General features: G+C 47.4%; 1 protein-coding gene and 1 pseudogene across 1 annotated transcript in view; both read right to left on the bottom strand.

Moving 5' to 3' along the window:
• Positions 1-13,254, bottom strand: part of LOC149372015 (uncharacterized) — a 19,745-nt gene extending 6,491 nt beyond the window's left edge. Inside the window, exon 1 of the mRNA XM_089585586.1 lies at positions 13,027-13,254. Within this exon, the coding sequence (XP_089441712.1) occupies positions 13,027-13,254 (228 nt within the window). The remainder of the gene's footprint in view (positions 1-13,026) is intronic.
• A 29,766-nt stretch (positions 13,255-43,020) lies between these two features.
• Positions 43,021-67,140, bottom strand: LOC149372014 (uncharacterized; annotated as a pseudogene).
• Positions 67,141-72,089: the final 4,949 nt, after the last annotated feature.

Here is a 72,089-nt window from a genome sequence, read left to right as displayed (position 1 = left end):
GCGACGGGGGTGGTCTGCATCGAGAGGAGGTTGACTTCAGGAGCCAGTGGAGCCGGAGCCGGCTACCGACGAACGGGAAGCGCATCGGCGACCTCCTGTGCTATGGTCTGCCGTATCTCAGGGGTCAGGGTGTGGGGCGTAGAGTGCGCGCCAGAGAGGAGCGAAAGCTGCCGGGCCACCTCATGACGCACGAAGTCTTTGATGTGATCCAAAAGGTCACTATTGACGGCCAGGCCGGAGATGGACTCTGCAGGTGCGGGCGGGCGACGAGCGTTAAGTCGCTGCTTGCGCAACTCATCGAAGCTCTGGCACAGGTTGTACACGGAGGCGACGGTTGTGGGACTTTTGGCCACCAGCATATGGAAAGCGTCGTCGTCGATGCCCTTCATAATATGGTTGATCTTGTCGGCCTCAAGCATAGACGGGTCGACACGCTTGCATAGATCGACCACATCTTCGATGTAGGCGGTGAAACGTTCACCCGCACACTGAACACGAGCGCGCAAGCATTGTTCAGCGCGAAGTTTACGCACGGCGGGACGGCCAAAAACTTCGGCAAACGTTGTCTTGAAAGTAGCCCATGTTGGAATATCAGCCTCGTGATTGCGAAACCAGAGATTCGCGACGTCGCTCAGGTAAAATATTACGTTGTTTAGTTTCATGCGGTCATCCCAGTTGTTGTGACGGCTCACCCGCTCATACGAAGCCAGCCAATCCTCGACATCCTGGTCGCAGTGTCCGTTGAAAACGACGGGGTCTCTCTGCCGGACGGCACCGGAGCAAATGACGGGCTGCGATGGGACTGCTGGCTGCTGGCTTTCGTTGGTCGTCGCCATCGGATTTGTGCGGCTGCGGAGCTCCACGTTGGTAGTGTACTAGGCGAACCCGCACGCTCCACCAAATGAAGAGGGGTTTATTGGCAAGTTCGAAGGACTGGCAGCGAAACGATGGCACAGGCTGTTCGAGTAGCGGCGGCACCAGAACAGAACAAAGAGCGAGCTCGAGCTCTCCACGCGCGCGGCCGCCGGAATCGGAGGACGCACAAATCGCTTCGTCGTCGTTGGTGCTGGCGCTCTGCCTTCTTCATTGCAATATATATATATATATATATATATATATATATATATATATAATTTCAGGAGGTCTTGTCGTTCAATGGGCCAGGAAGACTTGTAGAAGAAGGGGTCACAACCTTGCAATTATCTTAATTTAATACCGACAGTTTCGGACGGAGGACCGTCCTTCCTCAGGGTATACACAAGAATGAACACAGTTTCTCATTTTCTACGCAGCGTGCGCAAAGGGTGAGGTGAAACCACTCTCTCCCGTTAGTGGAAAGGGACGCAAAGTCAGTATAAGCCGCAAGTGCTCCAGTCCATTTAGGGGGAAGAGGGTGACGGTTGCGAAGGACAGGGAAGGGGGAAAAACATATATGCACAAAAATATAAAAATAAAGGAAGCAAAAGTAACATTAAAAAATAAAAATAAATATAGGAAGGCAACGGCGGAGGCTTGGGTAACAAAGCTATAGAAATAGATAGGGAGGGAACTAGTTGCTTCTCAGAAGGAATGTTTCGAGAGAAGCTCCCTTCGGTGTGGGTGGTGAACCCAGCAGAATTAACACAAACAATATTCTAACAAGGAAAGTACAAAGCAAAACCACAAATAAAACAAAAAAAGAAACACAAAAAGAAGAAAGAAACAAGCGCACGCATGCATGTGTACAGTGTATAACATCACAGAACGGACCGCTCCCCAGCGGTGCAGGTGTTTTGGACCGTTGTAACGTGAGTTACGAGTCAGCCACAACATTTAGAGCTGTTTAAGACAAGCCCGTTATCGCCACGGCGGAAGCGCGGCGCCGCGGTCGAGGGAGGCAGGGCGGCCGGCCAGACGCCGTGCGGGAACCCGATCCCGCAGCCGAGTGCCGCGGCGTCCGACCCACAGTAGGCCATTCCCTTCGTGCTTTTCGTCGCGTAGGCATTCGAGTACAGACTGGTTTTTCAAAAGAAGGGGCCGAAAGGACGGGTGAGAAGGAACCTAAAGAGTAAGTACGTTCAGAAAAAAAAATTAAGAAAAGTAAGAATGGGGACGTGGGACCCCGCAGAGTGCAGGCTTCATGGAAGAGGAGGGATTCCAGACGTTCAAATTGTTCTAGCTAGTTAGGCTTTTGAGGAAGGTAAAATTGCCCAAGCTTTCATTAATTCCATGTGTTAGTGTCCGAAATTTGTGTATGAAATACGACTCTCTTTGTTCTCTTTGGCGACTTGTTTGGAAACCGGATTGGAGAAGGATGACGTGAATGTTTTGGAATGCATGCTGGGGCAGGCACAGGTGCTTAGAAAAAGGAAGATTTGGCAGCGCGTGAGTGGACGCTGGATCCAGCGTCCATCGTCGATGACGCTATCCTGAAAGCTCGTGGTTTAGACAGGAATAAAATAATAAATTCCCCACAATCGCGGGATAGTGAAAGGCCAAGCAACCTTATTCTCACGCATTCATCTAACATTCCACGTGTTAATAGTATCCTATCAAAACATTTTAATATTATCCAGCAAAGCAGTCACTTGTCTCTCATTTTTAAACAACCACCAAGAGCAGTATACCGGCGCAGTAGGAACCTGAGGGACATTTTAGTTAAGTCCAAAACAACGCCCAACTCCAACCCGAGTCCTGGATGTCAACCGTGCCGTAAGCCACGTTGCAAGGTTTGCAGTCATATGCAGACTACAACCATCGCTAAAGGAACATTCTCCGATTTCACCTTCAGGATTAGGGAAACCCTGAATTGCGACAGCGCGAACGTAGTGTATATGCTACACTGCAGTGTGTGTAATACATCGGTCAAACGGAAACACCGTTCAGGTTGCGTTTTAACAACCACAAGGCCCATACTCACGCGCTGCCAAATCTTCCTTTTTCTAAGCACCTGTGCCTGCCCCAGCATGCATTCCAAAACATTCACGTCATCCTTCTCCAATCCGGTTTCCAAACAAGTCGCCAAAGAGAACAAAGAGAGTCGTATTTCATACACAAATTTCGGACACTAACACATGGAATTAATGAAAACTTGGGCAATTTTACCTTCCTCAAAAGCCTAACTAGCTAGAACAATTTGAACGTCTGGAATCCCTCCTCTTCCATGAAGCCTGCACTCTGCGGGGTCCCACGTCCCCATTCTTACTTTTCTTAATTTTTTTTTTCTGAACGTACTTACTCTTTAGGTTCCTTCTCACCCGTCCTTTCGGCCCCTTCTTTTGAAAAACCAGTCTGTACTCGAATGCCTACGCGACGAAAAGCACGAAGGGAATGGCCTACTGTGGGTCGGACGCCGCGGCACTCGGCTGCGGGATCGGGTTCCCGCACGGCGTCTGGCCGGCCGCCCTGCCTCCCTCGACCGCGGCGCCGCGCTTCCGCCGTGGCGATAACGGGCTTGTCTTAAACAGCTCTAAATGTTGTGGCTGACTCGTAACTCACGTTACAACGGTCCAAAACACCTGCACCGCTGGGGAGCGGTCCGTTCTGTGATGTTATACACTGTACACATGCATGCGTGCGCTTGTTTCTTTCTTCTTTTTGTGTTTCTTTTTTTGTTTTATTTGTGGTTTTGCTTTGTACTTTCCTTGTTAGAATATTGTTTGTGTTAATTCTGCTGGGTTCACCACCCACACCGAAGGGAGCTTCTCTCGAAACATTCCTTCTGAGAAGCAACTAGTTCCCTCCCTATCTATTTCTATAGCTTTGTTACCCAAGCCTCCGCCGTTGCCTTCCTATATTTATTTTTATTTTTTAACGTTACTTTTGCTTCCTTTATTTTTATATTTTTGTGCATATATGTTTTTCCCCCTCCCTGTCCTTCGCAACCGTCACCCTCTTCCCCCTAAATGGACTGGAGCACTTGCGGCTTATACTGACTTTGCGTCCCTTTCCACTAACGGGAGAGAGTGGTTTCACCTCACCCTTTGCGCACGCTGCGTAGAAAATGAGAAACTGTGTTCATTCTTGTGTATACCCTGAGGAAGGACGGTCCTCCGTCCGAAACTGTCGGTATTAAATTAAGATAATTGCAAGGTTGTGACCCCTTCTTCTATATATATATATATATATATATATATATATATTTCGTTCGGCATTTCGTTCGGCTCGCAACGTGTTGGTTTGAACAACACGCAAAAAGAGAGTGCTTCGACACGGCGCTTGAAATTTGAACTCAGCGATAAAATATTCTCGCCCTAGCAGACAGCTTATGGAATGTATATGACACTCAATTCCGCACGTGGAGCATATTGTGTAAGCAGAGTGCGGTCGTCCTAGTATGGCTTCATCTGTAACGGCACCACTGTACGGAGGCACGACACGTCTTATTACTTAGAGAGAAAAAGAACGCTGAGCGTTGACTCTTGAACCAGATTTATTGTATAAGCAGTCAAATATCTGCGTTGAGCACCATGTGCTCAATATCGATGCGATGCAATCTGCCGACTTCCAACGCCTTTTGGGAGTTAACGTAGAGTGAGGAGCGAAGGGTGACGGAGCGAAAGAAAGAGCTTGAAAACATGATGTTTGAGACAAATTTTAGAGGAGAAAAAAAACTGCATTGAAAAAACAGACGAACCACGTGCTGAGAGGGTCAGCTGGGGTGGGAGATACAGAGAGGTGTGTCTGGGTTTTCCGCTACAGCTTTCTGCTTTTAGAATTATGTGAGCGTAAAAACATTAGGAAAGGAAGAATTTTGTTGTCATATAAGCAATCATTACTCACCAATTATCAATGAGAGGCATAATTGTGTTTCTCTTATTGTTGTTTAGCTCCCAAAGATTAATTCCCACAATATTTTTTTATTTGACTTTTTTTTTAGAAATGCGCGTTCTCTTACACAGCACGCACACATGCATGTAAGCCAGACCATAGTCGTCTGTACGATTGAACTTCTTTCCACTTCTCAGTGTGTACAACTCTACAGCGAAGTAACATTCTGTGCTTCAGCCACCATTCTACTATATGCCGGCAACAAGGGGCTTCAGTTATTTATGACCGATTGAAGCAACGTAATCTCACTAACTCAGTGATAAGCTTTTTATGGAACATTTCAAGCAAAGCAGCTGCTGATTGCACACACGTAGTTAGTTGCAGCAAATCGAAAGATAAAAAGTAATTGTATTTGACCCCGCTGCCAAAAGCCCCCCCCCCCCCCCCCCGTCCCCCGCTACACACAAGCACATGCACACACCCACGCTGGCACACGGACCTAACCTAACCTGTTACCGTTGAGAGATGAAGACGCTGCTAGTTACAGGCGCTTTGACGCAAATCATCCAAGGAAGCCAATTGCCATTTCCCAAGCGCTTCACCGCAAATAATCAGTGGAAGCATATTCCGATCTCCCAGTTAAAGCAGCCTATGTATTGTCAAGTGGGCGCCTACTCGGCCCCTCTCGTGCAGATTGCCTCTCGCCATTATCGAGATATTCGGCTGTTGCACTATGTACTCCTCTGAACAAAAGTGATATATTGGCCACTTGCAGGAGGCATTCATCTAATAATCAAATAAAAATTTTTAAAAACGTGGAAGGGACACACAAGCTCCGACTCAATGGTATGACGCGATGGCGTAATGGGTGGATTCCCATATATGCAGAAGGTCATTCTCCACTCTACATTTACAGATCCCTGGGAGTCCTCATACACCCCTCCTGGCTCAGTGGTTCAGCGGTTAAGCGATGGCAGCTGCTCCCAGCGGTGGGCCTTGTGCGAGCGTGGTTACTCTTCCCGAGCGACCAATATTTAACTGCCTCGTGCCGGGGTGGACATCTTGCTCACTATCCAGTGCGCAGGTTGCGATGAAGCCGCAAAGTCACGTGACCCAGGTGGCCCACCTGCTTCCTAGCTTGCTCTCTGCTGATTACCTGCCGTAGCCATGCTCGTGTTTTTCGCTCACGACGCCGACAACGCCGACACCAGATTTTCTGGAGAACGGGCCCTATAACGCTATCGCGTTAAAAAGTGCCTATGTACGGTTGCAAACTGCCGGAAAGTATAAAATAAATCAAATTTTAGCAAGTTATCGCATTCCCAAATATAATTATGTTAATCTAGAATGTAGCGCAATCTGCACCCATTCACAGCAGTTGTCGCCACTGCACTTTCGTGTCCGCGATGCAAGCTTCTGTAATTTCACCGACGGCAGTATTCACCATATTTGTGGCGTAGTCATTGACCTGTGATAAAATGTGCTCTCTAAAACATGGAAAACCAGTTAGCGAATAGCAGTTTTTTGCGAGCCGGGCTTGTCGCATGTAACACTTCCTCGCCATTCGTTCCTCCAAACAGCGATTGTGCTTCAGACTTTCGGATTAAAAAATATAGAGAGAAGATATGAAGTATCGCAGAGTTCTGTAAGGGGAACGGCTCGCGTATGGTTATGTCGCAAAAAATTCCTGAATGGCTGTTCTTGCATTTGATGTCACGGGCAATTGACAGCGAGGTCGTATGAACATGGCAGATGGAGTGAGCGCCACGAAGTAGCCTTCGAGCTATTTCTAAACGGGCAGTCGATTAGTAGCGCGCAATTTTAGCTGACTTGTTTTCGTTTATAAGGATGTTTCACCTGACACTTTACACAATTGTTAAAAATAGGATTTTTGAGTTAGAAGAGTACTTTTTCGGCCCAACATTGTCCTCAGAACGCAGCTAAAACGTGATAACTAGGAGGCTGGTTAATTTATATCGAATAGTTAACATTTTCACTATAACTCTTAGGATCCTTAATTACTGAGAGGCATGTAGCCCTTAATTATTGAGAGGCATGTAGCCCGCCGCAAGTAATATTCATATCAGCTGTTAGAATTTAAAAAAAAAACACAGTTACTATCGGTGCTGTGGCCCAAGGAATTTTGGCTATTCCAACGTGTTACGTGAACTGGAGGGGTTGTTTGCCTGCAAACATTTCTATGCCGCGTGTATTTTATCGATATGCAGGAAAAAACTTGTTGGTGCACAGCGCCGAGTGTAATCGTGTTTTAGAAATTCTGAAACCTAATATGTATATTACTTTCGGTGGGCTACCTGGTTCTCAACAAGCCAATCAACTATTGAAGCCAGACCATCGTCCTCGCAGAGGACGGTGGTCTAGGTTACGTGCACAAATGTGTGCAGTGTAAGAGTACGTTCAGCTCGAAATAAAAAGTCAACTGAGAAAAAAAAATCATTGTGGGAAGTATTCACATAGAGCAGAACTACAATAATACGAAAACAAGTATGTATCTCATTGATAATTGGTGAATAATGATTGATCATTGCAGAAAAATCTCCCTTTCATCCATAGATTACCTTCTCATAACTCCGAAAGCAAAACTCTGTAGCGGTAAAGCCAGTTACTGCTCTCCGCAGCACCCCCCCCCCCCCCCCCCCAACCTCTCCACCCCTTTCTCTCAACGCGAGGTTCATCTGTTTTTTCAAGGCGTTTTTTATTCTCCCCCAAAATTTGTCTCATACATTGCGTTTTAAGGCTCATTCTTTCGTTCCCACAGCCTTCGCACCCTCGCTGTATGTTAAGATCCAGAACGCGTCGTGAAGTCGGCAGACTGCAGTGCATCCATATTCAGCATACGGCGCTCACCGCAGAGATTTGAATGCTTATATAATAAAACTGGTGCACGAGGGAACGTTCAGCGATCTTCTTCTCTCGGGGCAGAGCTAAGTAAAAAGATGGGCCATGCCTCCGTACAGTGGCGCTGTTTTAGATGAAGCCATATCAGGACGATGGCACGCCGCTTACGCAATTTGTGTGAGGCGCGGAAGTGAATGCTATTATACGTAACCGAAGGAGAAAATCAGCCGTCTGCTAGGCAGTGAATGTTTTACCGCTGAATCAAATTTCATAATCTAAAAACCGAGGGTAAACTTAAGCGCCGTGCCGAAGCGTTCTCTCTCTGTGTGTTGTCCAAACCTACCGCTGCAAAGCGAACGAAATGTGAGAGCAGAGGGAAGTTTAGTTCAGGTTGCGCGTTTATGTTATTTATTAAATAGTTATGATTTAGATGGCTCCACCTTTATTTCATTGTCAGTAATGAAAACTCTGCACATGGGATTTGTGAATTCGCTAGATAGAACTGCTTGAGATTGGGCTAGCCTGAACCTAATCATATGCAAGACGTGCGCTTCTTCGATTGACAAATACAGGTCTAGTTATAGGCGACCACACGTAAGGTGAAGCGAGCGGTTGCGCTTAAGCGATCGTGTTGTTGCCTTTAACTCTTTCTTTGTCAGTCTAAGCAGGGCATGTCTTGCATATGTTCGCTAGACATTTCGGGTGCTAACAAAATATAGCTTCATCATTAGCGCGCAGTTACTGAGCGTTCGTGCTTTTCTGTGCTTAATAGTCTGTTGGGATACTCCTAGACGTAGCCCTTTCTGTTCGCCATGAAGGGCAAAGCATTTGCTTCTTTGAATATACCTTGGTTCGTTACACAAAAAACAATGTTCCAGATAGTTTAAATCAGAATGTTGCCGCAAAGACAAAAATTAAAGTAGATACTTTTAATCAAAATGTTGCCGCAAAGACAAAAAATTAAAGTAGGATTTTTTTTTACTATGAGTATAGCTACACGCAAAAAGCTAGCAAAAATGTGCTAGCAGTCGTGAAACACTAGGAAAAGCACAGACCTTGCAAAAGATCGTATTGTTTAAGTCGACAGGGTGTGGGTGTGTGTTTGAAGGCTTGGCGACGATCGTGCCATTTCATGATAGCTGTCTTTTGTAGTAAGCCATTACCCTCCATGGGACGGCGAACTGTGGGTTCTCCGTAATATATGCTGCATGCAAACGCCGGAGCGCAGCTTGCGTAAAAATTCAAGATAAGCGCCATGCTCCGAAGCCCTCGGCATCGTCTCACGTAGAAATCAAACGATTTCACGCCCTCTTCTTTCGAAGTATTTTTTATCCATAAATCAGAAACGGGTCATTGAAAATCACTCGCCTTTCACACCTGCGTACCTTAAAGCGCTCGATCGATAAACGTCAGCTGTTTATTTTCCGCGGTCCATTGTATTTCGTTTATTCTCTGAAGAGCCCGATACGAGTTTGAATAAAAAAATGCCCACCTTGAAATATATTTCTTTTGAAATGGCAGTTAACGATGAAGGAAAATACAAATAAGCATGTGCCGCCCAAAGATATTTATGCAACTTGAAAAAGAAAAGAGAAGAAAGTGCTGCTAGTCTTTGCGTTGTTTTCATTTTTCTATCAGCTTTTGCACTGTGTTTTTAGGTAGCGGACGTGTCCCATTTATATATATTCATCTTCTTTGGAGACGTAAAGGAAGCCATAAGGCCTGCTAGGCTGTTTATCGGTTTCTTCCTTGCTCGCTATGCGAGGTGTTTCTACCCTTTCGAAGCGAAGACGACGTTGAGTCTATTGACACGCGAGCCAACGGCCCACCTCTCTCCAATCGATTGAGGAATCTCTGCGTGCACGACCCGACAGGCATGAGCAGACAAGTGGGCGTCGACCATCGTTAGCTTTCTCAACCTTCTGATGATGCTTGATTAAAGGAGTCATACTTTAATGCAGTCATACTTCTCGCTGAGCCCGCGATTCCCAACTCAGGCAATCCTTCTCCCTGCTTTCCGAATGCCTCACTTCTTTTTTCTTTTTTCACAAATAACCCCCTACTGAGAGCTTGTTCACACAGAGCAAGTAAACCAGAGCACTAAGACTCTCACTTTTCGCATCGCCTACCTGGGGTTGGGTGCAGGAAGGGCTAAGTCTGAGTGCTTCAATTATATTTCTCTTCCAGTGCGGGGCCACCGCGGTGGCTCCGTGGTTACGGAGTGGATAGCGTAGCTCAGCGTTTCGCTAAGCTTCAGCCGGCCTACAGCAAGACAGATGGGTGACACTGCCCACTTTCAGGGACTGCAGCTTCGACTGATGTAAGAGCAGAGCCTTCCGTTCTACGCACCTTAGAGCCCTTGAGTCTATGAGCGCTAAAATAAGTTGGTCAATTTTAGCGCTTGGTACTTATGTCACTTGGCATCAACTAACCGAAATAGGTGCCTATGCTAGCAGGCACATACTTGAGGTAGTAGGCGTCTGCAATCAGAGGCGTTGGATTACGAACTGAGGTCAGTTGGTGGTTGCTATTGAGCAAGCTTCTCACCCCTTCCTCAACTCCCCCCTTAAATGTCGGCTTCGCTTACTGCTGGGATATTGACATTTTAAGCCTTTCGCAATAGGCTATGGACCAGAAATGCAAAGTTAAAGCAAGGAACCGTTTTTAATACAGATGTCTTCGCGTTTCCATCATGCGCCGGTGCTGTTCCGGAACGTATGCGTATCTGTTCGCCTGCTTTTTACGCGCCATCGTTTTAAAAACCCGTAAAGTAAGAAAAATTAATTTCTTCTTACAGAAATGACTGAAACGAATTAGAATGGATAACTTGTAAACAGTGTACAATGATGTAGAGGAGATGTGACACGAGAAAAATTGTATAATTAATTGTTCGAGAGGAGTGAATTTGTTTGTGTGAATTGCGAAAGCTTTCCCTCAATAGGATCATAAGGCGTGAATGAAGGGGCTGATATAAAGAAATAAACCAGTCAAAAGACGTACGACAGACTGGTTTATTTATTCAAGACCAAGTACTAACTGACTCAGATCGCAACTCTCCTGAAGGGGCTAACATTCGAAGTCCTTGTGAAATATGCCGGTTTTCAGCGCGTGACAGTGCATGTGTAAAGTTCTAATATGCCGTAATACGAGAATTACCCGATTCTCTAAGTGTCTGCATCTTTATCCGATGTGAATTTTCTCTGCGCAACGGCTGCAGAACGATATGTTTCGCTTTCAGTGTTGCGTAAGCTTCTGTTTGCCATGGGGCATCGGTTTGGAGACCTGGAGGGGCCCGTAACATGTTTTCGACCACGAACGCGAAGTTCTCTGAAGACAGATGCATTTTGCAAGCCTTGTGTATTGATTTTGAATTTTGAAAATCTTTTCAGCTGTGTAAAAGCGCGCACGTTTGCGGACAAAATACGCCACAATAAATTTCCAAGCTTTGCCAGCGTTTGGTGGTGCCATGACAGTTGCGGATAAGGAGGACGTCAGCCGTTTTTTGACATTGTAATCACTCATATGCGAGAAGGACGAGCCCTGCGTGTTGTTTTCGCATAAAGGGCAGCCTGCCTTAGTCTATTTCGAGAAAAAAAAAAAAGAAGTCCACAGGTATTTCAGACGCGCGCGCAACCGGTGCACCCCAGTTCCCTTCGCGAACAACGCGAACTTGTGTACTGCGATACAAACAATGCTATGCTGTTGTTGTTGCTGTTGGGACTGTAGGAAGGATGAAAGAGAAAGTGCACGGGCCTGACCACTGGCTCGGGCTGAGCCACACTCGCTGCCACGTGCAGACAGAAGAGAGATGAAAGATGTGAGAGGAAAGATTGAAAGAAAAGACGCGCGTCGCAACAACCGCGTCCGCCAAAGCGACGACGCCGGCTGTAACTGATGCCCCCTCCAATGCTGAGCGCCGCGGGACGGTGCGAATACAGTTTCAGCGCCCCGACAGGAAGTGATTATTCATGGACAAAGAGATTAATGTCCCTGTTGGTAACCTCCAAGTAGGAGGTAATCCGTGCTTGTCAGAAACGCGTTTTAATTAATTGCAGCAGATTCTAGAAACATCTATAGAGGAGAAGTGTAGTAATGAGCTCACGAGCAAATTCCTGCCAAGAAAAGACGCAGTCTTCCAAAACAAATCGTATATATTAGATGGGGGCGAGAGAGCATACTGACCGGCGTGTTTTCAAGAGAACACAACGAACGACCACTGGGTATTAACACCACATACCCCTAGCCAAGACACGCCCTCCAGCTGCTGAAGCACCTGAAGCGCAAACTGAGGATGCAGTTAAGAGTTGTCTAGCCATAATATAGGATATACTAGCAGCTGGCGGTATAGAAAAAAGTATTATAAACATAAGAGCCAAATGCATAAAATCTTTTCTTGATTAAAGACGCCGTATGCTTATTGGTCGGACTGCACAATTACGAAACCTAACCAAAACGATATGAGAGGACCCTAAAGCTCTGTTATATAAAGCCTAGCGAATTTCATTCTGGTTCAAAATGCAGACAATTTGCTTTGAAGGACGCCCCTATGCAAGGTCTAAGCGCAGCTGACCGCCCTAAAAACTAATGGGACGGCATTAGATGTCACACTCGATTATCTGAAACCTATCTTTTTAACTTGATACCACTGGGTAGCGCCCTGTGATTGGTTTTTTTCGGGGACGAGAGACCTTGTGACATCATGCTTCTCTGAAACCTATCTTTTTAACTTGATACCACTGGGTAGCGCCCTGTGATTGGTTCCTTTCGGGGACGAGAGACCTTGTGACATCATGCTTCTTCTGGGGTCACGTGACCTTGTGACGTTGTCCCTTTGACTCGACCAATGAGATAATTTCTTGACAGCGGAAGGCCCCGGTGGGCAACCGGGTGGGCATGTTCTGACGCCTCCAAAAGATTGCGCGACCTGTCTCCACCAATCATTAATTGCCACCTGCCACGGTGGGCAGGCTGTGGTGCCGTCATGGGGCCACGTGACCTTCTCGACCAGACAGGGTGGCCCATCAGGGCAGGTTGGGATGACTTCACAAGGTCACGTGCCCTCTTGCGACACGAGTGAATTTCGTAACAACGGATGGCGGATTTTGCTTATGACATGAGCTCTAATGCTGTCGGCATCTCTACTTCCCTACGTCGCCGTCCAGGGTGTAGCCATGTGCGCCGTTTCAGGGAGCAGGCTCAGTTTTGATCCCCTGGAGTATGGTTGGGAAAATCACCATTTTCGACTTATTCGGCTATGAGAACAACGAATACTGCATGTAGAGTTTTCCGCCTACAGCGGCAGAAGTAATATTCACGACCCAGAAGGGCACCTCACGACAGAACAACCTTTGCCACCACCATGTAAGGTCAATGCTGGCATCGAGGACGGTGATCCAGGCGACGGGGTGGAACACTTACCGCGGCTGGTTGGGCGGCGCGCAGGTACCGCGCTGTCATGGTCACGATGAAGATGAGGAAGAGAGCGAGGATGACGAGGGACATGAGCGCCCCCGATAGTCCCCCGCTGCTGGCTGCAAAGGCGTGACCCGGCAGCTCTTCGCCGGCGGCACGGAGCCGCCGCACTGCCACAGGCGCAGCCTCCCTCGTGTTTGCGCCACGCCGCGCCGCCGCCGTCGCCGCACTCATGGTCCCGAGCCGCCGGTAGCAGGGGCATGCCCCGTGCTCTGCTCCGTCCTGCCGACGACACTGGTGCACTCCTGCTGCTGCAGCGAAGCTGCTTGTTGCTGCTCGGCTCTTCCCGCTCTGGCTCCTTCGTCTTCGTCGTCGTCGACCTTCCCCCTCCCGCGCCTCTTTCAGCGGAGTCAATAAATTCAAGGCCTGGAAATTTAGTTTCACCGAGATGACGATTACATCAGGAGTGGGGTGAATTAAGAACGGCGTAGCGATCGAATTTGTGGGGGTTTGTTCTTCCGACACGTGTGCCATGAAAGAAGCCGTGGTGGACAGCTCCACATTTTCAGCCTCTAGCGGTTCTTGAGCGTCGGCTGACATAGCATTGCGCACGGTCGTTTTCGCATTTCATGTAGATCGAAACGCGGCCGCCACGGATAGGATTCGTTGCCGTGACTTAACGCTCAGCAGCTGATCGCCATCGCCACTTAGCCATTGCAGCGCGTGTAATATATGAGAGGATCATAACACGCAATCAGGTACGACCGCCTAAGAAGGACCAATCGTAATAAGACGAAATATTTATTTATATCTACATTTATTAGATGAAATATTTTATATATGCTTAGGCCAGTAACCGCTCACAATTTTGGTCTGAAAAGCACAGTCTTCTATGAAGATTCAGTTAAAGATTATGAAGCTGATTAAAGCGAAGCATTTATAAGGGGAAATAATGACAATGACATCAAGACCACGAAATTGACATTAGCGCGGCAGGCAAGCCGGAAACGAGGTAATCGATGGCTCCTTAGAAGTAACGAGATAGGTACCAAAAGAAGAACTTGACAGCGTGGCAGAAAGTTAGGTGAGCTCATAAGATTAAGAATTTTGCGAGGATGGGCTACCCGTAGCTGGCGCAGGGCAGGGTTAAGTGAAGATCAGAAGGCCTTTCTCCCGCCGAGAACATGGTTAGGCCGCTGCATTTGTTGATGAAGGTGAAGATGATCATGGAAGATGATCAACCCTTGGGTGTTATTAAGCTGGGTGGAATACGCGATTAATAAGAGAAAAACAACGCTATTATGTGAACCTCTAAAGGTAATACCGGGAGACGAAAAAAATCGTTCGACTTTGCGAAAATAGGGCATGGACGCGAACGTGCAACACCCTAGAGGCACCACTTCCTGTAATTCTCGCGCGTTTGATCCCCCGCCGTTGATCATCTTGCGCCCCTAATCTGCCCTGTACTCAGTCATTCATCTATATAAACAAGCAATATAACAGGCCTCAGCGCGTGGCGCTAGAGATTTCTTTTGTAGGCGCCGAAGAACCAGCAAGAAAGAAAAAGAAAAAGCAAGAGGAAAACAGGAGAAGAATCGATCGCGCTGATTGCTCGGTGCCCCAGAGTAGTATTACTAGACATAAAATGATGATGGAAGCCAAGGCGCAGGACCCAAGGGCCCTTCATTTGCTCGTAATGCTTCTCTCGTGCACATTAATGCCCATGAAACAGTGTCAGTTACAAGCGCAGCTCCCGGAGGTTCCATAAAATCTAAGCATTAAGGACGCCTTCGGGAGATGCACAGTGGCAGTTCCTTTTTTTTTTTTCACCTGATGCAACTGTTGTTCTGTTCTTCTGTGTTGTTCTCGATTCTTCTAATACTCACGGTTCGTCTTGCAATCAAATTCAAAACAATTTAATCTGCTGCGAACGCTTTGGGACTGTTGTGCACCAAAGTGGATAACAAGGTATCATAAAAGTCAAGATGTCCAAACATGCGCGCGAGGCCCACTTTTTCGCGTCGATAAATATGTTTCGGGATAGGTCTCGTTTCCTTACAGTCGCACTGCGGTCTGGAAAATTAATTGATGCACGAATGTTTGTCAGAGAGAGCCGGTCACATCACTCAAAGTATTTGCGGGCCCTGCATTGCAACTTCGATCGATGCCGAATCACGTTAAATATGTGCGGGATACCTAAGTAGTATTGCCACATATGCGTGGAGAATATCTACGAAGGCTTCTCTGCCCTCGAAAAACGCAGGTTGTCCGTCTCCACTTTGCATGCCCGTCAGTTTAGTTCCAGTGAAACAGATTAGCAGATAAGTAAATATAGGCCACTCTTCATCTTGGAGGACAAGCCCTATCGCCAAAACTCTGGTCAACATACTAAGGCTTGCCACCATCTGCTTACTCAAGTTTGAGCAAGAGAGGTTTGACCTTCTCTCTCTCTTCTATATCATGGAGTCATCCTTACTGTTTAGTTTTGTTCTTACATTTACTTTTCTGAAGGCTGAACCGCACTCGCTTAGTTCCTGTTCGTTGTAAGCACGAGACGAGAAGCCTGCATGTGAATGGCTATGGGCACACCACACCGCCACGCGCTTGCACTGTCGGTCTGCGGTCAGTGCCATCCGGCGACAAGGTTTCGTCCCTCTCCTCATAAAAATGGTGTATAGACTGTCTATAGACTTCTTATCGACTCTATTGCCTTCCTGTAGATATTTACTTTGGCTGTTCACAGCCTATAGACTGACTGCAGACAAAAGTCTACTAAAAGGGTATGGCCATAAATTTATACATAGTCTATAGACTGTCTATAACATTTGTATTGCCTATGGACTGTTCTCTAGGATTTGTCGATAGAAAGTCTATGGACTTTATAATAGACTGTTTAAAAAAATTTTGTAAGGCCACCAGGATGGATCCTGCGCGCTATCGCGTAGAGAGTCCGAAGGGAAAGCATCGGTTTCGAGCGTCACCCGCTGAAACCTAAACGATATCAGCCTATAAAATCTATAAAAGATTTCTCTCGAGCAAGACACGCTACGACAGACGCAATACTTTTTTGAACGTTCCAAACGAACCAAATTCACGACTTGAGCAGACTGGAGCTAAGTGCCCTCCAGCTGTGTCGCGGAAGCACGCATCAGTGTGCCTTCAGAGACATGCGTTAGAGGGAAGAAGAACTTGTGAAGCCCACTATTTTGGCGCGAACACCTTATCTGCGTAGTTTATGTGCCGCAGTGTATTTGCTGCAGTTTATGTGAGCGAACTGTACCTGTAATGCTGATGTCGTCGGCACATGTAAACACGTTGATAAATGGGTAAATTGGTTTTTGAGGAAAGGAAATGGCGCACTATCTGTCTCACATATCTCGGTGGACACGTGAACCGCGCCGTAAGGGAAGGGAGGCAGGTGGGAGTGAAAGAACAGAGAGAGAAAGAGGTCCCGTTCAACGCGTTGCTGCTGTTCCTATTTTCGAGCTCGGTGACTCAAATGAGCTAATGCGCATTCTAAAACCAGCCATCCGCAAGCCTGCTGCATGTCGAGATCTCTATCCCTTCTGAACAGTTTTCTCAGTGCAGCGGCCTTCATGACGTCACGAGCAAACGGATTTTAGAATGTCACACTTACGCAAGCCGCTGTATGATATTTGGAGCTTTCACTCTGCTGCAAGAACTTTGAGACAGGGTATTAAGCGAGGTTATTCGGCGCTCTCGAAGATTGCACGGCTGGAAAATAACTGCTAATAATTCAATATTCTTATCTCAAAGGCGCAGGCAAATATGTCGTGCAAATTCTTTCCTCGTACAATTATTCTGGTAGTTTTTAGTGCTTCACAGGAATTCCGCGTTAAACCTACGCTTCGTACTTTTGTTGCAGTTGTTTAGATTTTGTCACTCCTTTTCTATTCAGCCTTTTGGAACCGTGCATCAGGAGTCTCTGTGCTCATCGCATTGGCACAAAGCTGCTCGTGCTTTCTTATACAGTGGCGCAAAAATTTGTTCCCCGAGTGTAGGACACATGAAAGAAAGCTCGTCTTTTCAAAAAATGCAAACTCTAAAAAGCGTCTGTACCTTGAGAAATATCTGAAAGGAAAAACGCACGGGACGACCACGATGCAACAATTCTGCGAAAGCAGTAGGATTAACCCGCTTTTATGCTTTGACTGTAATGAATGTTTTTATTGTAAGCCAGGGCTTCACGCACGCGTGAGCATATTTTTCGAGGTTCAAGGTGGGCGGAGCTACTGGAGAGTGTGGTAGGCAGAAGATGGCGCGGTGGTAGGGTGGTTGGGCAGCCCCAAAGCTGTCGGGTTGGGGTGTGGAGGGTGGATGGTGTTTTCTTGTTCCTCTTCGTCGCTTTTATTTCGATAGCATTACGAGGGCCATGAAGGCAGAGAATGTCCGGCTCCGGCGCCCGTATCAAGCCTCCACTTGCCAACCGACCCTCTGCTTTTTTTTTTGTTTGTTCTATTTTAACCTGCACTCAACACCTTCTTTTGTTTCGAAGTCCCCGTCCCCTGCGCAGAATAGCATGCGGGCTGGTTAAATATGCTGGCGAAAAATCTCAGCTTTTTCATGGAAGTGCTTACCGTCAGTATGTCACAATGGCCCTGTTCGATTATCCGCCTCTGGCTGCCCGCGCAGCTGGCGACGGCACTAAGTGAGGCGGGCGGTTGAGATTACGAAGTTTGCAGAGATAACGTCGCCGCAGCTGTCACAGGATCAGATTAACTGAAGAGATATTTTAGAGGCATTTGTGCTACGGGGGCATAGTCAGGCTGCTGCTGAAGATGACCTTTGCAAGGAGTACAGAGGAGGGCGATATCGGGAAAGGGCAGGAGAGAGCTTTATACACTATTTAAATCTTTACATAGCCGCGCGCAAGCGACCACTGCGCATATTTACAAAACATGTAAACATTGAACACGCGCATTGCGTTTTGTGAAAGACCACAAAATTCTTCAGAACACGAAACTACGTATGATGGCTTTATGCGATAACGTCTGTCAGTAGAGTTCCTAAAAACTGGAAGTGCTTTGTCTGCACCGCGAAACGCTATTTAAATAAAAATTGTTGTTTATATTTTATATTAGCCTTACAAGAATGCAGATAAAGCACAAGGTTCCTTACTATTATCCTTGCAACGCCAGTTCCGAGACGCGTCAGCATCGCCTGACAAAACAATGTAAATGATAAATAGCTTCCACAGAAGCCTTGTTTCCAGCTATTAAACAGCTTTTTATTAACTCTGCCTTGAGTGTAAGGCAGAAACAATGAAAGTAAACTCATGCGCTTAAGTGATGTCTAGGGGTGGTCGAAAGTGAGGTATTTTCGAATATCCAACCGAATAACCTCCTGTTCGATTCGCTGAGCCAATCAAATAGTGCATATTCCCAATTACTCGAACGAATCGAACGCGATCTGAAGTTTTCAGATAGTTTTAGAATAACAGACGCAAAGATCGAATCGCTCAAATCGTTCGGATCGGTGATGTGCGTTAACTTACAGTCTGTTAAATTTAACCAACTACGAAGATAATTTTCCTTGTCACAAGCAGTTTTGGTTTTTTAATCGCCGGAATTACCCTAAAGTTGTAAGCGTGCTTCTGGCTTGAGGTTTGAAAACGATTTCTAGCGACGAAGGGATGCAATATCCGGCGATATAGGTCTTGTTCGAAGACGATTCGCAAGCTCACTGTGAGGTGGGCGTCTCTCATCCTAAACGCAGAGTAGATTTGTTCACTTCGACAAAGAGAAGAGGTGCTAGCACAGGTTCGTGCTCCGGAACATAGCATTGATCTTTGTCGCTTGGTGTCACAGAGTCGAAAAAGTTGCCTTAGCTAAGGAACTGTAAAACACCTGCGTCAAAAAACTGATGTCGTAATGTGGTGCTTGCTTGCAGTTCAATAATCGTCATTGCCAGCCCGGGCTCAATATCGTCTACTCGCACAGCGGAGAGTACAGTGAAAGTTTTAAACTGTTTGGAGAGGCTGCGGAAGTCATAAAACTAAATTTTGGATTCTTCGTCCAGAACGCGAAGACAATCTGCGAAAACATCGCAAGATTCTTGGGCGACGGGTCCTAGTGATTGGAGAAGGGGAAAGTCGCCCGATTCACACGCTTTTATCTGGCGCTCCCACAGTTTTAATTTGCCTTGAAATGCAGGAAAGTCCTCGCTCATTTTCGTTACGAGTTTATTTTCACCTTGAAGTTTTACGTTAGAGATCTTCAGGCGATCACATATGTCTATGCAAAATGCAAGGAAACGATGCCACTTCTCATTTCACAGCTTAGCAATCAGTTTTCCTCCTTCCAGAAGCTGTACATTACCTCTCTGAAATGAAAGGATCTCTTCAAAACTTTTCCGCGCCTCAATCAGCGCACTCCGTGTGGTTTAGGATCTCCTTATAGTAGCATTCTTCCCTTTGTAATAAAGATGTGGACTGATGGTAGTTGAACGCTCTTCAGCTATTGAAGTTCACTGCGTTAAACAAGATATCCATGACATATTTCATATTCAGTTTCTTGCTGCTTAGTGATTCTTGGCGTCAGATGCAGTGACGCGCCATAAGGTGTTCAGTGACTCCGAGCCTTTCAAGCTTCGTTCGGAGATGTTCTATGAAACCCCTCCTTCATTACGACCATTGATGTAACACCGTTGGTTGCCACACACACCATGCGCTTCCACTGAAAGCCATTGCGTTGAACAAGTGCTCCAAGCACCGAAATGATGCCCGCTCCTGCAGTGGCGCCTTTCTTTGGGATCATATCCAGTCGTTATTATGTCCCGTCGAGATTTTTTGTACGCCCCTATTGAAGATGGCACGCATACCGTTTTCTGTAATGTCAGTACTTTCGCCAATGGCGAGGAAAAAGCTTCAAACTCCACAAATCGGTTCATTAAAGCGTTTTCAATCTCTGGGCATATCTCAGTAATTCTCACCGCAACCGTGCTGGGTGAAAGGCTTATCTTTTATAATTTCCTTTTCATGTTGGGACACAGAGCCACTGCAGCTTCAAGCAAGGAAGTTTTGACAAATGACCCATCGATGAAAGGTTCTGCAGATTTCCCATTTAGCTGGGAAATAATGAAGCTTGCTCTCGCCGTTCTTCCGCTGATTTGGCCGGCTTCTGGAAAAATTCTTGCTGTTTCCCGAGTTACGCCTCCATTTCATCCACTCTGTCGTCACACATCCTTCCGACCAATGCACCGCACTGGTCATGATGACAAGACGTGATGTGGCGCCGCACCATATACTCATTCGGCACAGACACGGCCTGGTGACAGATTAAAAAAAAATCACTTTGTCCCTCGACTGAGTGAAGAAAGACGACTTTTCAGTCGAGGTTGAAAAGACCGCTTTTAATCTCCAACTTTTGGTTTCCTTGACGCTTTCTACAGCGAAATTGCAATACCGAAATTTCACCGCAAAAAGTCTGTGTTCTTACTGCCACAAGGGCTGTACAAAATGTTGAAATAGATGCGGCAGAAACGAAAGGCTAGTTAAAGCAGACTATCGGGGAGTGGCATTCAGCGCGGTGACGAGCCTAATATACAGGGAAGAACAAAAAGATAAGTTATTCCAGTTTTTCGAATTTAACTTTTTTTTTTGCTGTAATATGTCTAGCGCACCACGTTAGTGGGACGGCAAAGTAAGACTCTTTAGGGCAAACGCAACCAATATTTGTTATCATTTTAAGCAAAAATTTATTCCCATAACAAATCTCTTGAAGAAATGTTTTCAGCGCTATCTGGAGTTATCGGCTATGATATCTTCTTTTATAGCAAAATCAGACAAAAGCCTAAACAATGCCTTTTCTCAATAACATAATGATCCAGTGCTTCACACGCAAGACTTTTCCGTTGATCACTGCTTGACACCGCCAAAGCATGGAGTCCACTACGATGTCAATCAACGTCTATAGTCTATGAAAAGCACGGAGTCCAGAAAGATATCATTCAACGTTTACAGACTACAGTCTATGTTTTCCTAATTCAGCAGCAGCTGGTCGGCTTTAGGCTGAGTGCTGCTGGCTCTCTCTCGGACAATGCGCCATGCTTACCCAAAGTTGTTCAATTGAAATAATATCTGCAGACAGGCTTGGCCACTCCATAAGATCCATCGCACTCTTCTGCATCCAATTTTCCGTAAGCGTACAAGAATGCTTCAGGTCGTAATTCTGCTGAAACATATATCCAAATCACCAATTCTTGCGTGCCTATGAAAGCATAACCTCTTGAAGAATATCCCGATTGAACTCTTCACTCATGGTAGCTTGAAATGAGTCAAAGATAAACCCTCTGCAGTTATGTTCCCGCCCCAGTGGTTTAAAATTGAAAGCTAGTGACGAGGTTGATATACAGGGTGTTTCGCCTAAGACTTAAGCACATTTTTTAAACATAGGCTTTTTGAGTTAGAAGAGCAGTTCTTTCGGCACAGCATTGTCAGCGGCATTGTACGTCAGAAATCGGGTAAGACGTGCTAGCTAGCAGGATGGTTAAATAATACTGGAAAGTTAAGTTTTCAACTATTATTATTAGGCTCATTATCAATCATAAGTATTTAGCCCACCTTAAGTAATACCCATATCAATTTTTAGACTTTCAAAAATGCGGTTACCCTCGGCGCTGTGCCAACATATTTTGGCTATTTCGACGAATTACGTGCGCTGGACAGGTTGCTTTGCCTACAAGCTTCTCGAAAGCGCATGTATTTTGGCGCGATGGAGGCAAAATTAATTGGGCACAGTGCCAAGGGTAACTCTGTTTTCGAAATCCCAAAAGCAGATATGGATATTACCTACGATTGGCTGCACGCCTCTTATTAATTAGGGATCATAACAGTAATAGTTAAAAAGTTCACCATTTTATATTAATTAACAAGTCTGCTAGTTAATACGTCTTAGCTGTATTCTGATGTACTACACCATGGACAATGCTACGATGCAAAAACCGCTCTTCTGTGTCAAAAAGCCTGTTTTTAAAAATTGTGTAAAGTCTGGGATGAAACGCCATGTATATAGCGTTTCAGATAAGGTATACGATGAATCCCACCGTTTCCGCACCGAAAGAACTTAAGTTCTTCTAATAAAATCGCACTTTTTCATTCGCCACCTATCCCCACCTGGTGTTCCTTCACCTACTTAATCCTAGAAATTCAATTCTTTTCACAGATGTGCAGACTTTGAGCAGGACACCTGTTGTTTAGCTCAGAACATTGCACCTGACTTCTCACAGTAGATGGAGCCACTATAGAGCCTTATACCAGGGCCAGATACTCGGAAATACCGAAAACAGGCAGTCTGTACAGTTTTCAGGCTCTCGCGAACAATGTCTTTCTCGACAACTTCGTTGGTCGTTCCGGCGAGTCTCCTGAGAAGATCGGAAAACGTAAACCTCAACTGATTCTGTATCTCTTCAAAACATGTGAACGCGTAGACTGCACTACTCCGAAATCCAGTGGAAGCTGGTAGAGTTTCATCCTATAGTTGTGGTCGCGGGTAATTACCATTTGAGCAGTCCTGATGACGTTATGTTGACCTAACACTCTACCTACTGCTTATAAAAATGTGCAGCAATAGATATAACCGCAGAATATGCCACTTGAAAACAACAGGAAGTTAATAGAAATTTATGAGAGAAGAAAAATGGACACAATTAGAAGTGCCCATGAAAAAGTATAAATGAAAAACGAACTGAAGGCAAACAGTAACGCTGCCAACAGTTCTGATGGAGAACGTGTTATTTCATTGCAATATACTCAGAACAGCAAGTTGATCTTCTATAGCCGTGGTACTTTATTTTTTACGAAAAAATGAAAATATGATATCTTTTTGATCACTACTGCAGCTTCTCAAAAAATGTCACAAAGTATTATATAAACAGGAAAAATCTTCCTAAAACACGTCGGTTTAGTATGCGGTAAGTTAATTTCAACGTCTCCAGGCGGCAAGTGGGCTTTGAGGTATGCAACAAGCACTTCTGGCAAAAACGGCTACTCCTCAGCTCAGAATGCATGCCGTTGTAGTAATGCTTGCGTGGCACTGCAGTCATCGGTACTCACTCAATTCGCTGAAGGAAACAAGCCAAGGTCGTGACCAAGCTTGATCTCCAATTGCTGAAATTGGTAGATAGTAATCTCCCCCAGATGAACTACAGACCCTGATACTTGCAGCCTTTCTCAAATTTGTTGTCCTTGGTACTGAGGTTGGTCAAACGGTTCTTGATAATGACAAAGTAAACAAGGAAAGGAAAACCTCAGGGTGCTTGCAAACGTTTCGACTAGGGGACTTGTCTTGGTCGTCGTCTGCGTTGTCCTGGTGTTTCGAGCCACAATTTTGCTGTTTTCGGAATTGTTCGCAATTCTGCAACAACAATTCTGAACAAAAATTCTGCAACAATTCTGAACAAACACTTTACTAAGCAAACTTTTGTCTAAAATGGTCAACTCGGTGGCTTCACATTGAGCAACGCTCAATGACGGAGGGCTTTCGAGATTATGCGCGGAAAGCACGGACAACTGTCTAGAACGCCGGGAGAACTGTTGTGCGCAGTTACAATCTCTCTTGAGAAATGTTGGCCCGCTTGAGCGAACGTGGGCAAACTTACTCTCGCAATAAAATGCCGGATAAGTGGGAGAATTTTGGCTTGCCTAGAGCGATTTCCCCCTAGCGACCCGCAACCTGCCTTTGTCGCGGCGTGGAACGGGACGGCGCTCGGCGAAGCGAGAAGCGTACGCTTCAAAACGGATTTGCCTTCGTGCACTCGTTGGGCACAGCACTTGGAAAGAATAAATGTTGTGTAAGACTTGCTGTGTATGTCATTTCATATTCACAAAGAGGACTTTGGAATGAAATGATTGCGCTTTGATGATTTGGTCTGGATTTCTGCTTGATACGACGCCTGACCGGATGCCAAGTACGGTCGTCATGGAAACGCAACCGAAGAAACGGGGCATTTAAACAGAGTCTGTATGCTCAATAAGTAGCTCCTCTCTCCTTCCTGCCTTTTTCTCTGCTGATGCAGTGGGCACGGCGCATCGACCAAGGGCATGTTTTCAACAGGCCGTTATTTTTACTTGTGCAGTCACCCGGATCGCCAGACATCTTCGATGCTTCTGCTGCCGACACGTGTCTTTGGCAATAATTGTTGCTGATGATGCACCGTCATCTTCACAGCAACTTCACGTCAGGAGCGCGACCTTTCAACCACCACGTGAATCTTAACACATATGGCTTTAAAAGACGTTCCGCAAGAATTCGACTTCAGTGGGAATGGCGCATCGACAAACAGTATGTTGCTAAACAGTGCATTTTTCTGCCGTGCGCAAGCTTGTGGCTATTATTCTAAGATAAAGAATGATTATCTATGTCCTTTGGTTCCGCCACGCCTAAGGAAGTGCTAGAAAATTGCCTATGATGTATATTGTGTGTGGGAGTATTTGCTGCGTGGTGATATCAAATTAAATGCTGACCCTGACAAAGTAGGCAGTCGTGAATGGCTGGAGGAGCTGGTGGAAGCTGAGAATAAATAAACTTCAGAAATAGCAGCTCTTAGGGAGCAGCGGACGAGTATTGAAAGAAGAATAAATGATTTTTCGTCTACATTTTCGGAATTAGAAAACGAAGCTGTGCTAACATGTACCCTTAAACAAAGAGTTAGTTCCTTTCACAGTTAGAATAAAATTGATGAATATATAAGATAGTAATAAACGATGAAGTCTGCTTGTGTTCGGAGTAGAAGTAGAACAATGTTCTTAAGGAAAAGTTCTTCAGGATATTTTCTCCAGAAAAATTTGGTGTTTCCTGCTCTTCTGTTACGTATTCACAGGCTTGGCAGACCAAGAAAAGCAAGGCAATTTTTTCAGATATAATTTCACTATAACAATGAATATACCGGCAGATCACCCGACGGCAGTGTTGAAATTTTTTTTCTAGTAACGTTTTTGCAATCGTCAAAAGCGTTCCCCAATGATTTTCTAATAGAGTATTAACTGTTGGATGCGATCAAATCGTTGAAGATAAACATTCTGCTACATATCACAAAAATGAAACATAACCTTAATTTTTCCCATCAAAACAACTCACAATTTTTCTATTTTCAAAATATTTGTGTGAAATTGTTGGACATGGAGCACGCACTGTCAAAGCTAATTCATTCACCATTATCATCATCACCACCATCTTGACTGCGCCCACTGAAGGGCAAAGGCCTCTCCCATACTCTCCAATTAACCCTGTCTTTTGCCAGTTGTGGCCCCCGTATTCCCGCAAACTTCTTAATCTTATCCGCCCACCTAACTTTCTGCCGCCCTCTGCCCCCAAAATTTTGGAACTAAGCGGAAAAGAAAAAGCCTGTTAGCCGAATTATGCACGAGGACACACTCCTCGTGGATAAAACTACAGTTGCTCAAAAGTTTAAGAGGCGTTCTCATAGCGGTGTTTTCAATTCCGAATCCATGCAGATTTCGCAGTGATGCGTTTTGTTTTCCTAACCCTGGAATTACATCAGTGCCGGGATAAACTTCATTGATGTTAAATTAAAAAAAAATCGTCTCCTGCTCCAGATAAAATTGCGAACACCTTTTCACACCGTTATGCTGAAATGATATCTAAATTTCTTGGAATACTTTTTCGCATCTCATTTGCCACAGGAAGGCTACCTTCTTACCGGAGGACAGCGTTCGTTGTGCTTATAAGGGTGACATGGCGCTTGTTTCTAACCACTGTCTCATCTCATTCGCTTTCACATTTCGTAAATTAGCGGAGTGCATTTCTGCTATCTAACCGAATTTTTACGTCACATTGGTTTACGGTCACCTGTTCAAAATGGGTTTCGGAGAGGATTCTGTACTGTGACCCAACTCACATGTGTTATACACAGTTTTGCAACAGTTCTTAACCGCTCAGGGCAGGTCAATGCCATTTTTTAGATTTCCGAAAATCATTAGATGCTCATGGAAGACAGTTCAGCTAGTTGGTGTGTATTCGTTAGTGACTGCGACATTGCAACTAGCGTGGAAAGCACAAGGACAGCGACAAAAGGAACCGTGAAGCTAGCGTGGTGTCCCGTCGGTTCCTTTTGTCGCTGTCCTTGTGCTTTCCACGCTAGTTGCAATGTCGCAGTCACTAACGAATCATTAGATGTTGTGTCACATGCTAAATTAAGTTATCAACTTGAACTAATTTGTGGTCACGTTGGTCTCGTCATATCTCACCAACCATACACAGTTTGTTAACATTGATGGTTATCATTCACAGTGTTGTCAGTACCGCGTTACAAGTAACGGCGTTACCGGTAACGCGTTACTTTTTTCGGTAACTTAGTAACGTACTCATTACCATTTCCGAACTGTAACTGGTAACGTACTTACGTTAACAATTTCTGGTAACGTGAGGCGCCACGTTACTAGTTACTTTTTATTTCAATTGTCCCCCTCCGCCTATTTTTCAGAAAAAAAAAACACGCCGAAAATGATGTTGCAAATAAACAATATCTACAGGTGCTCTCGACGACCCTTGTTGCGGCTCGCATGCATGCGAGAAAACACCTGCCCTTGACAACGCATTCAACTAAAACAAAAAACAAAAAAACCACAAACACGCATTCACACACTTGTGTTCACCCCAAAACCACTCACACACACAACTCTCTAAAGAGTGGATGCATGCCGAGCCACCAATGGACCATTTGCAGAAATCTGTAAGTCAGTTTCTGCGTAAGCTTGTTTTCGAGCCAAAAGGTCTCGGTCCCAGGCGACATTCTTTGTGGAAGCAATTCCCTCTTCTGAGTAAACTCAGGAATGTCGCCAGTTTACTTCAAGATGGCCCCCGAGAAAGCCGTCGAAAGAATACAATGGTACAGCACAGAAAATGGGATTGCAGTCAACCGGCTGTAGCACCGAAGGAGAGGAAAAAGAAAGATATGGGCCTTTGTTCCCGTGCGGGCAGTAGTGAGCTAGCTCATGCTAAACTTTCTAAAAATTCTCTGCTCAACAACACTGTCGCCCCAACTTTCCCCCTTCATAGTCATACACCCCCCCCCCCCCCCCCTTTTCTCCCCTAGCAGAACAAGGAACACCCCATTCCCCACAGAACTGTGACAAAGGATGGTCTCCCTCCTTTTCTAGACACTGTTGCAAGCAGAGTGCGACCATGCGGAGGTTTCATTCGCTTGAAGAATATGAGCGTGTCGTCTGGGTGTGAGATCTTTCGGTTGGAAAACAAGCCTTGCAGAGAAGACGTGTTACCGGTTGCAGTTACAGCGAAGACGCACTGATATTTATGGGCATGGAGTGACGGCAAAGTAACGTGCGATACTTTTTTTCGGTAACGGTAACGGTAACGGTAACGCATTACTTTTTTTTGTTGGTAACGTAGGGCGGTAACGCGTTCTTTTTTTTATAGCGCCAACGAGTAACGCATTTAGTTACTTTTTTTCGGTAACGCCTACAACACTGAGATTCATTCAAGGGCTTTACTAATATTTCAGCTCTTCCGCTAGGAAATGTACTGGGCCCATTCTGATGTATATAAATGATATCGTTAGTGTTATAGTCGAACCGGTTAGAATTCAACTGTTTTCCGATGAGTAAATTTTGTTCAAGGAAATTAACTGCTCTAGTCAACAAGCTTTTCTTAACTCTAGTCTCCAGAAAACTGACACATGGTGCAGCACTTAGGATATGCAACTTAATGCCGAAAAAAATTCTATGAAGATTACAAACACAGGACTTCTGCATTGATCTATTTACACAATTCCACCGCATCCCCGTATACAAGCTAATGAATGCGAATATCTCTGTGTAACCATAACAGACTAAACAGAAACAGTCACACTGCAATATTTGCTTGCCCTCTTACCGAAAATTTGATCTTCTCTGTCACAGACTTAAACACGGTGTCCAGGCTAAAACATTTAGCCTAGTGCAGCCGCATCAGGCAATACCTAATGTATCTTGTAAGGTCTCGACTTGGAGCCGATCAAGCGGAAAGCCGTACTCTTCATCTGTTCAAAATATCAGTCAACCGATCATCCCTCCGTTTCAATAAAAGAACATGCCATCCCACCACTGCGAGCATGAAGGAAAATTGAAAGACTAAATTTTCTATTTTTGCTTAAAAGCAACAAACTTTCTGTGAGTACTCAACCTTGCGTTATGCCCCTTATTATTAGACAAACAAGGCATCATCACGCTCAATTTCTAGCTCCATAACACGTCAAAATAAACACGTTTACTCTTTTTATCTACGTACGTACAATCGAGTAGTGCAATAAGCTGCCTTTTGATATGATTATGACAACTTTCTCTACTGACAAATTGATTAACTATTATCCATAGTCATTTTCTGCATTCGTAGAAAAGTTTCACCTGCTATAGTTGAACATATAGTATTGCAAATAAGTTCTTACCTAAAGTTCGTGCTTTCATTACAATGAATTCATGTTGCGCAATATTGTATTCCTCTCGCCCCTCCTGCTAGGGCCCGCTGTAAGGCCCTGAAGTATTTGGTAAATAAATAAAATGAACCAGACGGAACCATTTCAAAGGGATGCTCTTTATCGGATGTTCTTATAAAAATACGTTCATATTACAGAAATATTTGAACTTTCGCGCATAAATCTGTTGTACCATGCGTTAATACATCAGGAAGGCAGTTCTTATGAGGCAAGGCTTCTAAGCCTCGAATATTCGAAGCCTGCACGTATGCTGCTACAAGCAACGTAATAATGACCTGCTGAATAATTTCCACCACTTGCGGTTCCAAATAAGCCAGCACTGAGATCGCATATTGCACTCTTGAGGGGTTTGCCTTTTCACCTCTATCCATACGCTGCCGTGGCGTCCAGGACCCACATGCGCAAATAAAGTTCAACACGTCACATTTTCTTCTGCGCTACTTCTGTGGCTGCCCTCTACTCGTTACCACATGCGAGGTTGTAGGTATAATCGCAGAAATTGTAGAGACCGTACCGAGAACCGAAAGCGCAAAGAAATGTGCGAATACCGTTGGATGCTGATTTAGGATAATGTGGTGCTTTTTGGCTTCGACGTTATGTTAACATTAGAGATTTTTATGTTTTATTCCCCACATTTGTCTGCGTCGATTGAAAGTTGCTCATTTTGGTGTACTTTTCTTCTCTTGTCTGTACTCTTAGCGCAACAAGATATTTTCGATTTTAGACTGGAATGGTAAAATTTCTTGTTTTCCCTTTTTCCGAAGTTCATCAAGTCACGTACGTGTGTTTCGCATTGTGTTGTTTCTTCTTTCTTCATTGCCGTGTCCGGTCTGCGCTGCGAAATATCTTCCCTTCATTAAACGCTAGCTAACCTGATTCATGTACTTGAGTTCTGCTCCCAGGGCATTCTTAAATTCTCCGGGGCTAGGACCTGTGTCATTCAGGAAAGCTTTCCCATGACCAGCATTCTTGGACAAGTGTTTTTGAGTATTGGAACATTGTAAGCTACTGTTAAGCAAATATTGAAGGTAATCATTCATTCTTCCGATACGTAGCAAAACATTTCTTTTAAAGTTCTTCCACCGCTCGCACCCAGCACGAAGTCCTAGTTTTCCGTACACCTCTAGTAGGGAGCCGCGTTCACGGCACAGCAAAGAACATGCTCATATAATGTGTCCGAGTGTTTAATTAAGTCCACAGTGTGCACATGAGAGGTTCGGTGCCGCACGAAGGCGCTGCGAACGTGGAGGAAATGGACGAGATCCGCGCGGCCGAAATGACGTTAGAGATCACTGCGGCGACCCGTATTGGGAGAATGCGAAAGCATTGACGCCTACATGGCACTCGTATTAATTACCCAATTACGATTATTTGCTATCATTTAAACGTCTTGATTTATTGAGGACAATTACTTGATCGATTTAAATCACATTTCCTCTTTTTTTTAACAGTCGTCTAATTAATCAGGCAATTAATTATTTTCACTCTGATCCTACTGCTTCACCTCAATCACACACTTTGGTTTTCAAATTTTGCCCCAACGCTGCTGTCCCGTCCACCCACTATATCCCTGTCTAGCCTATTCAACCGTCTAATGGTTTTTTCTCATAATTAATTAATTAATTGTCGTCTGTCAATCAAACTTTTTGTTCGATTAGTTATGACTCATCAGACATATTTTATTTCATTTCAAGCTTTATTTCCACTCCTTTGTTATTTTTCCAGTATTTTGCTGTCCACGGTTGTCTTCCTGCCCCCCGCCCCCTCACTATATCGACGTCCGCGCGCTATTTGGACGTTTTTTTTTTTACATTTTTGTCTCTAATTAACTGGTCATGCTACTGACATTATATATTTGCACATCATCCTCACATCACTCTCTATCGATTACAACCATTCGTTAGATCCTACCTCTTCCGAGAGCGCCACAATTGCTGCCGGCCCCTTTTTTTATGACACGACCCAGCCGACATAGCCTGGAAATGCTTTCGCATTAATAAGGAGCGGGCACGCGGGACTGAGGCCGCCGGGCAGCCGCTCGAGAGACACGGTGGTGAGAGAGGCGACGTGTTTGCGCACGATGACGCTCGGGCTGTCAAATGCACTCACCGCGTTGGTCATAGGCACAGATCCATCGTGCGCACACTTGGCCTTTGCGTCTGCGAGTTCACTGCCGCATACTCCGACGTGAGAAGGAGGAACCCGCTGTAAGATGATATCTCAGCCGCTCCCGCCGAGTGCACCAAGTTTCGTCTCAAGCGCTAGGACAGTGGGCGTAGCCAGTTCGGGGAGGAGCAAGGTTTGAAGTGTCGCTCGGGAGTCAACGGTGCGTGTTATTGCAGACGTCTCAGAATGCAGAACCGCCGCCAGATGAAGGCCTGCTAATTCCGCAGTGGCGGAGGAAGCCCGTAAGGGATGGCGGAAGAGTTTCTGCTCGCCAGTTTCCGCTGCCACGCATGCTGCTGCGGCTGACGCTCCGTTGTTAATGACCGAGCCGTAAGTGTAGATAACGACTCGGCCTGCGGGATCGTCCGTGATTGCGGCCTCAGCCTCCTGATGAAAGGCACGGTGAAGGGTACGGCGCTTGGAGCGAACTCCGGGCAGTGACGCTCTTATTTGCAGGGGTTTTCGGAAGTATGGCGTTGGTGAGCGCTGAGGAACGAGCGGTGAGCCAAACAGCTCCAGGGAGAGGCAAATTACCGATATAAGTGGTAGCGCGCTAAAATTGTATAAAAGTGCATAAAAACCACGAATCTCTCCTCGTATTTTTGAGGTGGTGCACCCACATAATTTGGCGCAGTTAAAATATAATAATTCCTGAAGATTCAGGCTAGTGCATAGAGGTACCCAGGCAAATCGAATACCTGTAACGGGAAGGATTAACACGTTGTCCAGAACGACTATTCGGAGAAAACACATATCTGAATGTCTCGCTTCTTTTACGGACGCGTTTTCACGGCCACCGTATACTTGGCATCCATTTAGGCGTTGTAGCGAAGGGAAGTGCAGGTCCTGTCTATAAAGCGATGCCATTTCATTTGAATATACATACATACATACATCTTTATTAACTCTCACAAGGTTACATCAGTAACAGAGGAGAGAGGACGCAAGGCAAAAAGCTGCGTTGGTGCAGCTTGAGGGCCACCCTGCGCCCCCTGCCGGCGGTATCGCCTGGCAGCTAATCACAGCAGCAGTGGAAGAGCGCACTCACAAGCACAAAGGAAAATACAGTCACAAAATATATACATCAACATTTGCATGACGTTATGCCTCTCTTTATGAACGAAATGTCATACACAGAAAACTTTACGCGCTTTAGTGCCGTGCGCAGCGAGCGTACGAAGGCGAATCCGCCATGAAGCGATCGGCTGTCGCTTCGTCTTGCGTCAATATGTTTCACTCTGCCAAAGAGGCAGGCTAGGGACCGTTTTGGAAAAATCACGGCAGGCTAGCAAAGGTTCTCCCACTTTTTTTGTGATTTTATTTCGAGAGTACATTTACCCACATTCGGGCAACCGGGCCCAGGTGGCGTCCTAGGGGCAAGATAATGGATAACGCCGCGTGCTCGCTGAGAGGAACAAACGTCACAAATTTGCTGCAATGTAAAGAATTTATGCGCAGGGACTATTTTGACTTAGAAGAAAGAATGTCAAAGAAAATTAAGTAAGATAGATATTATAAGAAAAGGACAAGGAAAGGTGTATATGACGGGCCGAGAAGAAAAGATTGAGTGAATCATAGGACAAACTGAAATGAAAGATGTGAAAAAAAGAAGACTAACATGAAGCAATGGGATATGAAAAAACTGACCTCTCGAGACTGGGGACATGATCGGCGCCCCAGCTGGAAGTTCCGGTCAGGGCATTGTTTTTTATTTTCCCTCCCTTCTTGGTCTTCCTCCCTATAAGTTCAGACAATGATTGGTTTTGTTTGAGTGAAGTAACTCTGCCTGGTAAAAGCGGCGTCTTTTTTTCATTCCCTGTGCGCAATCCCTACCTTAGTTATGTGCCATTCTCCACGGGCCCATCAACGACGACTGGAATGACGGTGAGGAGAATGGTCAAGCAACTGTATTCCACGCTGAGCCAGTACGTCTCGCCTCTCTTCGAACCGGTCCCGCGGCCTTTTATTGCTGCTCTGGCAACACACCGAAGGTCCCAGCAGCGGCGGTTACCAAGAAAGCGGGCAGAACCTTCGTCTAAACCGTTCCGGCCGTTGCGTCGCACCTCCAGAAAACGTACCGAGGCCTGCATCGACGGTAGCTGCCGCTAACCTGGTCAACGTCACAAGCTGGTCAGATGTACCCCACTCCCACGAAGTGGGAAACAAGGCTCGATTTTTCGTACGCCCCCAGGGATCGAGCACTTAGACGATTGATAACTGAAATGTGCATTCAGATGCTCTATTGGAAATTGCTCGACTGGAAATGCAGTGGCAGGTCTTTTTCGCCACGTGTTTGGTGTCCGAGCTCGCACGTACGAATGCATGTTCTCACGCGCATGAAGTGTGCACGTTTGCTGAGTTTGTTCGTGTTTCCTTTTTTGGTTTTTTCCTCTCCTGCAATGAGCGTGTGGGTTCTTCGTTACATTGTCTGCCTCGTCCCCTCTGCTCGCCTGGTCGGCTTCGGTGAGCACGTGGCGGCAATGAAACAGAGACGCTGTATTAACTTCCTCCGCAAATGACAGAACTTATGGATTCTTCCCGACAGACAACATATATCTTCCGGGCTGCAGTATCGGAAAAGCTGTGGTTCATCCCGAGACGTTCGGAGTCACATACCCACATTAATGGACCGGCGATGCATTGGGCGGACAGGGGTGTCAGTTAGCAGGGGGATTTTTGCTCGAACAGAAAGCAGAGCGAGTGGAGAGGACACTTCTTAAATTATTGTCTCTTTGTGCTCCTCCTTTTTTGTCGTCATCACGCAAACAACCACGTTTATAATTCAACATATAGCCCCTAATGTTTTTACCGTTGTTTCTGTTTTGGCGGTCTGAAATGTCGTGTCAGAAATTGACTGGTAATCGGACAGTCCTTCGTTCGCAGGAAAATGCATACTCGAGTCTTTCCATCGTGTGCCAAGAAGATCCGACGTTCACCGGCACGCCTTTTCATTTTTAAATGGGGTGTCATTCGGGCACCTCCCCCTTTGATTTGTCAAATTTAGCCTGCCTGCCTTCCTGCTAACCTCCCCAGCAGCCACCACTAAGCGACATTTAAGACGGCGGTAGTGAGCTTCTTGTGTGGTTCGCAACCTTTAAATGCACCTGTAAAATATATTGGCCTATATTTCCATGTTGTCTTCGATCTAAGGTTTATTTCAAATCCTTTGCTTCTCTAATGAGACGAAAGCGAGCTTCGCAGCGATCCCATCGCCACTCCAAAAGACAGCAAAGTATGTTGAAGCAGTTGGGGATAGCTCTGCTGATTTTCTCAGGGGGCTGAAACATCAAGGCAACACTTCCCGTGTAAGACATGAGTGCGGGTATCCTCGTGGCGGACTCTAGTTTGAAAGTTGGTTCTTTTTAACCCAGAAGGAATTGATTAAGTGTAGTGCTCGCCAGGCCCGTCTTTTAGACAGTGATCTTGTATAGGTGCGCAAAGATAAACTCGGAAGTTCCGAGAGCCAAATAAAAAGGGTTGTATAAACGCGTAATAGACTACTTTGCATTTCCCCATGATTTTAATTAGTTATATTTTGCCGCCCGCAAAGTATAAACATTAAAGCTGCCTAGCAAGCAGTGGGATGATATTTTTTAGTGAACGCGATCTCACAGGTAGAACTCATAGCCGAACTGGTCGCCTTTCAGCAGAAACGAAAAGCTAAAAGGCTTGACTATTTCACGGTCTGTGTTTGAAGACTATAAGCGTCCTAAACTAATATGTTCTTCCGGAATGCATTTCTAATTGTTTATAGGTATGTTTTGGGATGACGAACGATCAATGGCCAATTAATGCCGGTTGAATTTTAGTCTTACTGCACCGCGGCGTGGAAATAAGGAAATAAATGAGTCAATGATTAAAGCTTAGTTTTTTTTTCTCAGCGCGTACTATAACTCATCCGTGTCGCTGCTTCAATGCCGCGGTTGTGTACTTCACCCTGCAATAGTAAATGAAAAGTCGGACGCCAGCCGTTTCTATACGGACCCAAGCCCAGCTTGGGCCCGCAGCTTTAAGGCCGAGTCCGGCCTGGGCCCACAACTTCAGGTCCGGTTTCGGCGCAGGCCCAGGCCCGGCAAAACAGATCATGTCACGGCCCGGCTCGGCCCGGCCCGCGGTCCGGGCCGTGCCCGGTCTTTCGGGCTGGCCCGAGCCCGTGCAGTGCACTAGACCCGAGTGAAACCATCCCTTCCCAATATTGGGCCGATTACAGGGGCTGCTTGGGTATGATCGAGTCGGAGTGCTCCTTTGCAGGAGCAACTGCGTGGCTAGTAGACGCAGGCTCCTGTTCCGGTTTTCACTTCCAAGTAATCCAATTGCCAGGCGTGAAACGGCCGCAGTGCAATTTACCTCTCGGATCTACCGCGTAATCCAAGTCATTTCTGGCGAGTTAACTTAGCCTGCCTCACCGCTTTATTTTTTTCTTTCCCTCTTCCTCACACTTTCTCAAATCCGCTCGAATCTCGCCGCTTCGGTCTCTTCAAAATTTCACCAGCGCTGCGACTAGGAACAAGAAACAGAATCAAATCTGTCCCTTCATTACAGAGATTGTCATCTGAACAAACCCGGTGTGTCTAATAAAAAAGCGTGCTTTCCACTGCTTAACAGGGCAAAGATTAAATTCAGACATCCAGATCAGCTGACTAGGGAGTTGTGTGAAGCCTATCACATTCACAAGAACAGCGACACGTGCGTTAGCACACCATCTGTAAACTTACATGAATGTGAAATTTTGTATCTAGATTCTTAACTTTCTTTTGCGTGCTTTTTGCGGGAAGCGCAGGCGCTTTGGGCTGTCAGTTGTGTGCATATAATCTGTGTTTTTTTTTTTCAAATAAACTTTCAGTTGTTAGTAGCGCTTGTCCTTGTCTTCCTTCTCTGTTTCTTGTTCCTAGTCGCAGCGCTGGTGAAATTTTAAAGATGTACCAACTAGCTCAAACCACCATTTTGCTTCGGTCTCTTCGTTTCGAGGTCTTGTTTTGCGGGCTCTTAAACACGAGTGTTTAGAATTCGCATGCACAAATGCAAAAATACACAACGCATACAGGGATAAATATAATGCCGGCGCTTTAATCGCAGCCCGGGTTAAGACGAAGTATAATTTCACGCGGATTACGGTCGCATAGGGGCAGCAATTATAATGGCGAGCCGCGATTATGAACGTACTCGTTCAGTTAAAGCAGAATAAAAAAGCTGTAAGGACACCGAGTCCTTACCTGGAAGAAAAAAGTCATCTCCCTGAAAATGCCACGAACATGCGACCATTCACCCTGTGTCTGGCTTGCTAATCAGCAGTTTCTGCGCCTAAAGACCTTCTATTTGCGCTCCTCGCTTAATCACTGCTAGCTAGCAGTGATTAAGCAGTGGAATGATGCCTCCTCACTTTTTCATCTCGCTGAGATCCAAAAAAAAAAAAAAAGAAATTCCAGGGGTGAACTTAAGCCTGAGCAGGGGGCGTAACGCGAAAGTATTTCTCTTACTGTTGCCTGCTGATTAAGTTGCTGCGTGTTTATATTTCGTGCCTTTGCCGTTTCTAAGTTGTGTTTTCGCTCTGACTTCAGTTCTAGCGCACCCGAAGACATGGATCCCGCTCTTCGAGCGCGTGCTAAGCACTCCAATGTACTAATTAACTAATTAATTAACTTGTTAAGAAATTAATTAATTAATTCAATTAAATCTCAGATGAACGTGAAAACTAATGAACGAATTTGGCTAAACATATTATTTCCTTCAAAATATTAATATACCAAAGAATTAATCATCTTGGGCACTGAAATTATTGTAATTGACTTTAATCGTTTATGTAATTATTTAACTAACCAACTAATTGTTCAATTAGATTAAATCACTGATTAACTTTTGAAGTAATTCACTAATTTCATTGTTGATACATTTCGTCCCGTTAATGAATAATCAACTGAATTAATATTACCGTGCCCTAGTCATTCATACATGCTAATTACCCAATTATTTAATCGAGTATTCTTTAAATTACCCCTATAATGGATGATTGATAGTTCGTGCGGACACGCTCTGATGACAGGTCGCGTACGTGCCACTCATAAGACAAGAAATGCTTTCGCTTTAAAAGGCACGCATCAGTGCTGCCGAGTTTTCTTTTTACCACGACACACCGGATACGACAACCGAGAGTGCTTGCTACGAAACACCGCTGCACGCCGAACGCAGCTCGCTTTTGTAGGACAAATTTCCTGCACAAGGGACCGTAGCGCGCCCCATTGTGTGGCGTCTATGCCACGAAAATCGCCATATTTATAGGAAAAGTATGACAACAATGTCTGATTAAGCCGACGAAGTACTCGCAGAGGGGCACACATACGCCTCCGCGCACTGCCGATCCTTCTTAGAAAGGTTCCCGAAGCCGCTGCAACGTGGCATCGAATTCGTCAAAATGGCCAATACACGAGCTCTGTTAAGCTTTGTGTCCAGCTTTGTGTGGCCGGGATAAGGCAGCAAAGCGCACTCTGGTAACGTCCTGCATAAGTAGCGCATGACAATAACGTTTAGATCACGCAGGAGGTTTTGCGCATGTAATGTGCCAGGCAAACCACTCCGCATGTTTGTTCTTACTTTAGCAGCCTATAGAAAGAAGGTGCCCAAAATCTTTTCCACGACACCAAAGAAAACGAATCTATGTGCCCCATACATATTGATTGTTTCCCCGTGTCATTATTCATATTTCTTGCACTCCATGACGCATACACTGCAGGAATCAGTTTTTACGGGAAGAGTCAGCTCTGCCAGCCACTGTGGTCTCTGCATGAAGGTGAATGTTTTTCCGCACATCAAGACAGGCCTTAACACTGTGCATTGTGGTGCCACAGTCATCCATTATAAACTCTGCCTCTCCCGTAACCGAGAGTAGAGTAAGCATGAAATGTTTACGGGCCTAATGTCATCTCGGTGGACACCCGAACCGCACCGTACAGGAAGGGAGGAACGCCACCACCCGTTCAACGCGATGCCTTGCCATTTGAACGCAAGGTTTTTTGAGGAAAGGAAATGGCGCAGTAATTCTCTGCCATCTCGGTGGACACCCGAACCGCACCGTAAAGGAAGGGAGGAACGCCACCACCCGTTCGGCGCGATGCCTTGCCCTTTGAACGCAGCGCTTCTCCCCCGGGCCCCTGTGCGCCTTTGCTTCGATGCGCGAAGTCCCTAAGAGATCACGTATGACAACGAAGTGTAACGTGGCATTTATGTGCTTTTTGCACGCGTTATTAGAAATCGGAAATTATAATTCCGTGCATTATCAAACCCACAGCTCCACTGATATCTTGATAAACATTGAGAAGGCAATGGCAGCAGTTATTTTTTGTCTCGTTTGGAGACACACCGGCGCTTGCATGCCGGTCGCGTAGGAGGGCTTAGAGAGAGTCGTTAAATCTCGTTAAGTCTCTTACGGTGCCCGGATGTTCTCGTTTCAGAGCCCGGATGACTGGAATTCAGTGCCCGGATGACTGGAATTCAGTGCCCGGATGATGGCTCTCGGTCTCGGCGTGACGTCACCACACTGCCGACAACGGGAGCTAAAAGCATTTCATGCTTAAAAAAATCTCTGCCTCTCCCGTAAACGAGAGTACAGTAAGCATGAAATGTTTACGGGCCTAATGTCATCTCGGTGGACACCCGAACCGCACCGTACAGGAAGGGAGGAACGCCACCACCCGTTCAGTGAGATGCCTTGCCATTTGAACGCAAGGTTTTTTGAGGAAAGGAAATGGCGCAGTAATTCTCTGCCATCTCGGTGGACACCCGAACCGCACCGTAAAGGAAGGGAGGAACGCCACCACCCGTTCGGCGCGATGCCTTGCCCTTTGAACGCAGCGCTTCTCCCCCGGATCACGTATGACGACGAAGTGTAACGTGGCATTTATGTGCTTTTTGCACGCGTTATTAGAAATCGGAAATTATAATTCCGTGCATTATCAAACCCACAGCTCCACTGATATCTTGATAAACATTGAGAAGGCACTGGCAGCAGTTATTTTTTGTCTCGTTTGGAGACCAACCGGCGCTTGCATGCCGGTCGCGTAGGAGGGCTTACAGAGTCTCGTTAATTCTCGTTAAGTCACGTACGGTGCCCGGATGTTCTCCTTTCAGAGCCCGGATGACTGGAATTCAGTGCCCGGATGAGTGGATTTCAATGCCCGGATGAGTCGATTTCAATGCCCGGATGAGTGGATTTCAATGCCCGGATGAGTGGATTTCAGTGCCCGGATGAGTGGATCTCGGTCTCGGCGTGACGTCACCACACTGCCGACAACGGGGGCTAAAAGCATTTCATGCTTAATACTCTTGCAACCTGCCCTGTCTGATGAACGCCATTCACGCGTTTTTAGAAAGCAAGTCAAAGTAGCTGCCATCAGAACCCTCTAAGTTCTCTAAAAGCTACGATACTTTTCGTAATTCATCACCACAAATAGGGTCTAATTCAGGGAGCCAGGCTATGTCACTGATAGGCAACCAATAACAAGCACGTGAACGGTGTCCAAAATTGACACAGGCGCTAAAAAATGGGATGTTCTGCCGAAACGTCCGTGTCATTTGGCACTTCGACCGGCTCTGAACGCACCCATACTCTAGGAGGCCCAGCTGGGTATTTGCATGGGTTGCGTCTCTACTGGCAGCGGCATATATTCGATGTCAGTGCAGTATCTTAAGATTGGCTGGCGTTGTTAACATTCACCCGCACTCTCATTATCGCCAACAATGCGCCACCATCGCCTCCAGTGCGGCTAGCTTGTGCCCATTGCTTACTTTCGCAAGAAAATTGGTGAGGTAACGAGCTCCATGTAAGCCTGCCGTCATCCTTCAGCCTTCCATTCTGCTGAGCCCTCAACAGAACATAGCTGAGCTCAACAGGGATTAAACTGGCAGCTGGTACAGCAGAATAATGGTAAGTAACAAGAGTCTACTGGTTTCTGCTTTCAACGTCAGTGAGAGGTGTGGCAGAGGAATGTTTGCTGCACACACATAGGCAGTTTTGTGCACTCTTTGGCCTTTTTCGGTGTGTGCCTTTGCGTACTAAGAACAAAACTACCGTTCGAGCTTGCCCAATGCTACATCCTCTTTATTATGAACCTCCTTTTCGTTTAATTGTCGTGATCAACATTTTCCAATTGAGAAAGTGTTTTATGTGTTTGTTTGTTTGTTTGTTTACTTTTTGTTTGTTTTTGTTTGTTTGTTTGTCCAATTTAACAAGGTTTTTATAGGCTATTCTTTGTTTATACAACCTAAGTTCCTATATACCGTTCTGTTAGCTTCCAGTCGCGCCGTCATAGATAGGCAGTATCCTCGTGTTGAAATTTTCCAAACGCGATTTTTCTTTAGGGGTGGGCCTTGTAAGACTGTAATATGACCTCTAACTAAACTGTTCCATGCACGCCATGACTGCCCTTATATCCTATAGATATGCTTCAGAAACAAAGTGCTTGCAACGAGAAAGATGACCAGAACAGCTAATAAAAAAAAGCATATACTTGCATGTGATGCAATTAAGAAGAAATAAACTAACAAATATTGCTCCCTGTGGGTCATAATGATAGGACGAGAAAGTTCTTTAAGCTGGCGTTCACGTAACGGTTCTATGGAGCGCCACAGCTCGAAAAGGGTTCGGGCTGGGGAGGACCGGTGCCTTCAACCGATGGCCACCCGGGGCATTGCGTCGGGAACACTAAGCCTCGGAGTATGTCGCAACAGTTTAAGTCGAAGCAACTTGAAGGGAGGTAAACAAATAAAATGCCATGGTGTAAGCAAAGAAAGGCCTCGTCTAGGACACAAAGCAGGGAAGAAAGACAGCTGTCATGCGCAAAGCTACTATATAAGGGCCAGTGAAAGATGACGAAGTATCGACACGAACTCATAATGACACGAAATCTTTCAGGCCCCATTCCGAGCACCATACAAAGTAAAGAAGAAATTGCCTTGAAGCTGCTTTCCAATGGTGCAAACACAAAGGCTGCCGTAGTAAGGCATTATTGCAATCGAGAATACCATGGTTGCTGTGTGAAGTTTCGTATCAAGTTTTGTGTCATCCTTGTGGTGAAAAGTTTAGCAGTGCTTCTGTTTCTTTTGCAAGCCGATCCGTTGTCATAATTGTACTGTTTAGTCTACTGTGAATGCTGTATTAGACTAGGGTAAACATCAGTCACATTCTTCGACGCGTTTTGTTGCAAGCTACAGCGTGAAAAAGAAATAAACCGCGACCAGAATCTCCACATTTTGATCGATATTATTAGCCAAGACCATGCGCGTTGCATTGCATAAGGGCTCACTTTTGTAAGACCAACTAACGGAAACTCCATTGAGAACTCCATTGAAGTCCATTGAGAGGTAGCATGTGCTGTATCTATATTCGAGGTAGAAAAGCTCGGCGGTGGGGGACAGCAGGGGTGGTGAATGACCCGGCATGAAGCAAAAGGCGTCCTTCTGTTTTTGCTGTTTGCACGTGAGAGGTCCTTTGATTTCCTCGAGGCTGATTTTTTTTTTACGTGGATGGCTACATTTTGCGCGCACCTTGTGTTCTCGCATCAAACGCACTTAGCACAGGCGTAATCGTGTAACATGTATGAACCCGATACACGCGTTTACAGACAAGCAATCGTCACTATAAAAAGACCCTACAGGGACGCGAGCCCATAGGGTGACGAAAAGGGGTAGCTAAAGGGGGAGGCCGCTTTTAAAAGCGAGAATTCCAGGCAGAGGCAGCTGACTCGCAGCAAAGTATCAATTCACCTACCTAGTAAGTATGTTCCAAGCAAAAAAAAAAAAATACTAATGAAAGATAACCCGCTCAACAACAAAAAAACAAGACTTCAACAACACAAACCTGCAAAACTTATGCAGGGCTATCATTGAAAAAAGCGTTGTTACGTAGACTACACAGACTCCTCCACACACCAAAGGTCGAAACCGAAACTACAGAAGCATGATGCCCTTTTTCCCTCTTTGTGTTGTGTTTCTATGCTATTTTATTCACTTGTTTTGCTGGCTTGCCGGAGATAGTAAACGAATCATCTTAAATATGAAGCGCAGTTCTAGTGGCAAACCTGTACCAAACAACTAGAACAATGACCGGTCACTGGCCTCTTCCGATGACTCAATCAGTGCAGCGTTCACTGCACACACTCAACTTCATGCGAACTTTCGCTGTTCACGTGCATCAACAGAGCGACCTGCTGCCCCGTCCACAAGGCGGAGTCTGTGCGCGTGTACAGCCCGGTGCACGACCCCAGCGGCTTACCGACGCTGTCGACTCCAGCAAGCTCTGGAAATCGCATCCCAAACGCTCATATCCCATCGTCAGCTCTCATTAGCCACCGGTTAGCGCTCACAAGTTGCAGGCATCGCAGCCGCTCTTTCGCTGTTGGCGTCGGCGTGAAACGATGATGACTGCTGACGCGTGGAGAGCCGTACGCGGGAGGCGTGCAGCTCGTCAAGCGAAGACAGCGACGGCACGGGGCCACAGTGTGGCTAAGCGTAATCGTGTCATGCGCTGTGCTTGTTTCGCTGCCTAAGCCGATTAATGACCCCAACCGCCCTGCACCCGTTTCGCGTTATCTGGCGTCGGCAGTACTGCCGCTTCACTGGCACGAAGAACCGCGAGGCCTTTAACGACCCTCTTCGCGTGCCGGGCAAGGTATTTGGTCCGACAGAATGCACTGACTAAGCAGGCTGCCTCCGTTTTGCAGCGTGGTTCTCGTGAGGAGTGCGTTGAGCGATGCGCATTAGGCCTGGAGCTGGAGTGTGGAAGAATCTCGCTCTATTATAATGCAGTGAAATCTCGTTAATCCGTACTCGCTTAATTCGAAGTCTCGGCATATCTAACCTAACACCTAAGCCACGTTCACGACAGGTGTATTATGCAAAGTCCGGTCTTGCGCCCTTTACGTCATTGCCCTGCAAAATAATGCAGCGCGTTATCTTCGCATGTCTGCCTAATTCTCTGCTGTATGTCCGAAGAACTTTCTATGCCGTTATTTTTGTGAAGGCTGCTTTGCACAGAGCGAGAAGGGAGCATCGAGAGTGATAAGAGCCAAAATTATGTCTGCGGCATGCTTGGCGATAGAGCTTTATTGACATTGGCACAACGATGCATGTCCAACAAAACTGAACTGAATACCGATATTTCCTGTGTACATCGCGCGCTGGTTCTATCTGAGGAAATGCATTCACAACAAACTTTTCATTGTTTTCCAGAAATACGATGATGAAGATGGCAATGATGGATTTAAATGACGGAAGGTCAGCTTTAGCCAAACAGCGCCGTAACACGAGATATGTTCGTTTTCTCAAGGTGGGGTAATTGACACGTTTCTCGAGATTTCGCCCCGGATAAGCTGAGCATCAGGCCAGGGGAAGGAGTGTAACCATTGTATCAGCGCAGGGCACCTGGCGACACTCGAGGTCGAGTCCTGCCCCTGCCATAAGTGAAGCGGATTTAGAAACGTCACGACCACCACTGGGGTAGTGTCCAGAAAACGTCTTCATTTAGTTTTTACTTTAAAAATTCCAGTTGAAGGCGTTCGCTATCTTCAGTGGTTCAAAAGTTCACAAACGGAGAACGGCATGATGAAAAGCTCGTTGACAAATTATACATGAATGTTTGATTAAAATTAATTTGTTACGGTGAGTTTCCGCTTTAGAATGAATTTTCGGTCTGGCAATATTAATTACATTTGTTATATGTGGGTTTAACATCTTTACTTATTTATTTAAAGCTGAAGTTTAAGACTTAAAGTTCTAAAGCTGAATGTGGGCTATGAGTGGAGGGCTCCGGATTAATTTCGACCACCTGTGTTAACTCTAACAACAGCGCAATAGCTGATTAATTTTATTGTTTTGACGTCACCAAGCGCTCTGCTATGAGCGCTGAACCGACGTAAAAAAGGAAGAGAAGAAAAACCTGCCTAAACCTTCCATGCTTTAGTTGAGGTCATGCGTCGGTGTGTTGACAAAAGTAGAGTTTCTAAAAGCGCCATTTCTATTATGCTGTATTAAGCAGCAGCTGGGGTGTCTTTCACCGCAGCTTTATGTCTGTCGCAAGTTCAAGGACGGGAATAAAAGGAATTTGGCTCCAAGAAACCAGTTTCTCCACTTCGCCAGCAAAGGCTGTAAAGCTTGGGCTGAAGGTAGCCCTAGAACGTTCTGTACTTGTTTCTGCGTCCACTTCCCACGTAAGTTTCTTTCGAAAAAAAAAAAAGACTTTTTTTCGATAATGTTTGCTTTCAGCGGAGCACTTTTATTCGCTTTGTTCTGCCCATACCGCAGTATTGACACACGGCTTTTTAACTTTGGTTGAAAAGCTGTCACCCGCTCACAGGTTAACGGTGCAGGTTGAACTTTGAGTTGTTCGGAATGAATCAATAATCAAATGAATGAAAGGTAAAGGCAAGTACGGATCGCCGAACTAGCCTTTGTTTTTTCTCTGAGCTCGCGAAGCCCGCTGCAAACATGGTTGAGGACCCCGTGGTGTTACTGCGTTTTCACCAAAATTTCATTTTTGTTGATCTTCATGACCTAAAGTTACATTCAAGAAGGCCGCCGTTGTTTTCGAGTTTCTCGCTTTACAGCAAGGATGATATGTGGAGCTGTACACATCGGTCAAATATATGGACAAAGATAAATGGTGGGAGGAAAAGCAGCTGGTTTTCGCAGCCATGCAAACAATTTTTCCCTATTTTTTCATGCCACACGGAAATAATTTCGTGCGCTCACCATTCGCTTTTGTTTTCTGCTGAAAACGTTTAGTTCTGACAGCAGCTTTGCACAACTGCCTCAGAGTTTTGCAGCACTGTATACGATCTCTTCTGCAATTTATCTCCCTCTTCGCTCTTGAATCGCTGGAGCGGAAAAAGCATGCACATGCTCAGTGTGCGTGTCGCTGTGCGCCCGTAGTCGTTACTTGCGTCTGTTTATGTAGGTACAGGTCACGCAGAGAACGTATGCAGTGGAAACTTCAAGAGTACTGGCCTCAGATTTCGTAACACGTTTTTTCCCCTTGTTTTCACTCATGCAGTAGTGCAGCCTTTAGGGCAGTTTTGGTAGGCGGGGAGAAATACAGTTTTTTGACACGGTGAATGATAAACGACTGTTTGCCTGAGCTGCAACCGCTTTTGTGTTTCTTTGGCTGGTCGATTTTATATCGTACATTGTCTGTTACTGCCGTTCTCGAAATATTTCTTTTTTTTTTCTTGAACCATCCGTTCAAAAGCGAGAGCAGTAAAGACACATCAAATCGCATGACACATTGCTTCTCCGGTGCGCAGAACGCCGTTGAACGCTTGAGGCACCAGACATACCTCGCGCGCTTTCGTCGAGACAAAATTTTCTGACAGACTACGCGGTTACCGTTCGTGGTATTTATCATGCAAGGCGCATTCATTTCAGAAAGGACGCATTTGCACAGGTTTTGACCTCGGTCGTAGCATTTTTGCGTCGCCAGTAAAAGTGCAAGACATATGCCTGCTGCGAAAGATTTTTCTGGAAACCGCAAGGTAGTGGTAAATAAGGACGGAAAACTGGGCGAGTTGGGGGGGATTCATACTTTCAACTGCGCAAAAAAACAAGGACACAAGGTAGAAGGCACGACACGAGCGCAAACTATCAACTGAATTTTTATTTCAGGAATCAGGTGCTTATAAACGCTCAAAAAACCCAGGGTACAGACGCATAGAAACCATAGGCCTGCATAGGCCTGCTGGATGAGGAGATACCTTTTCTACGCAATTATCTCTGCACGAGTAGGAAGTACGGAACGTTGGCCTGACGGGATGCCACCTGTTGGTTTTTCCTTGTTTTTTTTTTGTTTTTTTTTGTTTTTGTTTTGTTGAAGTAATTGACAGTGCACGCGCCAAAGTTCGTGATTGTGTTGCGTTTGTTTCTATGCGTCTGTGCCCTAGGTTTTTTGAGCGTTTATAAGCACCTGATTCCTGACATAAAAATTTAGTTGATAGTCTGCGCTCGTGTCGTGCCTTCCACCTTCTGTCCGTGTTTTTTTGCGCAGTTGAAAGTATGAGGTAGTGGTAATCGCGAGAGTTTCGCTTACCATCAATGGTAGAAAAATGGCAGCAGCTTAGGAAAGCTTATAGTATTGAAAGCAAGGAGGTGATACATATGCCTTGCATTTCATGCGTCAGATAGGCGCGGGAGAAAGCCACGAGTTGGTGACCTCTCGTATGGTGACGCCACAATGGCGTGTCTAGACCTTTTTGAATTCGTCGGTCATTAGTTAACAAAAGGACAGAGCTAATGGCTAGCAGCTCATTTGTAAAAGGCGGCTGGAACGCGCATTGTGTCTTGGGTGCCAGAGGGCTCGACTGCTTTCGGAATCGATGATCCAATGTGGCATGCCCAGCAGCTACGCTGATGCTTTAAAATCAGCTTTCAGTTACGCAATCGGAGAAACCCGAGGGTCAGCAATCAATTGCTTTCCCGTAGACAAAGTTTTCAGACGCCAGCGCGTGGACGCAGTAAACTTTGCGTTCCTTCTTTTCTTTACATTTTTCAGCTTTACTGTGCAGAACCGTCTGACATGGACGCGAGGTGACGACATCGCAGAAAGTTTAGCACTCTCGAAGGATGGCGGCGAGCCGATGGAGTAGCGAAAGTTGTTAGGCGCTCGGTAGCAGACGCAGTCAACTTTTCATGCCTTCCGGTTTTGTTTTTGAATTCACTTCTCCTCTGCAGAACCCGCGAGAATGGCCGGGAAGGATGGAAGCGGCAGAAGCTTTTAATTTCTGTCTCACTCAAATCGCGCCGTAGTCTAGTTCAGCTAATAGAATAATCTAAACCATTCAAAACAGGGAGAACAACTAAAGAATTTTCATCCGTAATTAGGTTTCATTTTTATGTTCTAGTTACGTATTATGGTTAGCCGATGAGTTTATGTTCTAGTTACGTATTATGGTTAGCCGATGAGTTTATGTTCTAGTTACGTATTATGGTTAGCCGACGAGCTGCCTCCTAGGCTGCGGCTTTTTAATAAGCTCCGAACTCAAAACTTGTGACAATCAAAAGAGGCATAGAATTTCCTCCTTTCCAGACCGCAGCAGTTCTTCGTAAAGATCACAAAAGCGATTGTATAGCCTCCTACTCCCAGAGCGCTAGTCTCTGAATGAAGTCGTACGACGTACAAGGAGCGAGTGAAGGGATAACAAAGCGATTATGATTCCCTCTTGAACATTTTCTTTTTTGTGTGCGTCTGAATTTCTGTACGCATGCATGAAAAAATAGCGAGAAACCGGAGCTTCTAGCTTCCAGAACTGCTCAGAAGAAAAAGCCTTGTTCTCTTCTTCTTTATTTCTGCTTTATTTTCGCCCTTCTGTGACGCTATGGGAAATGCAAAACTGAAAAAGGTCATTCACACGGCAGAGTGAATGCAATCAGGGCGTGAATCAAAGGACGGAAGAGAGTTGATTGGAAACATTTTTCTTTTTTCTTCTTCAAAGAGCCTCTGTAAACTACACAATTGCGCAATCGGAAGCACCTCATCTGTGTAGGAAACAAGATTAGCGGGAAAGTAGGCAACCGAGCAAAGCCTTCTAATAATTAAGCGACAGCCCTGCAGCGTTGGAAAAAAAAAAATGCACCAGACTGCTCTTCCTTAGAAAACGACGCCTTCCGTAATGGCACCATGGGGAGAACTCAAGAGGTACCGAGCACCTGTATTTCACCCAGGAACTGGTGAAAGCTGTCGACCTTTACTGCAGGCCCGATCGTTAAGCGCTTTAGTTATGTATTGTGGCGTTGAAAAAATCTTCCGTAAACTATACCAATACCAAGGTAAGTTGATTCATGAATGTGAACGAGCTTTCTTTTTCGTTGTGAAGTTTCTTTGTGATGTAAAAGAAAGGTTTCAATCAAATAAGCAGGCATTGTACACAGCAACGCTACCCAGCTTCATCCTATCATACTAGATATTTAGTATGACAGAAGCCAACAGCCACAGAAACCAAAGGGCACAGGTGATTTTTTTTTAATTTATTTATTTTTTGTGCTGTTGATCAATTTAGAATATTACTGAATATATTATCGCTTAAAGCTAATTGATTAGAAAAGCAGAAGAAAAAACAACCACTTGCCGCCGGTGGGATCCGAACCCACGACCTCCGAATTACGCGTCCGGTGCTCTACCGCTGAGCTACGGCGACGGCTGTCAAATCTTCTGCTTTCGGGGGTATTTATATTTACAAGTAACCTAACCTTGAGAGTGTTCATCAGCGCCACCCACGTTCATAAGCACATAAGCATCAACAGCACAAAAAATAAAGAAATTAAAAAAAAAATCCCCTGTGCCCTTTGGTTTCTGTGGCTGTTGGCTTCTGTCATATTTATAACGAGCCCCTCATTCCCCTTCCCTTGTTTGCTTAATTGCTTAGCGAGGGCCTCGGTTCTGGCAGCCTTGACGCCATAGGAAGCATAAGAGGGTTCTCACGCAGCTTCCACCCTCTCCGTTCGATGACGTTCTACGTCACACCTGCGGTAACTCAGGACGTGCTACGTCCGCTGCTTATGAACTTGGGTGGCGCTGATGAACACTCTCAAGGTTAGGTTACTTGTAAATATAAATACCCCCGAAAGCAGAAGATTTGACAGCCGTCGCCGTAGCTCAGCGGTAGAGCACCGGACACGTAATTTGGAGGTCGTGGGTTCGGATCCCACCGGCGGCATGTGGTTGTTTTTTCTTCTGCTTTTCTAATCAATTAGCTTTAAGCGATAATATATTGAGTAATATTCTAAATTGATCAACAGCACAAAAAATAAATTAATTAAAAAAAATCCCCTGTGCCCTTTGGTTTCTGTGGCTGTTGGCTTCTGTCATATTTATAACGAGCCCCTCATTCCCCTTCTCTTGTTTGCTTAGATATGTAGTAGCCCTTTGTGTTTGATAAAGTTGGGCGCTCATTTTTATCTTTTGTTATTGGTTGTTGCCACAGTGGCCTGCGGCATTATTCATGCATCTTCCCTTTGCGGTAATGCCTTCGTGCACTGCAGGTATCAACGAATAAGCATATAATGAATACATAGATAAAGTAATATATTGTAAAGACAGACACCGAGACGCGCTGAGCTGAGCGTCCGCTCGATTGCCTAGCCTTTCTGTAATCCCACTTCCTCGTCTTCCTCCGCCTGCTTCTTTCATCACGCCTTCGTCTTTGCTGTCTCGGCATCACACTCGGCCACGACTGCGGACGCCCTGCTGATTGTAGGCCGCGTCGCACCCAGACCTCGTTGTCGTACACGCGGCCACTCGTCTCGCCCCGCTTCAGCAGCCGCTCCTTCATGGTCTCGTCCTTCACTTCGACGTAGAGCAGGTTGGTGCACTTGCACACCTCAGCCTCGAAGCGGTCACCCTGCTCGGTGTTCCTGGGGTAACCGTCAATCAGGAACCCTTTGGCTGTCGCCACGCTCTTCCTCATTGCTCCTTTCAGCAGCTGCAAGACCGTGACCAGTGGGACGAGCTCACCCTTCGTCATGATTTCGTTCATCTCCTTGCCCAGGTCGCTGCCGGACTGCACCTCCGCCCGCAGCAGGTCACCGGAAGAGATGTGCGTGAAGCCGTAGTTGGCCGCTATCTTCTCGCATTGGGTACCTTTGCCGGAGCTGGGGCCGCCGAAGACAAACACGAGGGGGACGTTGAGTTTTGGAGGCCCGTCCATTGGCGTTGAAGTAGGGGAACGAGCAGGGGAGCAGGCCTGGCTGGAGGCGGAACTTCCTCAGCCTTCTCATCTGGTTCTTTTCTCCTCCACTTTCTTTTCTTCTTCTTTCTCTTCTTTCTTCTCCTCCTTCTTCTCTTCCTTCTTTTCCTCTTGGCCTTTCTGATCATGAACAGGCCGTCCATATCATCGTCGGCATCCCTGACATAGGCGCCGCGAAGTCGTCCGCTGGTGGATCGGCGTGGAGGGCCGCGGCAGACCAGGACAGTACCCGGACAGTTGCAGGCTCTCGACCATGTCCCTGCGAGGTCGTCATGCAAAGTTGTGTGTTCGAAGCTGCGTCGACGCATCAAGGGCGGCGCCGGTGGTGGACTATCTTCTCGATTCTCATCAAGCTGCCTGCCCTGATGCAGCCTCTCTCGAACGGGAGGGGACGTGAGAGCATCCAATCCTCGTTCGATTTGGAACATTCGGAGGCGCGATACTGATGGCCCGCTGCCAACCCTGGAACCCGGAGAAGGCGGCAGCCGCGAACGGCCTACTGGTAGCCTGCGTCCGGAGCGGGACCCGGCAGTTGCTGGCTGCCGAGCAGGTGGCACTGGAGGGGTCCGCTTTCCGCTGAGGGCCTCGTAACCCTCGTCGATGCGGTCCTCTTCGCGGAAGTCCACGCTGGAAACAGGCTGGCGCCGGATTTTGTTGTCTGGGAAAATTGGCTCATGAAACTGACGTCCCGGCAGCAGGGGACGCGGTTGTCCTGGAGTGGCCGTCATCCGTTGAGGCGGCAACCCAGGCGACCGCACTCCAGGCGGCATGCTACCTAGGCTATTACTGCTCGGACTTGAGCATCCGATGACGCTGCTGATAGCCACTGAGCCCGGAGCCGCCGTCACCGAGCTGGCGAAGCACGGGTGCCGTGGCGAAGGTGGCGTCATGAACCCAGCACTGCCTGCAGGAGGCGGCTGCGCCGAGGGCCGTCCGAAGCGGTGTCCATCATGCGTCGATGCCGGAATGTTGGGATGCCTCAGCGGTCCATGATACGGTTCCCGAGACATCAGCGGGGACGGTGGCACTGCTGAGACGGAGCCCGCGCCCCCGATGGAATTGGGAGGAGCGCTGGTTGCATTTAGGCCGGGAACTGCCGACACCTCGGCGAGCGAGGCGGTCATCTGAGAGCGGTGCACCACGGAGGACGCGTATCCGCTCGTCGGCTGCGGTGACTGCGGTGGCGGACTGACGATTGTGTTGGAGCCGACCCGCAGGAGCTCGGATGCTTCCACCGCGGCAATGGGCGCCTCAGAGCCCAACGCCTGCTGCGGCCACGTGCGGCCCCTGCAGGCCTGAAGAATGCGTTCCTTATCTTGATTGTAAAGGGCGATGTCTTCGTCTGGAGCCTGGCGCCGCGCTCTCATCGTCGTGAGTTTGGCGTCGTGCGCAGTGGCCAGGGGTGTAAACGCGGCAAGAAGTGCAGAGGTCCAGGCCGGCCAAGTGGTGTAGCGGCGGCCTTCGTACTGGTGCCAGGCGCGGGCGGCACCGCGGAGATGGTCTTCCGCGACGGCGAGCGTGGTGGCTGGAGACCAGGCGAAACGCCGGGCAGCAGCGTCGACCACTTGAATCCACGCTTCAGCGTCGTCAGAAAATCCACGGAACTCCGGAATTTGTATCAGGGTTACTGGGTATCCAGAGGACAGTGATGCGCGGCCAAGCGCTGCAGTCAAAGAAGCAGATACCTCCCGGATGATGGAGAGGGCTTCGGGAAGAAGGGCCAAGGCCGAATCCGCCGAGGAGGCATGGACGCCGTTCTCGGGCGGAAGAGGGGTTCCAGGCGCCGAGAGAGCCGGCCTTGGGACTGCCCGGCCGCTTCGACACAGGTTCGAATCCTGTCGGCTGCGCCATTGTAAAGACAGACACCGAGACGCGCTGAGCTGAGCGTCCGCTCGATTGCCTAGCCTTTCTGTAATCCCACTTCCTCGTCTTCCTCCGCCTGCTTCTTTCATCACGACTTCGTCTTTGCTGCCTCGGCATCACAATATATATATATAAAGTGGTTGCACGCTTTCCTGTATTTCGAAGTGTACATAACAATATAGCCCTTTATCAATAGTTCCTCTTTCTGGCTTGGAAGAACCATGTTAAACAAGAAAAATATTCAAACCTGCTTCCTTATATTTTTTACTATATTGTCACGGCTTGACGTACAGGCCGGCGGCGAGAACGGGTGAAGACGGGGAGCACAGAAAAACAGGGAGGTCCACCCGCAGCAACGTCGTCGTCGGCACGCAGGAAAACACTCCTCGTCTTTATCTTCCACTCGCGACACTACCTCCCCCTATAAAGAAGCATCGTCCCGATGCTAACACGAAAACAAAGGCACGGAAAGCCGCACACGCGCACAAAAACTCCTGCTGGCCAGTGTAGAAGGAGGTGGGAAAATCAGTTCGGGGCAGACGATCATCGCGCGTAATACGGCTTAAGCCGCACTACGTGCACAATGTCAGGGCGGGGTGAACGACGTGATGACGGTCGTGTTCCTTCCGGCAGCACCTCGTAGTTCAGTTCACCGATGCGGCGAAGAACTGTATACGGGCCAAAGTACCGCTTTATGAGTTTGTCGGAGAGACCTCGACGGCGTACTGGCGTCCACACCCAGACCTTGTCTCCAGGGTAAAAATGTACGTCGCGTCGACGGAGATCGTACCAACGAGCGTCGGCATGCTGTTGGTGTTGGATGCGGAGTCTCGCGAGTTGCCGAGCTTCTTCCGCGCGCTCGCATACTATTCGGGCACCATCGTCTACGTCGACAGGCGGCTCGTGCGGTAGCATAGCGTCAAGCATCGTGGTGACCTGTCTGCCGTGGACCAGCTGGAAAGGCGTCATACCGGTCGTCTCCTGGACAGCGGTATTATAAGCGAATGTAACGTAGGGCAGTACCGAGTCCCAACTGCGATGGGCGACATCCGCGTACATGGCGATCATGTCGGCCATGGTCTTGTTCAGCCGCTCCGTCAGCCCATTCGTTTGCGGATGGTACGCAGTAGTTCGGCGGTGGCTGGTGCAGCTGAGACGGAGGATCTCCTGTGTGAGCTTGGCCAGAAACGCGGCACCCCGGTCAGTGATCAAAACGGCAGGGGCACCGTGACGGAGCACAATGCACTCGATAAAAAATTTGGCTGCCTCAACAGCTGTCGCAGACGGAAGTGCTCGGGACTCCGCGTACCGCGTTAGGTAGTCCGTCGCTATAATAATGTACCTGTTGCCCGACTGCGACGTCGGAAATGGACCAAGAAAATCCATTCCGACGGTGTGGAACGGAACAAGCGGTGGTTCGAGTGGTTGGAGAAGACCAGCTGGTCGTATGGGTGGTGTTTTGCGCCTTTGACACTCTCGACAAGTTCTGACGTAGTGACGCACGTACTTAGGAAGTGTCGGCCAGTAGTACCGTTCTCGAATACGTGAAAGCGTCCGGCTGTAGCCAAGGTGACCAGCTGTAGGATCGTCGTGGCAAGCTTGGGCGACCTCGGAGCGCAGGTCCTCCGGCACAACAAGGAGCCACGACCTCGGGCTGCTGTCGAAGTTCTGCTTGTACAATACGCCGTGCATTATCTTGAACGTCGGCAGCATGCGCTGGAAAACGCGAGGCACCGCAGCTTCGTGGCCTTCCAAGTGCGCCATCAGCTGACCAATCTGAGGATCACTGCGTTGCCGAGCAGCCATATCTGCCGTGTCCAATGCCCCAAGAAAGCCGTCCTCTTCGTCATTTTCGCCTCCCGGTGCCGGCTCCACAGGGGCTCGAGACAAGCAGTCAGCATCATGATGTTTGCGGCCGGACTTGTAGGTGATGGTGACGTCGTACTCCTGTAGCCGAAGGCTCCACCGAGCAAGGCGGCCTGCGGGATCTTTAATATTGGCGAGCCAGCACAGCGAATGGTGGTCGGTGACGACACGAAAAGGGCGACCGTACAGATAGGGCCGGAATTTGGTGATGGCCCAGATGACAGCGAGGCACTCTTTTTCAGTTGTCGAGTAATTTCCCTCCGCCTGCGAAAGAGCTCGGCTGGCATACGCAATAACCCTCTCAGCGCCATCCTGGAATTGCACAAGCACTGCTCCTAGTCCTTTGTTGCTGGCGTCGGTGTGGAGCTCAGTGTCGGCGTCTTGATCAAAATGGCCTAGTATGGGGGATGTTGCAAGGGCGTGTTTTAATTGGCGGAATGCTGATTGTTGCTCCTCGTTCCACTCAAAGGCAACGCTATCCTTCGTAAGGCGGTAAAGTGGCGCCGCGATCTGGGCAAAGTTTCGAACGAAACGCCTGAAGTATGCGCAAAGACCGAGAAAGCTTCTGACGGTCTTCTTGTCCGACGGTGGAGGGAAGGATGCAACGGCAGCCGTTTTCTCGGGATCTGGCTTCACACCCACTTGGCTGACGATATGAGCAAGGAACTTCAGTTCACTGTATGCGAAGCGGCACTTCGAAGGCTTGAGCGTAAGTCCGGCGTTCAGAAGAGCTTGAAGAACTGCTTCAAGACGCACCAGATGGTCTCTGAAAGTGCTTGAGAAGATGACGACGTCATCCAGATACACGAGACATGTCTGCCACTTCAGGCCGGCTAGCACAGTATCCATGACTCGTTGAAATGTCGCGGGCGCTGTACACAGGCCAAACGGCATCACCTTAAACTCGTACAGGCCATCCGGGGTTATAAATGCGGTCTTCTCGCGGTCGCGCTCATCCACTTCAATTTGCCAGTATCCACTCTTCAAGTCGATGGACGAAAAATAGCGGGCATGACGAAGACGGTCGAGGGTGTCGTCGATGCGTGGGAGTGGATACACGTCCTTCTTGGTAACCTTATTGAGTCGCCGGTAGTCAACGCAAAATCGAAGGGTCCCGTCTTTTTTCTTGACCAGCACTACAGGTGCGGACCACGGACTGTTGGATGGCTGGATGACGTCGTCGCGCATCATTTCGCGCACTTGCTCCTGGATGGTTTCCCTTTCCTTCAAGGAAACGCGTTACGGCGGTTGGCGAATCGGGTGCGTTGCGGTGTCGACAATAATTCGATGCTTGGCGACTGGCGTCTGTCGAACTCGAGATGTCGTCGCAAAACAGTCGTTGTACCGATGCAAAAGGGAGAGCAGTTCGCGTGTTTGGGAAGGCTCAAGTTTGGGATCGATATCCAGGGGCAACGTTGTAGGGTCTCGTGACCCGGGCGGGGCCGCCTCCTTAGGCAGCGCAACTGCTTCACGAACGTCGCTAAGCTCTTCCATTTGGGCTATTACTGACCCTTTCGTCAAGTGCTGCGGCTCGTTCCTGAAGTTGGTCACGAAGATGTTGGCTCGCCCTCGTTGAACATTTGCGACCCCTCGCGCAACACCAATGCCGCGCGTAAGTAACATCTGGACATTGCCTTCCAGAACGCCTTCTCCACATGCTGTTGTATCGGCTCGGACCGGCAGGAAAACTGTCGACAACGGCGGCAAGTGGACATGGTCGGCATCAATTTTCATCGCAAAGCCTGTGGCCCGGGGCGGTACTGGCGATGAAGAACGTGCGCGGAGGGTCAACCTGTTCTGCCCTATGTCAATTACGGCGCCATATTCACGGAGAAAGTCCATGCCCAGAATAACATCTTTAGAGCAATTCTCCAATATCACGAAAGTGGCGGGGCACGTCTCACCGTGGATCTCGACGCGGGCAGTGCACTTGCCAACAGGGTTTACGATGTGGCCGCCCGCGGTACGTATGGGCGGTCCGTCCCACTGGGTGGTAACCTTGCGAAGACGCCGAGAGAAACTGCCGCTGAAGACCGAGTAATCAGCGCCGGTGTCCACAAGTGCCGTTACGTCGCGCCCGTCGATCAGAATGTTCACATTGCTAGAGGTTACAAAACGGTTTGCGTTTCCAAGGATACCATCGGTCGAGCTGGGACACACTAACGTAGACGGAGGTTCTTTGCTTCGTGCGACTCCGGCAACGCCACCTCCAGGCGTCGCCGTACTCAGTTTTCCCGAAGTGGCGAAAGGCTCTCACGGCGAGACCCGCGAGAAGGGGATGGTGGGCGGCGAGGTGGCGGCGACCGAGAGGTGCGAGGAGCAGCTGTAACCGGTGAGGGAGAACGTCGAAGGTAGTCTTGTATGTCGCGGGGCTGCTCACCGTAGCGGGGGCACGGATCGGCCCGGTGAAAACCCCTTAGGCCGAGTTCGCGGTATGGACAGGAGCGATACATGTGATCAGGCTCACCGCAGTGAAAACACAGTGGGCGTCGGTCCGCAGTCCTCCAGATGTCGGTCTTCCTGCGTCTCGGCGGTCCCAGGCGTGCATCAGACGAGTGCAGGAACTCACGGCGTCGAAGGCCGGAATCGGGAGCGCTCTGGTCCTGGCGATGGGCGGGAGGAGGACGACGAACTGCGGCGGCGTAGCTCAGAGCTGGTGGGTCGGCTGCAGCTACAATTGGGACGTCTTCTGGCGCCAGCGCGTGTCGCAGTTCTTCGCGAACGGCCGACGCGATGGAGACAGAGGCGGGCTGCTCAGGAGTAGGGAAGAGCTTTTTCAGCTCCTCGCGGATGACGTCGCGAATTATTTCTCGAACATCGGCGAGACCAACTCCGCCCAGGTCAGACGAGGCAAGACTTGAGACGACAGGAAGGGCTCTCAGTCTCTGAAAGTGACTGGTTCTTGTCGCCAATGCCTGCTCGATGTTGGTAGCTTCGGCGACGAATCCGGCCACTGTGGTCGGAGGATTGCGGATGAGGCCTCCAAAGATGTCATTCCGGACACCCCTCATCAACGCCCGTACCTTTTTCTCCTCAGTAGCCCGCGGGTCGGCGCGGGCACTCAGACGCAGCACGTCTTCGACGAAGCTCCTGACGCTTTCGGTAGGTCCCTGGATGCGAGCGTGGAGCAGATCTTCAGCTTGCTGTCGCCGATGCTGGTTCGCGAACGTGCGTACCAGTTCGCTCTTGCACGTCTCCCATGATGTTAATGAAGCCTCATGGTTCTCAAACCAATACTTTGCCGTGGCTTCCAGGGAGAAGTACAGGTTTTGCAGGCATTGGTCTGGAGTCCACCCGTTATGTCGCGCTACTCTTTCATAGTTTTGGACCCAGTCTTCAACATCGTCAAGGCCATCACCACGGAACGGCACGACAGATCTTGGAGTGAGAGGCACGTAGACGATCCTCGATGCAATCGCGGGGTCGGTTTGTTGTGACTGGGACGCCATGGTGACGTTGGCTGTCCTAGATGTCCGCGATCCCTCGGGCAAGAGTCCGAATTCCGGCGCTTGGCCTTGCTGGCGTCGGCTAGCGCGAGTCTCAGTTTCCGCCTAGGGCTCCTCCAAGAAAACTCGACGGCCAGGACTTAGGACGGGGCTCGAACTACGAGGCGGGGTGCGCTGCATGAGATGCGTTACCCAGCACCTGCACCAAATGTCACGGCTTGACGTACAGGCCGGCGGCGAGAACGGGTGAAGACAGGGAGCACAGAAAAACAGGGAGGTCCACCAGCAGCAACGTCGTCGTCAGCGCGCGGCAAAACACTCCTCGTCTTTATCTTCCACTCGTGACAATATTAGTTGCGACTTATTAAAAGAATTAAACATAAAGTATCCCGGCCCGTGTCAGTTACAGGTTACGTCGGTCTCATAGGCTACGTCGGTCACTGCCCGTAATACACGATAAGCACCTGTGTAGCGCGGCAGAAGTTTTTCACATAACCCCACACGACGGTATGGGAGCCACAGCAAGACGAGAGATCCGGCAGGGTAGCGCACATCACGGTGCAGGCCATCGTAGCAGTGTTTTTGAGCCTCTTGGGAGGCGGAGAGCTTGCGACGAGCAACCTGGCGGGCGGCGTCTGCTCGGGCGATAACGTCACGCGCATAGGTTGTGACAGGGCCGGCTGTGGGCAGCAGAGTGTCGAAGGGCAGCAAGGGGTCTCGTCCAAAGAGAAGGCAGAAGATACATAGGAGATGCTGCGGAGGTCTTCCTTCGAGATATCTGCTCTTGTTTGCTGTTCTTTATTGGTGTGGACTGGATAAAAGTTTTGTAACTAAATATAAAAAAATAATTATCCCCTCGTCCCTGATATTTTTTTTTTTTGTTGTGGATGCTCATATGCCTTCAATCTACAAATAATAATAGATAGGATAGCCCAGGTGTTTTGTTGGGCTCACAAAAAAAAATATTTGTTTTTACTTCAGGGATGGGATTTTATTATATGGATGTTTGTATTTTACCTGTCTTGAGCTTCAATTAGATTGCGCGCTATCGTTGTCGAAGTCAGTAGTGGCGGTCATATGATTAGATGAGTATTTTTTGGTTGTAAAGAGAGGCTAGTGTCTTGTAGGTAGGATGAAATGCCGGTTGAAAAAAAAGTGCTTGTTATTGGGCAGTGAAAGATGATTGCTGTGCTGGGGACCTTTCGTCTTGGCGAAATGATCGTCTGAAGTGCGCCTGATGATGCTACTCCAAACATGCATGAAGCCACCGAAAACATCCCCTTGAATCTCTTCCCTTTTATGCGTAACTCAAGAGAACATTCCCTTCTGACTTCAATGTCGCCGCCACAACATCGGGTGGACACTTCTCTTTCTTCATGGCGCTTTTGAGAAAGGACATGATATGTAAACAGCGCACCATGTGGTGTGGGCTGGTATTACCCCAGTTATAACCAGTTCTGGTGTACCAATCACTGTTCCGACTAGGAGAAGCTTAAAAAGGTACAAAGTTTTTGGTTTGGTTTGGATTATGAGGTTTAGCGTCCCAAAGCGACTCAGGCTATGAGAGACGCCTTTGTGAAGGGCTCCAGAAATTTCGACCTCCTGGGGTTCTTTAACGTGCACTGACACCGCACAGTACGCGGGCCTTTAGAATTTCGCCTCCACCGAAATTTGGATGCCCGTGTTTTTTTAATGCCCCAGCACTTAGACACTCGTCTCACCAAAAATTCCTGGCTTCTTTGTAACTATTCTCCGATGACGTCAACAGGGTCACATGGCCCCAATTGACTCAGACAGCAACGCGAAATTTGATACCACAAAATTCTCTGATTCGTCGAGAGAGGTCACGTGACCTTGTGACTTCATCACACCCTGCCCACCGTGAAATGTGGGCTTCAGACCTGCCTGGCCACCTGATGGCGAGCAAACTGCCCACCGTCGCCATAATCAATTCAGTTGCCACCTGCCCACCGTGGCGCTGCGCATTAGCCTTACGGAAGCTCGTGGAGAGCAACCTGGATCTTAAAAAACCCACCGGTAACTGCGTTTAAAACAGCCGCTTGCAGGGTAAGTGCCAAGTCGCTTAACCGCTGCACCACTGCACCAGCAGGGGTATGAGGACTTCTCGCATTCTATGAATGCGATTGACAGAACGGTGACGGCATTAACATTGCGTGACCACCACTGAACCAATCATAGGCACCGCCAAAGTTGAAAATGGGGGGGGGGGGGGGGGGGGACAATAATTTTGAAGTTGGCCCAGCGCAAAAATTCCTAACGACCCCTAGAATATTGGAAGTAGGCCCAGAGTTGGTCGGGTTAGCGTAATCCCATATGACAATCCTATAGAAGGTACTCGAACATTCTAGAAGATTATGACTCATACAAACCATACAATGGCAATGAAAACGGTTCCAACTGGAGTTTTGGCGGGAAACATTAGATCCGCATTGTAGGCACCACAACAGTCAGCCTAAATGCCCTCGTATTTTTTCGGTAAGATTGTCGTTAAGAATGCCCCGAAGTTTTTTTGTTTTTTTCCTTGAAAGTGGCCTATGCTCCTAGTAATCTTGAAAATTAGCTCAAAACACCAGTGCACAGGACTAAAAATTAATTACAGACGATTTTGCGCCGGCAGTTTGGGTCTTGGTCGGCGCCAGCACTGAAGTGCGCCATCGTGTCCAGTTGGACCGGCCAGCCTGTACTACCACAATCCTGATAACGTCAGCGACATCGGCAAGCTCTGGTTGTTCCTGTGAACAGCCACAGGGTTCGGTGAAGTTAAAATAATCAGAGCTATTGCACCTTGACCTCGCTCGATGCTTGTGGAAATGCCGAGCGGCTTCTAGGGTAGCATTCAAACTCATATAAATCATGTTTCGTTCAATGCCTGCGCCTGACACTTTCAAGAAGTCATATCCTTACTCCCATGGATCAAATCATTTCGCTTTTCTCTCTCCAAATTTTTGTATCTTTTAAATGCTCAATATTCAGCACCTCAGTACTGTCGACCATCCACTGCTGTGTAGCGCTAATGAACAACTGCGGAAAAGTTCTTCAGAAACAAGTCTTCATGACAAGGACTGCCCAGCTCTAGCACCGAATCAACTTCAGATGTTTACAAAAATAAAAAACTCCTGACAGTATACAAATCATGGCTGCACACGTATAAAGCAGTTTCATTCGACGTTTACTACGCACAAAAGGACACAGAGAGTATCCATGTTAAACAATATAACGATATGTCAGAGGACCACATAGGGAACACCATTTATTTATTTATTTATTTATTTATTTATTTATTTATTTATTTATTTATTTATTTATTTATTTATTTCAGTTACTTGGGAAAGTGGGAATTATAGAGGGGAGAGGGATCTGACAAAAAAAGGGGGGGGGGAGGGAATGAACAGGGTTACGTGGCCCTGCAAGTTGAGAAGACGAAACGGGGCAGACAATAGAGAGGTTACAAGATAAATAACAGAAATATCAAGCACAACAAAGATTACAGGCGTAAGTAGCAAATTAGTTGATGCTAGAAGCTCACGGAAAGGTGGAATCAAGAAAGTTAACAAATAGCAAAGAGCTCGATATATAGCATACAGGCTGCAACACTCGAAACTTCTCGCTTCAGTAAAGCATTAAATAAAACTAAGCATATTATAAAGCCGCGTACAACGCACAATGTTGTCGCTCGCAGAAAAAAGTACACAACTTGAAAAAACATGCGGCAAAACTGAAGTTATTAAAAGTCAAACGGCGATGCATTGGATAGATATTTCCTTTTAATTTCTCAGCATTGTTGGCAAGCGCCAGAGTTCCTAGTACTGCAGGCAGTTGTATGCTGCGTCGGTTCTCTTCGTGACGTCGTGCCTGCTAAGCTGCGCGTACACAAGTTCCAGAAAGCAAACTGCGCATACAGATCAACTTGTGATGCACCTCTCGTTAAACCAAGCACGTTTGGTGAAGAGGTATAAAAATTAAATATATAGGAAGACGCCTTCCTTCACCACTGGTACTATTATTTGAGAAGAAGGACGCCTCACGCATATTCTTATCCTTGTGAGTCCAAAGGCTCGTAATTAAGGAGTCAATTAGTGTCGTGGCGTTTGCCATAAGCGCTTCAGGAACTTTGCTTGTCTCTGTCTCGTCTAGCTGAGCGACGGCTGCGTAGTTTTCAAAGCCCTCGCCTTCCCGTTTCGCAGCGATAAAGCTGGAAATTTGTTTCAGGTTACCTCGAGCGTCTCTTCCGCATGCATAAAAGCATGATGAAACTGTTTTTCTGACAAAGTAAGTGAAAACTAAAAAGGCTGAAGAAATAAACTCAACCACGGTCGTTCTTTTTACGCATCCGCATTCCTCGCTTCACTAGAGCCGGTACTGGCCAGACCCCGAGGTTCGCCGGTAAGGTGACTGCGGTTGGCAATCTGATAGTTTCTCGTTAGTGAAAACTTAATCACCTGGCTTATATTGCAGTAGGGAAACTCGAGCATTGTTTGCGAGAGCATCATGGGCTCTGGGTTGTAAGCAGGAACTAGTACCGGTTCATTCGGGCATATCTCGCGACCACAGAAAGGACAAATGTCGTATTTTAATGCGTAAGCATTTCTTGGCCCATCAGTGGCGTTCGTCCGACGAGACAGATCCATAGCGAATCCAGCATCAGCCACAAAACAATCCATACATCGGCTAAACGGGCTAAATATTCCTTTCTTGGCTTATAAAAAAAAGTTTAAAATCGAATAAAACACAAAGAAAATAAAACTAACAAAGATAAATAATTCCAAACAAACAGTAAAAAATAAGACTCAGAAAGAGGAAAACGAAGCAAAACAGACCAAACGCCAAAATAAAAAAAAAATAATTAAATAAAAACTAAAATTCAAAAACAATGAGGGAGAAAGCCAGCACAGGCAAAGGCTTTCGCATTTACGTCTTAAACAAACTTTTGTGTAATCCTGTAATTTTCATGCACGAAAGCACCGAGCTCTTCTCTCGTCAGACCGCTATGCAAATCTTTATCCGACTCATTTTTCACGCGTTGGACGAAGCAGGAGCGCGTGGTTTGCGCAAGCCCGCTAGTCTTTTTTTGAAGTCGTACAGAAAGTGACGAGTGGATTGGCGCGCAGAGTAGGACTGTTTAGACGGGATCGCCACGCACCATGCTAAAGTGAGATAACATTGTTGGATGGGACATACCGAGCTGGCGGCAATGTGCTGATAGTGCTACAGAAGAAATAGGTAATGCGAGGATAACAAAGCGGGGCGGTTAGCTATAATGTGCGTCTGAATTTCGCCCTAGAGGGCCCTTTGATCTTGCGAGAGCTCCTGGGGAGGATAAGTTATTCTTTCCTCGGAGCTCCTTGTGTTTCCTGCGGTGATATAAAGTTAAACAATAAGCACACAGAACAAAAAGTGTTTCGGCAGGTGTGTAAGTCGGTCACCTCGGCTGCAGACCGCAGATGCATGATGGCGTTTTAATGTGGAAAGAGGGACAAGTATCTAGTAAGACGGACATACGGTGGTGAATGTGCCTACAAAAAATGTTATCGTGCAAAGCGCAGTGATCAGCCAAGGCGTGCCGAGTTGGCCGTAGCCAGTGAGGTTGAGTGGAGGTTCTAGAATTGCTAGGATCTTTCATTTATTCATTTCATTCATTTATTAAGTCCTCAAAGGCCCCATTTAAGGGGTATTACATGAGGGGTGGGCGGGGAGTACGGCAGTTATGACAAAAAAAAATGATTTTCGATGGCGGTCTTGAATTGTTGAAGATCTTCAAGGGAAGCGATATGGCCGGGAAGGTCGTTCCAGTCCAGGGCAGTACGGAGGAAAAATGATTTTTGGAACGTTGTGGTATGGGCGCGCTGGGGGTAGGCTGCTTTGAGATGGCAGTGACGGGATAAACGATGGGCTGGACGGATGAGTGCGTTGTTCGGTGGCAAGCTGTGAAAAAATGTATGATAAAAAGAAAGGCGAGCTAGTTGACGACGGGATGCTAGGGTACGAAGTTCAAGTCGAGATTTTAGTCCAGTTACACTAGCGCGATATGAGTACTCTGAAAGAATAAATCGCGAAGCGCGATTTTGAATAGATTCCAGTAAATTCGACAGGTTGGTTTGGTGAGGATCGAATATAGAACTGGCGTGCTCTAGTTTAGGTCGGACAAGTGATATATAGGCAATTAGTTTGACGGAAGGGGGTGCTAAGGAAAAGTTACGCCGTAAGTAGCCAAGGACGCGATTGGCTGAGTTAGCTATATTAGTAACATGACTGTGCCAGAATAGGTCACTGGAGATATGGACACCTAGGTACTTAATATTGTCGGTTTGAGTTATGGGACAACCGTAAAGGAGGTAGTTGGGAGGTGAGTAGTTACGTCGGCGGTGAAAAGAGACTAAAAAGGTTTTATTGACATTTAGTTTCATGAGCCAGGTATCGCACCACTCTTGCACTTTAACGAGGTCGTTCTGTAGGACGGCAACATCTGATTGGTTATTATTGGAGCGGTAAATCACACAATCGTCGGCAAACAGGCGTATGTTCGATGACATGTTATTTGACAGAGTAGGTGGGGAAGGTGGGAAGGTGGGGATTTTTCCCTGTCTGTATTTCTTTGTTTTATAGTATGACTAAGTGCATGACAGGAGAGAGTTTACAGCTTGGCTCTTCCATATCTTTTTGTTCGTTTGTTTTTTCCTCCTAAATACGACACTGTTGCTATCAGACAGACTGCATATGGGTTGCACTAGAGACTGCATCGGGGAGACTGCATTTCTTTTCTTGCACTCTCATACATACTCTTCCGAGCCAAACGGTTCAAAGTAGGGTGAAAAGTTCGCCAATTAGTGTGGTGTTATGAGACGCTTCATTTTGTCCCGGTGAAATGATAGTGACAATCATTGCGCATCCGCCTGCCTATTTACCCCACAAACTCCTACCAGAATTGATGCCAAATATTAAGATATCTTTTCGGACCAGTGTGGTCACGGGGAATGAGCCTTGATGTGAAGGATATTTTTAGTGGTTTTTCGGGAGCAGGGGCTACTGCCACTTGTGTCCGTGTGCGCGTGTTGGCGGGTGTGCAAGATGCTCAGCTAACAGTAGTTCTTTATCTTTTTCACGCTAGTTACTACTTGAGAGTCCTTGTATATATCAGATAAATTTACTGCGTGTTCGATTTTAGAGCGCAAGAGTGAGCAGGATCTGTACTAGACGTGTCACTGAGCCCGAAAGCACATTTATTCTACCGAACACGGGAAATCCCAGAGTCCGCGCTGTATGTCACGTGGCTCATGTCTCTTCGTTATCGTCTTCTTCCGCTTATGCTGAAGTCGGTGGCGGATAGGTGGCGCAGCCCCAGAGCAATACCGAGCAGCGATTGTCTATGACCACGTGCACTCTCGCAGTACGCTCCAGTGCTTCATAGGGCATGGTAAGCAAGCTTGATGGGTAAGACGCGACGAGCTGAATAAATTTCTTTCGTCTGTGCTTACGCGTTCAAACCACTCCGCCCTCCCAAACTGGAACATTCTAACTCCCTGCTTGCTAGCATCGTTTTTTTACCCCTTCCCAAACATTCAGGTGGAAGTGATTGCGTGGGTATTTTCTTATTTTTGTTGGAGAGGACTGATAGAATTGCAGCGCAAAAACACAACAAATAGAAGATGCACAAACAGCGCTACTTCTCGACTCGTCTTTCGTGTGCTGCAATTTCTTCCAGACTGTTCGACCAACTGGCCCGATAGTCCACTCTTTTTGCGCCTGGTTTTCTTGTCCTGTTCCAATGGCCGCCAAAAAACTGCCACACATGCAACAGCCTCAAGTGGGGCTAAACTGTAAAGCAAGAAATAATAATCGAGCAAGAAAAAAGGGAGTGTAGAGCGGTTTATTGGCGCCTTCAAGCGCCGGCGACGAAGACCCTGGCGCAAGAAGTCTAGGAACGAGCGAGGCGAGGGACCGGCACACAAGCGGCAGTTCTCCAGCACGAGCCTGCTACGGGCGGCGCTAGCGCTTCGTCGTCGTTGGTGGCGGTGCTGGATCATCTTCTTTATTCCAGGAGAAAAAAATTCTTGACCCCAGTCGGTAATCATGACCGACACTCTCGTGAAAAAAATTTTGAAAATTCGAAAATTGTAAGATTCTCTTATGAAAATATTGAAGATAATGGTCGATCCTTCTTATATGTAGCAAAATCTCTCTTTTAAAGTGTTTCCATTGATCGCATCGAACAGTTATGGCTGCCATAGAAACCCAATGGGGAACGCTTCTGAAGATAGCAAAAACGTTAATACAAAATAAAAAATTCAAGACCGCCGTAGGGTGATCTGCGCATATATTGATTGTTGGAGCGAAATCTCACATTATATGAAAAAATCACGCTCACGAACGGTTTCCCGCTTGAAAATGCTTTTGTCCAGAATTGTTAGGTATGGAAGAGCAAGATTCCGGGCTAGATGGTAATGCATTTAAAGAACAGCGCAAAGAAACACGGACATACAAAGAAACGACACACGCACGAGCGCTCGTGCGTGTGTGTCGTTTCTTTGTATGTCCGTGTTTCTTTGCGCTGTTCTTTCTTTAATTGTTAGGTACGGGCGAAGCTGGACGTCATCACAGCCTTCGCGGTAAATTTTCTGCTTGAACTCCAAGAAACAGGTTTCCGAAAACTGGAGCACGCCAGCTACGACACGTCTTCACAAGTTCTGGTACTCGACAATGTACGACTTGTAATGCCATTTCCGTTTCTAAACTAAAGAACAAAACGAAACTATACATCGACCGCAGCTCTATGTTAGACTTTGTAGATAATGCAGCCTGCCCGAAACGCCTTCGTGAGTGAGACCTCGCCACGAAGCACGAAACGAGCGAGCGTCGGGTGCTGGCTCCCAGACGTCAGCTGTTTCGGACGGCCGGAGAGGGCGCGAGGGTCACCGCGATTCATCTTGACACCCCTACGCCCGGTTGACCGGATCGTCATCCCGCTCATCAATTTCTAATTTTCCGCGCCGTGACAGCGTTCAAGAGCGCTGATAAAGGCAGATTCACACGACGGACCGTTCGCCCGCGGCCCGCGCACTACGTATTCATGCGTCATCACATTGAGAGGCGCGCTGCCGGCCGCGGCCTCTCACGGCCGGCAGCGCTCCTCTCAAAGTGCTGACGCATGAATACGTAGCGCGCGGGCCGCGGGCGAACGGTCCGTCGTGTGAATCGGCCTTAAGGTGTCGCACTCTGAGCGCTGCGGCGGACCGGACGTGATTGGGACCTGCGGCTCACCATGGATGGAGCTGACGCGCGCGATATACGTTCGGAGACGATTTTTCACGCCAGTCAAGGAGGGTCCCTGGGCACCCGGAACTCATTTCGCCATCCACGCCGAGACCGAGCTTTGTACTGGAGGCTGGCGAGCTTAAGCTGTTCATTGCTGGTGCGCTGCGCTTGAGAGCGATCGCTATTAGTAAGGTGCTTTCTCCGTGTGAGCTCGACATCGATCAACGAGGGCGCGCAAATCAAAATAGAACATGAAGAGAATAACGTACAAGGTATTCTGTGGTCTTGTGCAAGCCTGCGCTTTCATATGCTAGTGACAGGTTTGTGTGAAACTTTTTCCTACCTGGCTGCGTCGAGGTCAGGAAAAGAAATCTTTTTGTCTTGCTTTTATCGTTCTTGCTCTTATCTTTCGGTGATCCTTCACCCAAGACGTTCACCCAAGAAAATTCACTGATCATTGGAATTTTTTACCACTTCCGTCCTTCTGCCCATATCACGTTTGAAAGCTGGCGGTCTTGAGACATAAGGATCCGTGCATATCTTGCCTATGAATAAATATTTTTTTCTCTTTCAGTAGAACAAGGCGCAGTAAAGGGGATTGCAAAACATGGCAGGCACCACTATACCATAAAACTTCTCAATATTACCTAGAAGGAAAAGTGCCCACACCGACTATGCGAGTTTCTTAAACGGCACTTCGCCCACTTCCGGGATGCCGAGAAGATGAGGGCCAATTGAAGAATGATTTTTTTGTTTTCTGCACGCAAATTAAATTATATTAATAGTGAGCTTAAAGCTCTTCAATAAATTCAAAGCAAGTGAAGGGCTGGTGTGCAAACTTTTACAGTATTTCTTCAAGGTTTACCTCGAGAAGTGTTTTATTGTTATGGCTTAATAAACGTTACGTGCCCAACAGTAGTAAATTCCAATCCTAAACCTCAACGCCCCTACATTCCTGCTCCTCTCCATTGTCGAAGCACAATAGCAATGCCAGCTTTGAATTTATATTTAATACTAAGAAACTTTATGAGATATAAAACACTGTATTCTGGAATGTTGGTGGTAGCTCATTCTGGCTGATATATAACGCTCGAACAGGGAAAAAGAGCACGTAATAGACGACACAGCGCTACACTGTGTTATTTCGTCCTCACTGCTCGTGCGCTACTTATGCGCAAGAAAGCCTATCTGTGCTAGACAATCCAAAAATTGATTTAAGAGTGAAAGTTAATCTCTTTGCGAAAGAAAATTTTTGTTTACGGGCAATCTATCCGTTATAGTCCACGAGGAGAAGCAGGACACATGTACCTGGAGAAGGACATACCGGGTGCTTCAGTGAACATATTAAAAAATTCCTAAATAGGCGGTCAGATAAAAAGATACTTTTTCAGGAACAAACTTTCAGCCCCGGCGGACGCCAGAAGAACAAGCTAATTAGCTTGCGAATCGTTTAAACTTGCTAATTAACTGTCATTATCACAGTCTGGTGATTCAGGAGAAGGGCGAGTTCGTATATAGCCACAGACAAGGCGAAGCTGCTTTAACATAGTTAAACTGAGTACACGTGCGAAAGCATTTGTTTATCCTGATTGACGCATGGTTTTGTTCTGCTGGGTCGTCGGCATGTCTGGCGACTATTTTAGACTCAGATTAAGTTTCGATTGGGGTTGAGCTAATCTCATCTGCTCGTTCCGCAGATGGAAGTTGACGAAGACGACGATATGCAATGCACAGCGTGAGAGTGGGTTGTAGTTTAACACGAGGCGTGCTCGGCTGCATGACATATTGCTGTCATGCAGTGGCCATTGAAGCTGATCGGTCCGCGCCGCCACGGTTTCGAATCCCAGTCACGGGAATATTAATTTTATTTATTTGTTTATTCATTCAAAGTCAAAGCTTCAGCGACGGCCCGGTTTCTGCAGCTTTGGCCGTGAAGTAGCGCTTTTACTCTAAAATATAGTCATCGCAGTTATATTATCTTCGTTGTTGCTTTGGGCCCTCACTGATGGTGACGGGAAGCAGACGGCGCCGCTGGGGCTCCTGACCTGGAAACGCACTGCGGCAAGCGGAGAGGATGACACGTTCTTCAGCTGTGTACATTTATTTCAGACTATTTACACCCGGTCGCCAGGTGTGAGTATCGTAGGCAAAACAAAAAAAAAGTTGAAAATTCAACGGTAGAGGCTAGTGAAATCAGGGCAGAGTCCAAAGCGAGCGAAGCGTCTCTGCCTACCGCTCTCCAATAGCCCGGAGCGCCCTACCGAGCGTACCTCTGGCAGCCTCACCTGCTGCTAAACTGCAACACACACTCCCCCGTTGCATTGCACGTCTTCGTCTTCATCAACTAGTACTATTAAATGACTAATATACAGACCCTGGATCTGTGCCGTGGAAATCGTATTCATCTACTAATACTGCTGGAATAAAGATGATCATGCGCAGACAGCAACGACGACGAAGCTTTTGAGGCGGCCCGCTGGTGGTGGTGGTGAAAACATTTATTCAGAACGGACAGGAGGTGTTTTGATCAGCCTGTAAGGGACCGATCCTTACAAATAGTAGGTGGAGGTCCCTAGTTAGGGACCCCAGTGGCGGTAGCCGCCGCCCGGGCGCGCCCGACTAAGGCTTGTTGGGCCTGTAAGTCGTGGCAGCCGAGCAGGGTCGCCTCCCAGTCCTCCCGGGTTGGGTTAGGGATGGGGGGAATGGCCGGGTTGGAGGGACAGGCCCACACCATGTGATAGGTGTCCGAAGACACCGCACTACAGTGTGGGCAGTTGCCGCTAAAGGAGGGGTCGAAATGTTTTAGGGCTGCCGGGCACAGCAATGTATTGGTGAAGAGGCGGAGAAGGAGCCGCTCATCTGTCTTCTTGAGGCCTTTACATGGGCTAGGGTAAAGGCGATGGCTATCTAGATAGTAGGTTGCGATATTTTTGAACGTATAGACCGGATTAAAATCGGGTTCCTGATCCCGGCCGTGCTGGAGAACTGGTTTGGTTGGTTCACGGGGCTTTAACGTAACAAAGGGACTCAGGCTGTGGGAACGCCTTAGTGAAAGGCTCCGGAAATTTCGACCACCTGGAGTTCTTTAACGTGCATTGACATCGCACAGTACACGGGCCTCTAGAATTTCGCCTCCATCGAAATTCGACCGCCGCAGCCGGGTTCGTACCCGCATCTTTCGGGTCAGCAGCCGAGCGCCGTAACCACTGAGCCACCGCGGCGGCCCATGCTGGAGAACTGCTCCTTCTTTCTGTGCCTCTCGCCCCGATGCTTCATCGATTACTTGTCCAAGAGACTCCGTCACCGGCGCTTCAAACCTTTCAATAAACCACTCTTCACTACAGTCGTGCTGATATCGTCGCCAGACATGCCGATGAGCCAGCAAAGCAAAACTATGAGCCAAACAGGCTAAACGCATGTTTCAACACGTCTACCTGGTTTAACTACGTTAAATCCCTACCGCATTTCATGGCTTAGGGTTCGAAAAAGAGGTTCACTATGCTCTCCAGACATTAGCGAGGCGAAGTTTGTGCGCAGGCAGTTCTGCAGGTGTCTAAACTGTCGCCACAGATCGGAGCGCACAATCTTCATCATTCTTCTGAGATACCGTGCAGACAGGAAGCACTGCTCAAACAGGGTGTAGACACAGGCCAATACGAAGTGATATTCGTGCAACCTGTATTGGTGAGTAACCTGCAATAACCTTCATTGCACTCATGAATGCAGTAATCACTCATCAATACAGTAACATGTATAGGTTACCAATATAGTTGTGGGATACACCGGTATCCTTCATCGTCCCCACGCCAGGGGCGAACGCATGCAGTCACGAGACGAGCGTGCGCGCCGCCGGGCATTTGGAGAGAAGGCACTCCGGCCAGTCTACTCGTTCCCAAAATTGTAGTGACGTCACGACAACGCACTGGCCCTGTAGGGAAGGGGTGAATGCCTTACCTTGGACGCAACCGGTTGCCCCAAGCGAGGGATGCCCGAGGGGTTAAAACGAGGAGCTCGCGGCGGGAACGCTCCCTCTTGCCGCGGTTCTCCTGCGAACTGCCCCGCCGACGCTCTTCCTGCCCGCGGCACCCGGACGACCCAACGACGGTCGACGACGACTTGATGAGCTACTGAATCTTACTTTATCGGATAGAACATTATTCCGCAGTGTGTTTTACCTCGCGCTAGGACAATAAACTATTTCCTAGCGGGCTCTTCCGTTGCCTATTTCGTCCGAACCTGCCGTGGCTGCGACTCGGCGCCACGGGTTGGGGAAACGTGTCGAGTACGAGTAAACGCCTGTGTGTAGCCGGCATGGAAGCTCGCCTTCCCGGCCGGCTGGACGCGGAGTGACCCCCTACAGTACACTGTATTGGTAAGTGCAATGTGTCGAAAGGTTTGAAGCTGTCCTAAGTTGGGGTGCAAAGTCCATCGTGCGTGAAGTCTAATAGAAGTCTCTGTCTGTGTGTTTTATGTGCGCTGAAAAAAATGAGTCACGGTGCTGTAATCTAACAATCACCCACTTTATGGCAATAATTTTTTAGAACGATGAAGCAAAAGATAATGCACACCTCAGTAAAAATGCGCCCGCTATTCGAATTGGGCGCAGTAGTCAGTATTACACACTAGCGGATGTCGCCTTTGCACTGAGCTTCTTGTCTACCCCATGCACACTGTTTCGATATAGTCAGGAAAAAAGCACGAGATTTCCTTGTATTGCACGGCGTTAGGGAGTTACTTTTTGTTTGCATCGAAAACCAATATTGCATCGTCTTGTCCATGGGTATACGAGCTTGTCACTGTCGATAGCCATCGCATCATGCTGACTAGAATTGAATCAGTTTATAATTTGTATTTATTGGTAAACTTGACAGCATTTCAAAACGATCAAGAGATGAGAAAACACAAAGGTGGAAACACACTGCCGTAGCTTGCGCAAGCGATTAATACAAAAAAAAATTGCCTCATGTATCCGTCTTTCCGTGTCTTCGTCTTTTGAGCGTATTTACAATCCTATAATGCGCAATCAAGTAACCCAAAAACTGCCGCTCCTAAATTAATTACCACGGTTCTCAATATTACTGGCCGGCCCCGCGGCTGGCTGTTCCTGAAACGATTCTCTTCCTTTTTCGACCATCTTATATTTTAGAAATTTTGAAAGCACTCGCTGAAACAACTGGTCGAGTTATAAGTTAAAATCTTTTCTAAAAAGGATTCACCATTGACCGGACACTGCACACTCGATCGCAAGAACTTCGAAGAGATGGCTTTTGTCTGCCGTCGTCTTTTCCGCTGAGAAGGCTGTCACTATTTAACTTATTTCAATATAAAGTTCATTTTTTCGTGTTCATTTACCGATCGCATTAAGTGGCTTCTCGAATTGCTCAGTTTTCAGTAACGATTAATATCATAAGTCCCCTACCTTTATTCAATTTGACCACTCAGAATCTTATGTAGGCCATCGGACGAAAGCCGCCTTTGAAAAATGGCTCTCCGAGAAAGTTCAGCCACATTCCATTCGTATCAGACCGCTTCGGCACTTACCACACCGGGCCTGGCGGTATTTCCGTGCAGCATGATCACAAGGCGCAACGCAGAACAGGAAGCTGAAATTGGAACGACGCGAGTTATGCGTCTTCTTTTAGGAACTTCACAGTCACGCAGACTGTGCACGGCTGGCGTGAATTCAAGGCTAAATTTGTCAAACTAGGTCTTTTTGTGAAATGCAAAGACAACACGGGCGACCGAAACTGCCGAATTCATGCTAAGCCGCGCTAAAAAGTGGCCTACATCTGTCTACGCCTGTGGGTTGAGTTTGGAGCCGCTTGAGCCCCACTGCACGCAATTACGGAAACGCGGTGAGCCTGCGCTGAAGTGGATAATTCCGAATGTGCCCGTTCGAGCGGCTGCCGCTAATTGTGTTCGAATCTGAGCTGCTCGTCCTCCGTGTTCTGCGGTGCCCTCCCGCCAGTTCCAGTCACGCGTGCCTTCTTGGGCGATAATCAGGAAAGTGAATAAGACGCAGCGGCCCATGCAATAGCGCTCGACTCGCCGAACACCGGCCCACTGGGAACAGCGGCTCGGAAATCGACGGTGGTGCGCAGTCAGAACAGTTTGTCGGCTGTGTGCCTGGTCTGAATGCAGTTAGCCCACATGGCTATTCCGCTTGGAGGCAAAGTTGGCTCTTCACATGCAATCCCCTGGCGACCTCGGTTGATTGTGCGCGGGTAGTTAGCGTGAAGAGACCCTGAGACCAAATTGTAGCCGACCTGTA

This window comes from Amblyomma mixtum, chromosome 1, assembly GCF_055824585.1.
Source record: "Amblyomma mixtum isolate Tamu chromosome 1, ASM5582458v1, whole genome shotgun sequence".
NCBI lineage: Eukaryota > Metazoa > Arthropoda > Arachnida > Ixodida > Ixodidae > Amblyomma > Amblyomma mixtum.
The sequence above is the reverse complement of the archived record's forward strand: the minus strand, read 5'-3'. Positions and strand labels throughout refer to the sequence as shown.